The sequence below is a fragment of the Quercus robur genome, chromosome 12 (assembly GCF_932294415.1).
Source record: "Quercus robur chromosome 12, dhQueRobu3.1, whole genome shotgun sequence".
Lineage (NCBI taxonomy): Eukaryota > Viridiplantae > Streptophyta > Magnoliopsida > Fagales > Fagaceae > Quercus > Quercus robur.
The window spans coordinates 16865931-16926592 of record NC_065545.1 but is presented as its reverse complement, the minus strand read 5'-3'; the positions used below and the strand labels follow the sequence as shown (position 1 = coordinate 16926592).

The 60662-nt window shown below is 35.1% G+C and overlaps 3 protein-coding genes and 1 pseudogene across 10 annotated transcripts; 1 reads left to right on the top strand and 3 right to left on the bottom strand.

The window, feature by feature from the left end:
• Positions 1 to 6708: 6708 nt before the first annotated feature.
• On the top strand, positions 6709 to 21248 carry LOC126707939 (trans-Golgi network-localized SYP41-interacting protein 1). Of its 6 annotated transcripts, none has more exons than XM_050407689.1 (10): positions 6709 to 6963; positions 7301 to 7417; positions 8042 to 8305; positions 8458 to 14355; positions 17772 to 18657; positions 18745 to 19430; positions 20058 to 20199; positions 20365 to 20446; positions 20542 to 20656; positions 20861 to 21248. In XM_050407689.1, exons 2-9 carry the CDS (start codon positions 7367 to 7369, stop codon positions 20642 to 20644), a joined length of 8112 nt encoding a protein of 2703 aa, XP_050263646.1. In that variant the 5' UTR covers positions 6709 to 6963; positions 7301 to 7366; the 3' UTR covers positions 20645 to 20656; positions 20861 to 21248. The 6 variants fall into 6 exon arrangements, with proteins under 6 accessions (XP_050263646.1, XP_050263644.1, XP_050263643.1 ...); XM_050407687.1 differs by having other exon boundaries at positions 8042 to 8314; XM_050407686.1 differs by having other exon boundaries at positions 8042 to 8318; positions 8447 to 14355.
• A 1703-nt stretch (positions 21249 to 22951) lies between these two features.
• LOC126707940 (probable sarcosine oxidase) lies at positions 22952 to 25098 on the bottom strand. Of its 3 annotated transcripts, none has more exons than XM_050407693.1 (2): positions 24866 to 25098; positions 22952 to 24394 (listed from the first exon to the last, which is right to left on the bottom strand). In XM_050407693.1, the coding sequence occupies exon 2, from the start codon at positions 24220 to 24222 to the stop codon at positions 23005 to 23007; it is 1218 nt and encodes a 405-aa protein (XP_050263650.1). In that variant the 5' UTR covers positions 24223 to 24394; positions 24866 to 25098; the 3' UTR covers positions 22952 to 23004. The 3 variants fall into 3 exon arrangements, with proteins under 3 accessions (XP_050263650.1, XP_050263651.1, XP_050263652.1); XM_050407694.1 differs by lacking the exon at positions 24866 to 25098 and adding an exon at positions 24480 to 24599; XM_050407695.1 differs by lacking the exon at positions 24866 to 25098 and adding an exon at positions 24496 to 24599.
• Positions 25099 to 26558: 1460 nt separating this feature from the next.
• Positions 26559 to 27230, bottom strand: LOC126708208 (pentatricopeptide repeat-containing protein At5g08305-like). The gene has a single exon (XM_050408010.1). It carries the CDS (start codon positions 27228 to 27230, stop codon positions 26559 to 26561), a length of 672 nt encoding a protein of 223 aa, XP_050263967.1.
• Positions 27231 to 44451: 17221 nt separating this feature from the next.
• On the bottom strand, positions 44452 to 47158 carry LOC126708207 (probable sarcosine oxidase; annotated as a pseudogene).
• Positions 47159 to 60662: the final 13504 nt, after the last annotated feature.

Sequence of the window (60662 nt, the reverse complement as noted above, 5' to 3'; positions counted from 1 at the left end):
CTCATTTTTTCTGGTGGGTTGCGATCCGACGGGTTTTGTGGTTGCTTTTTTTTTTTTTTTTTTTTTTTTTTTTTTTTGGCGTGGGTGACGGCATGCGTCACTGTGGTGGTTGTGGTTTTTGGTGTGGGTCATTGTGGTGATTGTGATTTTTTTATTATTTTTTATTTTTTTACTGTGACTGGTGCTTAAAGGAAGAAGTGGGTATGGCTGAAGTGGGTTGTGGGTCGTGGTTGGGTTGTTGGTCGTGGTTGGGTTGTGGCTAAAGTGGGTTGTTGGTCGTCAGAGATCGCCAGTATTTGGGTCCCGCGAGGTCATGGCAAGATCAGCGTGGGTCACGGCATGGTTGGCTGGTTCTTTTGGGTTCTACCTTTCCGATGGGTTTTTTTTTTTTTTTTTTTTTAATATGGGTTTTTGTTCTGGTGGGATTTTGGTTGGTAGTGGGCAGTGGTGGCGTGGTGGGCATGGTGGAGACGCGGTGGTGGTGACTGGGTAGTGGGGGCGCGGTGATAGAGGTTGAGGGAAGGTGGAGGAGAAAATTGGAAAATTGGAAAATTGGAAAAAAGGAAAAAAAGAAAAAATATATTTTATTACGTAGATATATTATTTTAATGTGTAGTATGGTAAAATAGAATTTTGGGATGTTGAGTGTATTGTAAAATTGTATGGTATAATTAATAAAATAGTATTTTGAAATGATAAAATGTGATAAAGTAGCATTTCTTGATGCTAATGCTTTTCCATGTATTCTTCTAATTATAAGCTGACATGAAACGAGAGTTGTTGAATTTACCACAAGAATTTCATTTCATTTCATGGTTGTGTCAATAGGTGCCTTGAATTTTGAAATTTCAACTTATAGGTCTGCTTTAACTTAGGCGTGTTGCATGCGAGTCATCTTTCTTTTTCTTTTTTCTTCATTCTCTTTTCTCTTCTTTTAGTATTAGTATTATAATTATTATTATTATTATTATTATTATTAAAACCATGTTTTTCCTTTTCACAAAGCATCAGAAAATTTCTGGGATCCGTCAGCACAAAGTTTAATAGAATTCTAAAGAAACATTCAACCTTTATTTTATTATTATTATTTTTTTTTTTTTTATGAACAAGAACCATTCAACCTATGTTACTTACTTACTATATAGAAATTTTATTAATTAATGTTGAATTTTTTTTTCCGGAGAAGAATTAATGTCGAATTTTGAAGTTTATGTAATAAAATAGAATAGAAATAACATCTCACAAAATAGAATAGAAATACTAGTTTAGGTGGTGGGTTTCAGTTAGCTCAACTGGTAAAATTTCTGATAGTTAAATAAGAGATCTGGGGTTCAATCCTCACCTACACTAAAAATTGATTTGTGTCTTGATCTATTGATAAAGAACTATTATCAAAAGCGGATATCATAGGTTGAAAGTATCTATAAAAAAAAAGTGGTGTATAAAATCTGATATTAGAATTTAGAAGAAGTATGCCATACAATATCAAGTTTCCATTTTTTGATATTTTTATCACTAAATTTAAGCTAATCTCTTTTTGTTTAAGGCCCAAAAAATATAATTCTTAATTCCCATTCATATATAATTTCATTTAAGACAGTAATATAACTACAATATATTAAGCTAATCCCATGATTTGTTAAATCAAATCTTATTTAATCCCACTAATATTATCAAGAATTATAATGGGTTATTATTAATCATTTTTGTGATTTATAACTTAGGTATGTCCAATTTCAGGACTATTGATACATTCTTTAAGAGAAAAGATGTTGGCAACTTATAAATAAAATAATACACATTTAGGTTCTACTGCTGAAACTTCAATTCTCAAAGAGTGTCATGAGAAAAAGTTCAAGCACATGTTTTTGCAAATAATTTGGTTGTCTGTACTCGGTGGTGAAAGGGAAATTGTTGAGAACTTTATTAAAAGGTCATACCTAGCTAGCACCTCTAGTCCTCCATGATAATATAATGGTCAAAGATATAAAAAGTGTAATATTTTTTGTAATATTAATACATATATATTGAGTTTGTTAAACACTTTTTGTTATACACATCTATTGATCTAGAAAAAAAAACTTTTAATTTTTAATTTTTATTTTTTTATAGAAGAGATTTAGAAAAACTTCATTTGCATCTTGAACTACGTTTATAATTTTTTTTTCTATACTACTATTTAAAACATAATATGTAGTGGGTTCTAATTAATATAAGTCCAACACACATATAGGTCCTTCATGCTTATTTATCAAGATTTTCCTTTCTGGTGTTTAGCAACACACACAAAAAAAAAAAAAAAAAAAAAAAAAAAAAAAAGATTTTCCTTTCTGGTCGGCATATTTTGGGTTGTGTATCTGGGGCTTGGGTTGGTCCGGGCCCATTTTTACCACCCATACTACTGGATTGATGAAATCTAATAATCTGCATCACATTCATAAGTTGTTTCAATCTTTCGGGGCACAAATTGATTTACTCTCAAAGGCCCATACCCAGTGAGCCCTACAAAAGCCCATTATATATCAATGATGGTCCAGCAGTCCTGGACTAACCTCAAACCAATATGTCCACAACGGTATATTTAAGCCCATCCTCAATGAATTTGATGAGAGCCCATTAAATATCAATGAGCAGTCCGGGACTTACCCCAACCTCCATGAGAGAGAGAGAGAGAGAGAGAGGCAAAACTTAGACAGAATACCTTAAGTTCTTTAATTAAATTCAAATAACTTGTTACATTGACCAGTAGAAGACAAACAATGTTATCAATCTCAAAGACAATTAAGTTCAATGTGACCAAGTGATTGAATTTAGTTGAAAAATCTAATATATTGCATTTTATGTGAAATGAAAATAGAAAGTCCAACATATGATTATAGACATACTACACTAAGAGCATTCACATCACTCATTAGTACGTGTATAATAGAAAAATGTGTAAAATTTACACAATTTGCCCTAAAAATAATCAACATTAGTTTGTGTATAATTGTGCAAATTTACAAGTTTGTTACAGTAACCATGTCAATTTATACAAAGGCTATTTATTTTGTATTTAGTTGTTTATTCATTCTTCGTGTATCTTGAGGGTGAAAGAAGCTAAAGAGAGTGGATGGTGATTGTTGTGTGTAAAGAAAGAGAAACAATTAAAAAAAATAAAGAAAAATTGATATTTTAATAAAATATAATGTATAATAGATAATCTAATGTGGAGTGTGGCCACCGACACCACTGCTTGCACATCGGTGCCGTGTCTGAGTTTTTTTTTTTTTTTGGGGATTTGCGTTGAACTGGTCCAATTTGGCCAGAATTGGGTCATATCAACCAAATCGAATCGTTTCGACCGGGGGCCGAAACTTACCGAAAAGGCTGAAAAAAGGCCGAAATCGTTAAAGCACAATCACGGCTGGCACCACCAAACTTTGTTGATCTGCATCTTGGATTCTTTCTGGGCAAAAAATTAGAGCACCACACAATCATGGTGGGTTTCTTCTTCATCCTCTCCTTCTCTCTTTGTTGATTTGCTTTGCTTTTTATTTTTTCTTCTTTTCTTTACTTCTTCGTTTAGCCTGCCAGTGGTTTATTTGTTCAAATAAGATTTTCTTTACAATCTACCTATGTCCAACAATTGGTGGGTTGCACTTCAAGTTGTATTCTAAAGCAAAGTTATACTCCCTAACCTACACTTCAATTTAGGTTGCGTTTGGTTCAATGTAAACGAATTCTGAGTGTAAAATGAATGCAGGGGAAAGTGAATTCCCATAAGGAAAATAAAATCCAGATGTTTGGTTGTGCAATGGAAAATAGTTCAGAAAACGATTTTCGGTGTTTGGTAACATTCTAAAAATGCTATTTTTCTACAAATTTTTTCATATTTTCTCAACATCCAAACAAATTTTATTACAGAAAATTTCAATATATACACTTAAAGAAACAAAAATCTGCTAAAAACAATTCATTAAACTAAAAAAATTTGGTCAAATTGAGAGAGGGAGGAAGAGAGAGTGATCGAAAACTAAGGGAAAGAGAGAGATCGGTCATGGGTCATAGGTGACGAGATCGAGATGACGAGATCAGTCATGGGCGATGAGATTAAGATGATGAGATTAGCAACGCCGATGAACTTTGGGTCAAGAACGAGAACAAGAATGACGGCGCTAATGAGCTTTGGGTCGAGAACGAGAACGGTTTTGGGTGGATTAGTCTTGGATGGTGACGATCTAGATGGCAACGTCGATGCTGGGGTGCGATCTCTATGGGATGATCTCGGCGACACGATCTCGCTAATGTGTCTGGGGTGGGACGCGATCTAGCTCACTCTCTCTCTCTCTCTTTGTGCGTTTGTGAGCCTAGAAATGATTTGAAGGTAAAACAGAAGCTGCATTCATTTTCTGGGTCAAAGGCCTTATTTTACAGTCAAAGTATATGATTTTTCGAAAAACTCTATTTTCCATGCGCAACCAAACACACAGAAATGTGTAAAAGGATTTCCTGAAATCGTTTGAAGCCAGAACAAATGCAGCCTTAGTCCTACACGTGGGACCCCAGGAGTGATTTTTCTTACTTTGTTATTAGTCATTAAATTAATTAAAAACTGATACAAATATATTTTGTCTAATTTTTTGATATATAAAAAGGAAAATTAATGATAATTTTATTTCTAATTCGATACTTGACAATTCCCTCTTAAAGAGTATAGATTACAATTTTGAATAAAAATATTTAACTTTTTATATTATCACTTGTTTTTGACATATTTAGATTACAAGGCCACAGTAATGAACTTTTTAAGAATATTTTAATAGTAAAAATATACAAAAAATATAAAAAAATATTTTTAATTGCCGCACCCTGTTTTTTCAAAAATTTTGGAGTCCCTCATCCACACCCGCACTCGAATCCTGAAACGCACCCGTGTCTACATATATTATCTAAAACAACTGAAATTGAAGAGAGATGCCCAAAAAGAAAAGAAACAACAATCAGAAGCAAAAAACAACCGCTAAAATAACTTACTACTATACCAAGAGCAGTATTGGTGAAGGAGTAAAGAAAGGTCCACAAGACCACAACAATTTCAATGCTATATAAGAAGACCTATGTTGCTGAAGTCAAGTGATTTGGACTGCATTAATCAGCAACTGATTCAGTATTATCAGTATTATAGTTATAGGGTGACTATCAGTGATTCAACAATAGTTATTAGTCAACTAGGTAATCTTGAATATCCAGGCTTGTTACACCAATTCTTTTAAATAATAAATAGGTCCCTGATATAGACAACACAAATTGAATAGTTAGGCTCTTTGTTTGGGTGAAATGTAAGATCCATAAGAATGAATGCATTAGTTCTAGATAACTGTACTATTTAACCAAGCTTGAAACAAGCAAATAGTAGAAGAGGATGAGAAATTGCAGATCTTACCTAGTGATATAAGGCCAAAATGAAATTAGACTTATAGTACCCAACTACCTCAAACAACAATATTGTGGTGAAATTCTTGAAAAAATTGCTTTTACTAAAGCTGAAAACTGGAACCAAGTGAAGAAGTGTATGATGCAAGATTCAGTACATACTTTCAGTTAGAGCCCATAGGACATTACATTTTCATAGAAACAACACATAACTAAGAAGCATCAAAATTAAGCAGGTAATGAATGTCACAAATACGAGACTGATAAATCTAAATCTATTCACATGCAAATATATATTTTAATACTTCTTTACTTATATATATATATATATATATATATAGAGAGAGAGTAATATAGAATTGGTTAAAAAAACATTTTAATGAAATGTAATGTAAAATATATAATCTTGTTTTTGAAAATTGGCTAGGTAAAAAAAAAAAAAAAAAAGGTTCTCATGTTAAAATAGACATGAAATTTTTTGCAAGTCTCTTACAGTATCTCACATCTTTTTTTTCTTTAAAAAAAAAAAAAAATTTACATAGACCGATATGGGTGATTTTTGGAGTTACATGTGAAAAATTTATCCTTTATGTATGGATAAATTTTTATATATACTTAAAAGATATACATTAAGATGCATAGTATAATTTTTACGTATATAATTTAAATATTATTGATAGTCATTCTTATGTTTTTTCTAACACTTTAAAAAGTTTTGTAAGAATATTATTAGGTAGAAAATATAAATTGACCATTTATTTATTTATGTTCATTAATTCTAGACTCTTTTGATTTTGTAAGCAATAACTTATTTGGATAAATATTTATAATGTGATACCATATTTGATTATAAAATTAAGAAATAAAACTCTCTTTAAAAATAAATAATTTAGGACACATGTTATAAAATTGAACTTCAATCGTAGAATCTAATTAAATTTTCTCAAAGTTTTGCATATATATATTTTTATTTATTTATAAAAAAACCCACAAACTGAGAAATAAAAAGAAACACATTTCTTTATTTTGTTGGAAAAGTAATGCTATAATTACAAATTATTTTATAATATTTTTACAAAATGTTAATGTGGCCAATATCTTATTAGTTTTCAATTAGGTTTATCATTAATATCACTTTTTTCATTTACTAATAATCACTCACCACATTAACAATTTATAAAATATTTTGTAAAATAGTTTTTATCTTTCACATTATTATTTTGGAAATATAAAAAGAGAAAATTTAGGTAGGGAGTAAGATTTGGGTTGAGTACCAAACGTAACCGGCTCAGCCCCTCAGTGCCGAACAAACAGTGTGTTTTATTTGTGTTATTTACAACTATGCCATGCCCATTTCGACGTTTTACCTATAGAGGTGAGAGCCTACAGAGAAAACGAAGCTTGCGTTAGATCTAAGAAAAAACGCATAAAACAAAAACTCACACACACTCCAACAAGTCTCTGTTGTTTTTTCGAAGCAAAAGCAAAATCAATTTTGCATTTGCACTATTCGAATAGATCGAGCCAAGCTATAAGCCAAATATTGAGGTAGGTTTTTCATTTCATTTCGAAAAATCAATGTCTGTTTTCGATGTTTCACGAATCAAATTGTTTTCGTTTTCAAACAATTTACCGTTTGATTGATAGTTAGGGTTTAATTTGGTAGAACAATTCGAATCAGTTCCTTTTTAACGTTCTGTTTGGTCGGTGGGAAAAATGCACGAAACTGAGATTTTGAATTTTCAGGTTCATAATGATTAGCTAGTTATTTGAGTTAATAGGCACTTGAAAGTTGAGTCTTATAAGAATTTTCTCTGCTACCAAACAACAAACATGGACATTTGATTATTTATGTTGAATATTCGTTTTTTTGTTGTTGTTCTAGGCATTGTAAAGAGGTGGAGTCTCTAATGGTGATCGAGACTTGTGTGTGGTTTTGATTTGTGTGGAGATGGACAAGAACAAGAGCCGTACCGATCTGCTCGCTGCTGGCCGCAAAAAGGTCCTTGTTCATTTACTTTGTTTATTCATTCTATGTAGTTTGGGATTTTTTGTGTTTGAAACTGTTGTTATTTCGTGTTTGGTTGCTTAGAAATTGTAGGAAAAGAAAGGATATAGGTTTTGTTTCTTTGGTTTTATGATATGATCGAGTTCATAATTAAGTTAATTTTGTATTATAGTTAAGTTTTAGTTCGATAACTGTTTGGGGGCAACTGAGCTGGTTACTTTGTTTGAAGGAGTGGAAATAAAATTAGTAGAAACAAGATTTTTGCTTTGTGTTTTCTATTATTTATTTTGGTATCTCATCGGGCAAATGTAGCACCAGGGTTTTTGAATATTTTTTGTCGGGTGTGATTAAAACATGGGTTGCTGAATCATTGTTTGGTTGTTAGGATATTAAAGCTGAAGATCTGTAAAAAAAAAAAAAGATAAAGTTTTAATATCATGTATTTTGTTTACTGTTCTTAAAACTGGGAAATTCGAGCTGAGCTATATTTTTCAATTGGGTTCCCTAGGATTTGGAAATTATGCTAGTTTCCTTTTCCCTGATATCTTATCAACAAAACAGATAGTGAATGTGAGTGGTTGGGGATATTAATTTTTGGTTTTAATTTTCTATCAATAGCTTCAGCAATATCGTCAGAAGAAGGAAGGTAAAGGCAGTGCTAGCCATGGAAAATCCTCAAAAAAATCCAGTAAATCTGACCAGCATGAAGCTGATGCTGATGAATCATCCACTACCCCAGTACCAACTGTGTCGTCCCAGGTTACTGAAAGGGAAATTGCACCTCATGATGGTTCAGATTTGGAAACTATTGAATCATCATTATCGCATTCGACAGGGATTAGTGAGCCTGATACATCCTCGATGCAGTCGAGGGAAGATCAGGTAACAGATGTAGGTTGTCCTCTCCTTCACTTGATACTTAATTCTTAATCATTTAGGAATATCCGAGAAATATGTTGGGCTGGTTAGGGAAGATAATGTGTGGATTTGATGTATAATTATATCTCATTTGTTGCTGGGTAGGGGCAATGCAGGAAGCTGATGGTTTGGACTCAAAGCAATCTGATCGCAGCAGTGAAATAGAGCTTGAAGGAGACAGGCAGCTTCCTTTGTATGAGCATGGTGAAAGTGCTGAAACTCTTTCAAGGATAGCTTCAGTAGAGACTAGTATGGAGGAGACATACTGTGAAGCAGAGCAAACTGGTGAGCCAGGTGAAGTATCTGCATCTGATGGTACACTCTTGTCAGATGGGTTTTCAGCTTCTGTTTCGACTTTACAAGAAGCCGACAGGATTTCAGCTGTTAATCCTTCCATGACAAATTGGCAGAGACTAGAAATAGCACCAGATTCATCTTACGGAGAAAACTCAAACATGACTTTTCAGTCTGGTGACTATGGAAAAGGCAGGGAAGAAAAGGTTCAGACTGATTTGGACAATAGGACAGCTGCAGAGGGGTACAATCAGCAGTATATGCCTGATGAATCTTTTATGCCTGAGGGTGAAAGCCTTGAAAGACCTGAAAAGAAAATGGCAAGTTTGGCTGGAGGATGGACTGTTTCTCCTGTTGCAGACATGAGTGCAACCAGTCTTTTGCAGCTTGCAGAGTTGATAAGGGGTCTTAATGAAGAAGAATTTAGGTTTCTGCTCAAGTCAAGAGAATCAATTACTAATGCAGAATTGGGGAGTGGGAGTTTTACTTTTGCAGAGTATGGCTTTACAGATTTATTGGAGAGACTCAAAGAAGAATTATATCTCACATATTTTACTAAAGATATCTTTCACTTGCAACTTGCTGAACAGTCTGAACTACAGATGGGGTTAGATCACCAGCAGCGTCAGTTGGTTGATGAATTATCTCTACTCAATGCTTCACTCAATGAAGTTCGTGAGAAGAATCAATTCCTTGTTGAAGAGCTTGCACAATGCAGATCTGAACTCCAGTTTGTAACTACCAGGAGGGAGGAGCTCCAAGACCAATTCCTTATAGCAAAGGCGGAGGTTGAGGAATTTTCTGCTAGAGCATGTGAGTTGCAGAATAGTCTGGAAAGGTCAGAAGGGGACTTGCTGATCCGCTTAACAGAGTTGGCTGACTGCAAGAGTTTGGTAGCAGCTTTACAGGTGGAAAATAATAATTTAGAGGGGACCATTTCTTCTGTGAATGAAGAGAGAAACAAACTTGTGGATGAAAAGGAGTTTCTATTCCGTGAGAATGGGAAGCTGTTAATTGAATTAGCTGACAGCAAGAGTTTGATGGCAGCTTTACAGGTTGAAAGTTCTAGCTTAAATGAGAGTCTTGCTTCAGTGATGGATGAGAGAAAGAAGCTTGAAGAGGATAAGAAGCATCTGTCCCATGAGAAGGAGAAACAATCAATAGAATTGGCCGACTGTAAGGCTTTGGTTGCAGCTTTACAGGAAGAAAATGGAAATTTAAGTGGGAGTCTTGCTTTGGAAACACAACAAAGAAGCAAGCTTGAAGAGGAGAAGGAGCATCTTTTTCTTGAGAATGAGAGGCTTAATACTGAGCTTCTTGCTCTTCAGGAACGGTTGTCTACAGACCATGGGGAACGAATGAAGGTTGAAGTTGACCTGAAGGAAGTGACTATGCGCCTTGAACAAGTCACTGGGGAAAATATTTATCTTCATAGCAGTCTGGACACTCTTAAAGCTAAAATAGGAGAGATTGATAGCCAGCAAACCCAAATAGCCTGTCAAGTTGGGGAAGCTGGGAATGAAGTCAGTCTGGAAGTACGAAGTAGAGGCCATGAAAGTGGAGCAGATTATGAAGATTCTCACAAGATTCTTGGGAAGCAAGATAGTGAAGTTTATTCTCCTGTATTGGAGACGCCCTTATCTGATGGCCTTGCTGTAGAACCACCACTCGAGCTGCCTGAACAGGTAGTCTTTGATGATTCTTTTGGGTTTGTTGCCTTGAAGGGACACTTAGAGGAGGCAGAGAAAATTTTGCAGAAACTTGAAAAGGCAATTGAAGGGATGCATTCTCATTCAGCATTTTTGAGCAGGTCAGCTGGTAAAGTTGCTGCACCTGGGGTTTCAAAACTGATTCAAGCCTTTGAGTCGAAGGTGCAACTTGATGAACAAGAGGAAGAGGAAAGGGCTTTGACTGAAAATCAATCTCCAGAAGATCTATTCACAGTAACAAAAGAGCAAACCGGAAATTTGAGGGCATTGCTTAAGCAGCTGGGGGTGGGTGCTGAGGATGCCAGTATACTGCTCAAGGGGGAACGCGATGGTAGGAAAATTGCTAATGCCATGTTCGAGGAGCTCAGGGATGAACATGAAGCTTTGAAGGAACACAGTAACAATTTGGAAGCTGCCAACATAGAGCTTGGGGTTCTATGTGAAGCTTTAAAGGAACATGTTGGTGACGTTGAGGCAAAGAATGGTGAGCTTGAGGTTCTCTATGAATCCTTGAAGCAACATGACATTAATCTCAGAGCAGAAAACAGCAAGCTTGGTGGAAAACTACGAGGTTACCAATCAAGAATTAGTGAATTGCAGAGTCAATTGTATGATTTTCAGCATAGTTCAAATGAGATAGCTTCTGTAATTGGCAGTCAATTAGAAAATTTGCAGAAGGAAGCGGATGAGAGGGTATTGATTCTTGAGCAAGATTGGAATTCTACTGTTACTCAGATTCTTGATGCTGTTGGGAAGCTTGATAAATCAATTGGGGAAGATTTCACCTCAACCATCTCAACTGGTACTCACAATGGCTTGGATATAAGCAGCCGTGTTGCTGCTTCTGTTAATGTTGCCAATGAATTGATTGAGGCTCTGCAGGGGAAACTCCAAGCTGCTCAAACTGACCATGAAGCAATCTGTACTTTATACAAAGAGGCGAATGAGAAAAGTGGTGATTTGCATGGAAAAAATGAATTGGCTATTGGTATATTGAGTAGGATGCATGGTAAACTTTGGGAACTTGTGATAAGTTCATGTGGATCTGTGGAAGAAAGTGAGAAAAATGTACAAATTGAGAAACTGCTTGATCCCTTAGATTATAGTGAATACAAGACCCTCCTGGACCAGCTGGAGAATTCTCTGGATGAGAAGCTGCAACTCAAGTCTGTTAACAGTAAACTCACCGCAGAGTTGATTAATCGAGCAGAAGAATTTGAGGAAATGAACAGGAGATGCCTGAATTTAAATGCTATTCATAAGTTAATTGAAGATGTTGAAGATGTGTTAAAATTGGATGAAGCTGAGATTAACTTGGATGCAACACCTGCTTTGCGTTTGGAGTTTTTGGTGTCTGTTCTTGTTCAGAAATTTAAGGAGGCTGATGTGCAAGTTGGCTTGTCTAGAGAACAGTTTGGATATAAGATGATGGAGTTGACTGAATTGCAGGATAAGATACATCAGTTAGAAGCCTTGACCTTTGAGCATGAAAATGAAATCCCTATTCTCAGGGACAGTTTACGCCTGGCAGAGGAAGCTTTTATTGCCACACGTTCTGAATTACAAGAGAAAATAAGTGAACTTGAACAGTCAGATCAGCGAGTATCTTCTATTAGAGAGAAACTTGGCATAGCTGTTGCCAAGGGGAAAGGCTTGGTTGTGCAGCGAGATGGTCTCAAGCAGTCTCTGGCAGAGACTTCTAGTGAACTGGAGAGATGCTTGCAAGAGCTGCAGTTGAAAGACACCAAGCTTCAAGAAGTTGAAACAAAACTTAAGACCTACTCGGAGGCAGGTGAGCGTGTGGAAGCTCTGGAATCTGAGCTTTCATACATTCGCAACTCAGCCACTAGTTTAAGAGAATCATTCCTTCTTAAAGATTCTGTCCTTCAAAGAATAGAAGAGATTTTGGAAGACCTTGATCTGCCAGAGCATTTTCATTCAAGAGATATAATTGAAAAGATTGATTGGTTGGCGAGGTCAGCAACTGGAAACTCTGTGCCTTTGACTGATTGGGATCAGAAGAGTTCTGCAGGAGGAGGTTCATATTCTGATGCTGGTTTTGTTGGTATAGATGCTTGGAGAGACGATGTACAGCCAAGCTCAAATTCAGGGGACGATTTGAGAAGAAAGTTGGAGGAACTTCAAAATAGGTTTTATGGGTTGGCTGAACAAAATGAAATGCTCGAACAATCGTTAATGGAAAGGAACAACTTGGTACAGAGATTCGAAGAACTTTTGGACAGGATTGATATTGATATGCCTTCGCAGTTTCGGTCCGCGGAACCAGAGGATAGGATCGAATGGTTAGGAAAAGCGCTTTTGGAGGCTCAGCATGAGAGAAATTCTTTCCGGGAGAAGATTGATAATTTTGAAAATTATTGTGGATCACTAAGTGCTGATTTGGAAGAGTCACAAAGGAGAACATCTGGCCTTGAGGCAGACCTCCAGGCAGTTACCCAAGAGAGAGAGCACCTTTCTGAAAGATTCGAGATACTGGCTCATGAACATGAAAAACTCTCAGCAAAGACAATTGAGGCAGACCTCCAGGCAGTTACTCAAGAGAGAGAGCACCTTTCTGAAAGATTTGAGATACTGGCTCATGAACACGAAAAACTTTCAGCAGAGACAGTTGAGTTCAAACTTGAGAATGAAAAGCTGCAGCATGAAGTTACGGGTTTGAAGGATAAATTGGTTGATCAGCTTGGGAATGAGGAACGAATTGTCAGCATTGAAGGTGAAATCAGAAGATTGCAGGATTTGGTTAGCGATGCGTTGCAAGAGTCTGGAACAAAAGATCTGGTTTCTGGAACTGGTAGTATCCATTGCCTGGAGGAATTACTGAGGAAGCTTATAGAAAATTACACAAATCTTTCTTCAATGAATCCTGTGCTTGGGGATGTGGCTGATACAGACCATGCTAAAAATTCTAATATTACTCTTGATGAAGCAAGAAGCATAAATTCACATGATTCCAGGGAACTGGATATAGCTGTTCCGAATAAAGAACTGGAGGAGGCTATGCGTGAGCTGATGCATGTGACGGAGGAAAGAGATAGATATATGGAGAAGCAGCAAAGTTTGATTTGTGAAGTAGAAGCTCTTGGTAGAAGAAAAGAGGAGTTGCAAGAGCTACTTAGTCAGGAGGAGCAGAAGTCTGCTTCTGTGAGAGAGAAGTTAAATGTTGCAGTTAGAAAAGGGAAGTCACTGGTGCAACAGCGGGACAGTCTGAAGCAAACCATTGAAGAGAAGAATACTGAGGTGGAACTTTTGAAATCTCAGATTACCCACTGGGAAAATGCTCTTGCAGAGTATGAACAGAAGTTCAGGGACTTATCTGCTTACCCAGAAAGGGTAGAAGCCCTAGAATCTGAGCGTTTGTTATTGAGGAATCATTTAACAGAAACTGAGCACTATTTACAAGAGAAAGAACATATGTTGAGCATGATTTTGAATATTTTAAATGGCATTGATGTTGGTGGTGAAGTCAACAACAGTGGTGATCCAGTGGAGAGGTTGGAACAACTTGGAAAACTAGTCTCTGATTTAGACGCAGCTGTTGCTTCTTCAGAGCAGCAGTCGAGGAAATCTAAAAGAGCAGCAGAGCTGCTCCTTGCTGAGCTGAATGAGGTTCAAGACAGAAATGATGTTCTTCAAGAGGAGCTAGCAAAAGCTGCAAATGAAGTTGCTGAACTTACTAAGGAAAGGGATTTGACTGAGGCTGCCAAACTTGAAGCTATTTCACGGCTTGAAAAGTTATCTGATGTTCGTTCTGAGGAAAGAAAGAACCAATTATCTGAATTTATGCGGATAAAGTCTATTCTGAACCAACTCAGAAAGGGCTTTCATGATGTTAAGAATTTACAAGGTGATGTTTTCTCCAAGGACTTGGAATTTTTGCACAATCTGGAGGTTGGTGTTGAGTCATTTCTGAAAGCAGACAAAGCTAAGCTAGTTGTTGCACCTCTTTTCACTGTATCTGATGGTGCTATATCCAGAATTTCAGATAAAAAGGTATCATTTGGGCTTATCTATTTGTCTTAGTATATTTTGCGTACACTTATCTATTTATGATCTTGTCTTTTCCATGTTAATTATCTTGTCTTTGGTTAATCTCACACTGGTTCTAAAGTAAAACATGCTATGGATGCAGCACATTCAGGGTTATTTTTATTCTTTTTGGGCATTGAAAAATTCTGGTAAAATTACTTTTTTTTGTTTTTTTTATAAATTTTTTGGGAGGGGGAATTTTTGCGGCCTTTGTACATGCATATGCAGTATATTTGCTAAGTGCTTGCATACATTTATGCATGCATGACTCATTGATATTTAAATGTTGTGGTTGAGCCTAAGGCCATTTGCAAGTTTATGCTGGGATTTGGGAATAAAAAATGTTTATAGTCATTATCCTAGTTACACTTAATTTTTTCTGAAGTAGTGTAATGACACTTATGTTAAAAAGAGTACCAAACCTCAATATATGTGCAGATTAGTACAGTCAAACCGATATAAATGTACTGCATGCTTATTGCTTTGATGTATCCTATGGCTATAAGTGGTAGCACCTCAAGATATGTATTTTGTCTTGGATAAGCTTGTTTTGGAAAAGTTATCTTTCTAGTTGGCATCCCTATACGGCTTGAGTTTCTGGTGGCCTTTTCTCTTTGTTGGTCATTTGCAAAAGATACATAGAATGGAGTTCTGGATTTCTTTCTCAAATAATTTGAGAGGAAGTGTCTAACAGCAGTTGATATTATATAAAGTTAATTTGTGTTGATTCTGAATTTTTTTGGTGCAGTATAGAGTGATATTTGCGTCTTATATTCTATATTGTTATGTACCCACAAAAGGATGTGCTATACTGTCTTTGTTAAAATTGAGAAACTCAACATCAGTGCACCTTGTGGTGAATCAGGTGTGCCTAGGTCCCCACCCACCCTCACTCACCCATGAAAAACATTGCGTAAAATACTAAGTTGGCCTTATTTATTTATTTTTTTGATAAGTTAACAGTAAACAGTATGCTCCCTCAGAACCAAAGACTAGTTTTTCATCAACTAAGTTGGCCTTTATTTTATAATATCAGTACTTTGAATCTGATGTTCTATGTTGTTTTGTTATAAAATAACTGAGAAACTCAGCTCATTAGCTGTCCCTCTTTAACTAATGAAAAAAAAAAAAAAACCCTCTTAAAAACAGTAATTTGTTCTTATTTGGTAGTCTTATTAGCACTCAAAAGCTGCTTATAGGGGGCAGAAAAGAAAATTATCATTTTTTTTTTTTTGACATTATTGTGCTGGCCCTTGGACTATTGTTGGTTGTTTCTAGCAAAATCTGGAATCTACTCACTTTTTATTGATAGGAAGAACTCCTCAAACTCCTTATAGTTGGAAAAGAATTGTTTTAATTTGAGCCACTTCCCATATGTCAAAATTTGAGGCCTTATGTGGATTTGTACAAAATACAAATAGGTTTTGAAACTTACGGATGAAAAATACCTATAAATTGGATTTTGTATGGAATCTATCCATTTGTACAAAAAGTAATGACCATCCTATTTGTAATGATAGTTATCTATTGTAGTGTTTAATTTCTCCCTCTTTCTATTTTTAAGTACTCCTATTATGTCAATTTTTTTTTTTTAATTTTTAATTTTTAGTTTTTTGAATAAGTAATATAACTTCATTGAATAAAGAAAACAATATAGGAAACCAAAGCACATAGGCGGCGTGCTAAGGAATCAGAAAAAACAGCAAAAACTATAAAGCAAAGAAAGTACAACTACCTAACAAATTTGTCAAAGAATTAAAAGTAAAAACACCTGAAGCATTTGTCCACTCTAGCAAAGTTTAGAGAAAAAACTTCATATCATGAGTTGATCTCTCACATCCTTCAAAAGTATGAGCATTCCTCTCCCACCAAATACCCCACATAATACAATGAGGAATCATACTCCAAATCACCAAGGACTTACGTCTGCTACATTTATACAACCAGTTTGCTAGAAGATCCACAACATGGCATGGCATAACCTAGTGAACCCCAAATAAAGAAAATACTGTATTCCACAACTCTCTAGCTACATAGCAATGTACCAATAAATGATCAATGGACTCCCCTATTATGTCAATTTGTAGAGTACTTTAGTGAAATTGATATCTTCATGCTACTTTAATTATAGAAAGAAAGTCTATTTGATATGTTTGGAATGGAGGGAGATGGGGCAGCGGAGATGATGTAGGATAAATTAGGGAATTTGTCTATGAGTGCTTGTGGTGGGCTTAGGGTTAGGAGAATTTGTGGATCTAGGGTTTAGAATTGTTGAATAAAGGTTTTTGTTGTTGTTTAATGAATTAAAAGGTGGTTTGATGAGTTATTTGATGGATATTTGGTAGAATAAAGTATGTGGGGTTAAGGGTTTTGATAGGTAAAAGAAAGGTCTTGATTTGGGATTGGAAGGAAGAAGAAATAGATAATTTAATGGTGTTTAGGGGCTGCATGAACAATTGAACAGTATCCGTGAATAACACAGCAAGAAAGAGAAGAAAAGGGAAAAGAGAAAGGGAGAAAGAACTCGCAAAGGCAAACATGCCTCAATGCTCAAAACATTTAATATTTTTTATTAATCAACTCAATCTCTCCTTTGAGTATATCGAGCACATATTCTTTCTCGTACCTGTAGTATTAAGACTCCTAGTTTGGCTAGAAAACTAAAATTTAATAAAAGACTAACATGGACTCAAAGAAATAAAACCTAAGATATGTAGCCTAGAAAAATTCTTCTTAATTAAACTACCAAATTACCCTTAATGCATAGCAATTATTCACAGCAATTACGGAAATTACAGTTTTGCACAAAATTCACCGTAACTTATTAAAAAATCCTTTTTAATGTGAGGACTGAGGACATGTATAGCTAGATCTTCAATTGGACTTCACATGTGGGCCCCATAAAATAAGTCTAAAATAGGCAAATTTGCAAGGTTTTAACAAATCAATCTGCCATGGCTGCATCAGGAGAGGGAAAGGTGCCTAGAATATACTAAAACTGAGTATATTTTAACCTTCCCCTCTCCTCTCCTCTCCTCTCCCCCCATTCAAACATAGGGCTAGGCTTTTGAGTCTTGTCTTAATATCAATAGATGTTTCACTTACAAGATTTGCACTAATGTTATATATACTGATCTACAGTTGTCAGTCTTTGCTTCATGTCATATTTGCATTGACTTTTGTTTTTCTGTAGATCTTTCTATAAAAATGAATAAAATAGTGGGCACAAGCAAAATTTCTACTCATCTAATTCTTATAAGACTTTTATTACTAAAATAGTATGCATTATTCTCCTTGACTAGCTTGTTGCTTTCTGAATTTAATTGGTCATTGAATGTGTAATTCATTTTTTATCTTGCACCCCGTGTTATCTTGTTCAGGAGAACTTTCTGTCTATGGATTCTTGGTTGGACTCCAAAACTGGTGGTCATTTTGACGAAAATGTTGTATTTGAAACATGTCATTTTGTTGTGGATCATCTGCAAGAATTCATGACAGAAATTGGAGATCTTAAAGAAAAATTCTCCAAACACTCAGTGTCATTACATGAACAAAGTAGCAGTCTATCTAAATTGATGGAGATTGTTCTGGGAGAGATGAATTCCCAAAAAGAGTCGTTTGAAGCAATGAAGAGAGACATGGTTCATATAGATTCAGTGGAAAAAGAAAAAGGCATGGAGCTTATACTGTTGCGTAAAAACATTGCTGTGCTTTATGAAGCATGTGCTAGTTCAGTTGTGGAAATTGAAAACAGAAGAGTTGACCTGGTTGGAAATAATATGGCTGCTGGAGATCTGGGTTTGAACTTGAGATCAACATCTGTTGATGGAGAATTTCCTTTCAGTGGACCAGCTCAATTGTCCTCTGAGGAATCTATCAGGACAATGGCAGATAAACTTGTATTGGCTGTGAGGGATTTTGCTAGCTTGAAAGCTGAAACTGTAGCGGGTAGCCAAAAGGAATTGAAGATTACCATAGCAAATTTGCAAAAGGAGCTTCAGGAGAAGGACATTCAGAAAGAAAGGATTTGCATGGAGCTGGTAGGTCAAATAAAGGAAGCTGAAGCTGCTGCAACAAGTTACTCACTAGATCTTCAATCTTCCATAGCGCGGGTGCATGATTTGGAAAAACAGGTTGAAGTGATAGAGAGAGAACGGAACTTACTAGAGCAGAAAGTGAAGGAGCTGCAAGATGCACAAGCCACCTCAACCGAGTTACAGGAGAAGGTTCAATCTCTTACTGATGTGCTTGCTGCCAAAGACCAAGGTCAGTTAGATTTTTCTTAAATTTACTCCATTTTTGTATGGTTCATAATGCTTTATTTGGATAATAGATACTACTTGTTGATCACAGAAATTGAGGCACTGATGCAAGCACTTGACGAGGAAGAGGTGCAGATGGAAGATCTGACAAACAAGATGGAGGAAATGGAAAAAGTTGTACAACAAAAGAATTTAGATTTGAAGAACCTTGATGCTTCTCGTGGGAAAGCTTTGAAAAAGCTTTCCATCACTGTGACCAAGTTTGATGAGCTTCATCATCTTTCTGAGAGTCTCCTAGCTGAGGTTGAAAAGCTTCAAGCACAACTGCAAGATCGGGATGCAGAGATCTCTTTCTTAAGGCAAGAGGTCACTAGATGCACCAATGATGTTCTTGTTGCATCACAAATGAGTAGCAAAAGGACCTCGGATGAGATTCATGAGTTCTTGACATGGTTTGAACTGATCGTTGCTCAGGCTGAGGTGCATGATGTGCATCTTGATGATAAGAACAGCAATGATGTTCATGAACACAAGGAAATACTCCAGAAGAAGGTTTTTTCTATCATATTGGAATTGGAAAATTTACGGGCAGCAGCTCAAAGTAAGGACATGTTGTTACAAGTCGAAAGAAGCAAAGTGGAAGAGTTAACACGCAAAGAAGAATTTCTTGAGAAGTCTTTACATGAGAAGGAATCACGATTAAATTTGCTGGAGGGTGTTGGGGAATCTGAAAGGGCAACTAGCATGACCTCTGAAATTTTGGAAGTTGAACCTGTGGTGAGAATATTTTAGATTCTTAGTTCTTATTATTTTGATATAGTTTTATTTGAATCCTTTTTAAAATTCATTTTCTGGAAAAAAAGATGCTAGGAACATCTTTGAAACACACCCCCCCCCCCCCCCCCCCCCCCCCCCCCGGGGGGAAAAAAAAACCAGGACCACCACCAAAAAAGAAAAGAAAATTTTATAGTGGCAACCACTGGTACATCTAATTGATGAATTCAGATGTGCCTTTTAGCACTGGTTTCTCTTTCAAAATTGTTAGATGTGATATTTGCTTTGTGCTTCTAGTTGATCTTTATAGACCACAACTATTCACTTTTTATTTTGTTCTGTACTATTAGTACTTATTAGGGGAGAAATGTTTTGAACTATTTGATAGATTGATTAAATTCAGATTATGTGAATGCCCCTTTGTGAGTTTTGGTTCATTAGTGATTGGTTTAAACATTATTATATTACTTGTGATTTTTGGTAGTTAATAATGTTTATATCCTCTATCAAAATTCATCTTCATTACTTTCAATGCCCTATCCTATATAGAGTATTCTATGATTTTGACCTTTTATCTTTGTTAGATTACCCTTGACATTACGTAATCAGTTATGGTGAACTTCCTTGCAGATAAACAAACGGACAGTGCCTGGGACTTCAATTGCACCTCAAGTGCGCAGTTTGCGGAAAGGCAACAATGACCAGGTTGCCATTGCTATAGATATGGATCCTGGCAGTAGTGGTAGGTTAGAAGACGAAGATGATGAGAAAGGTAAACCAAGAAAAATACAACTATTGGCTTGTTATTCTCTTTTATACACATGCGCGTGCAAGTGCATACACACACATATATTAACATAGCTTATAATATAATGAATGCATTTCTTATATATTTATGTTTTTTTTTCCTTTTGCTTTCATTCTTTTGCCAACGTAGTTCATGGTTTCAAGTCACTCACTACATCAAGAATTGTGCCAAGATTTACAAGACCTGTGACTGACATGATTGATGGCCTTTGGTAGGACACCCAATTATTTTTTTATTTTTATCATTTTGTTTTGAAACTCATTTAAGCAAATAGGCTGAAACCATATTTTATTCTTAACCTGCCAGGGTTTCTTGTGATCGGGCTCTGATGCGACAACCTGCATTACGTATGGGTATTATAATCTATTGGGCCATATTACATGCACTTCTTGCTACTGTTATGATTTGAGAAGCCAAACTGGTCAGTGAGCCTTTCTTCTTCGTATTAGTTGGCTTTGTTGCAAATCTGTTGGATTTACTGGGTGTGGGGTTTTTGTGTTTGTAATATCATGCAATATTTTTGCCTTGTCTATTTGTTCTACTGATGTGATATGCATTCTGTTTCACAGTTAAATGGCATGATTATGGTGTAAATTAAACTTAATTGCATTTTCCTGATCTGCAGGTTGATACTTATCTGAATGCACGAGGGCCCAACCATGATCTTGTTGTTTCTGGCATCAAATTTGTCTATGTAATCATTGATTTTTTATTTTTTATTTTATAAAGTATAATCATTGATTTTTTTTTTCTTCCTAGATATATTTAGATTGATCATTATTTAGCTCAACCAGGCAACTGTGATTCTCCATTTTTATTTTTGTTAATCCCAGATTGCTTGGTTGCATCCAATAAGACAAAATGCCTTGTTACCATGATACTAGAAATAGGTTGAGAATTTGTTTACTCAAAACCAACCAAAGGTTGTACTTCACTACTTTTGTATTTACACATATCCTTATAATTCTGAAGAATATCTTTAGTTATCCCTAATCGGAGGCACGCTTTGTTTTGATTTGTGGCTTGTACAAATTGGGTGGGTCTTCCATGTTAGAGCAAGTTTTGTGATCAATTGTGTATGTCTACACGTTTCTTAATATTGCTAACCGTCTAGTGTCCATATCTTTGTTGATTTATAATTTTTAAATTCATATAGTTTTCTTAAATCTCAATACATATATATATATATATATATATTTTTTTTTTTTTTCTTTTTTGGCTCACTATAACAATATGGTTGAAACTTTTCTTTTCCAAGTATTTTTGTTTAACTTTTGGCACATGAGAAGATAGTGCAGCAGAAAATAATGAGAACTATAACTCCCGGTGCTTTATTTGCATGGTATCATGACTTTAGATACTTCGAGTCTTGGACCGAATGCTGGATTTTGACAGAATAACCAAAAACATGCAGAATTGGCCGAAGTAGAGGTGGACTTGTGTTCTATTTTGAAAGAACAATGTTTAAGCATTGTGGCATGTAATCTTAAGAGCCATGCTACTTATCAAAAAACCTTACCAGCAATGCTGGAGGGATTATATATTCAGTGTGCAGCTGTACATGTTTGCCCCATGAGATTCCCAGTCAATTTCAGAGCTATCTATCATCATTAGATTAGCCAAAGATCAAAGACTATAAAGTGATCAATATCTTCCTACTGTCTGGTAGGACGCCTCCTGTATCTAAGTTTTCAATAATTTGTTGTAGAAGGCCAATAAACCAACAATTGGGTCCTCTAGCTATATGTCAAGGATTGGAAAGATTTCAAAGATTTTTTACATCATGTGATGTACTCTGCTGTCACCCCTCAATGATTGAGTAAAAGTCCATTTTCATTTCTCTGTAATAATAATTGTATACAATTGCTATCTTATATATATATATATATATATATAAAATATATAGCCATCTCTCTTTCTTAACGTACTAGTACCTTATTAATGCTGCACCCCAACTAAGGCACCTTTTTATTCTTGCCTTCCCACCCAAAATGGTTTCAAATAGATGATATTGACTTCAGATTGCCAACTTGGAAAGTTAGTAATCATTATTTTAAGTCACGATTTCAATCACTTTTTAGATGTAAAAGAGTCTGTGCAACAAATTCAACTCTTTTTTATTCTTGACATATAGTTATAACTTTTTAAAGTGTGTAAAACAGTTTGTGTGCAACAATTGTACAAAATTATAATTATAGAGAAATAGAAATAGATTTTTACTCAATCATTGAGAGATGATAGCAAATTATATCACATGACTTTTACAATTGTTGCACACAAATTATTTTACATACTCTAAAAAGTGATTGAAATCATGACTTGGAGTCAATCAAAATTATCTAAGTTTTCAATAATTTGTTGTGGAAGGCCAACTAAACAAACAAATGGGTCTTGTAGCTATATGTCAAGAATCAGAAAGAGTTGAATTTGTTGTACACAAACTCTTTTACACACTCTAAAAAGCAATTAAAATCGTGACTTGAAGTCATGATTACTAACTTCCAAGTAGGAAATCTGAAATCAAGATCATCGAGTGAAACCATTTTGGGTGGTAAGACAGGAATAAAAAGGTGACATAGTTGGGGGCAGCATTAATAAGGTACTAGTACATTAAGAGAGAGATTGCTAATAAAACTTATACATGTATATATAAGACAGCAATTTTGCAGCATAATCAAACATTAGACACTACTGGAACCAATGTACACAATTATAATTACAGAGAAATAAAAATGAACTTTTATTCAATCATTGAGGAATGATAGCAGATTACATCACATGATGTAAAAATTCTTTGAAATTCCCTTTAGGATTCTCCTCAAACCTTCCAATCCTGAAGTGCTTTAGCTCAACGCCTTTTGCCTCCCCAGTGAGCACAAGGTCAGCGAGTATTCTCCCTACCACCGGACTCATCTTGAACCCATGCCCTGAAAAACCACCTCCGACCACAACATCCTTCCCAAACTCCCCACCCAAGAAATCAATCACATAATCCTCATCTGGGGTCATTGAATACATGCACAACTGTGTAGCCACAGGCCCTCCAGAATCAACCAAGCTTGACAGCCTCTCTTCCACCCATTGTTTCAAATTCCCTAATGCCATTCCAGGCCCCCATGGCCTCTTATCCGGATCACATGGATACCCACCATGCACTGCAACCTTAATCAACCCCGGAAACTCCAAAGACGGCGTGCCGTATATATAAGGCTCACCGTAGGATGCAAAAGTTGGAAAATCACCACCAATTGCATACTTATCCTCATGCCCCTCCTTAATCCTCCAATAACACACCATAGTCTCCAAAGGTTGTATAGGCAAATCAATCCCACTAACCGTTTTAACTAACTTTGTAGTCCAAGCCCCAACTGTTACCACACATTTTTTACCCCAGAACTTTTCACCATTGCTAGTGTAAACCCACACACCCCCTTTCACACCATCTTTTCTTATATCTTTCACTTCCATGTAGTCCCTAAGAACAGTACCGTTTTGAATCGCCAGAGTTTGAAACATAGAAACTGCTTTAGTGGGCTTTATCACACCACCATCACCAGTACACAATCCAACCCAATTGTCAGGAATATCGAACCTGCCTGAAAACTTGTCGGAAACTTGTTGGCGGTCGAGAATTTCATGTGGGACAGAGTGTTTCTGACAAGTGGCTATGACTTCACGGAGACACTTGTTATCGGACGAACCCATATCGAATTGTTGAGCCTTGAAGTAAACCTTGTAGCCGATGTGGGACTCAGCTTCTTCCCAGAGTTTGTAGGACTCCATCACCATGGGATAGTAGTATTCCTCTGGGTAAGTTGAGCGTATAGTACGAGACTCGCCGTGAGATGAGCCACGCTGGTGTAAGAAATCGAACTGCTCGAGGAGGAGGACTTTGTGACCTCTTTTCGAAACTTGATACGCGGTGGAGCTGCCCATGACGCCAGCTCCTACCACTATTACATCGAATTCTTCGCCGGAAACTGCCATCTCACTTTTCTCTTCTTGCTTCTCTCTCTCTTCTTGTGTGCTCCTTTCTCTTTGCGCGGTCGGCAGTTAACGTAGATCAGAGAATTCCTTCTTTTCCGTACGCTAGACAGGTACTTCTGGTAGTTACGGAAGGGCAGCTAGGCCCTCGTAGATGAGGCGGATAGGCTAGGATCTGAGGAGAAAAAGAGCTACAAGTTATGAGCTTGCACTACTGGTCTAACAATAGCAATGATGGGGATAACTATTGCCTCTAATACCTTAATATAGTTCTACCTTAGAACATAGTTTTAAAATCCGGATCGAACCGGACCGGATGGTACGACTCGGTTAATCGGGATCCACCTTCTGAGATGGTTCTTTAAATCCCAAAACCCGCTCTACACAACACACAAAAAAAAAAAAAAAAATACAGTGAACCGTGCGAACCGTCCGGGTTTGAGAACCGTGGCCAGTCTGGTCTCACGTGTCAGGCCGAAACTAGAAAAAATGAAAAGAAAAAGAAAAGAAAAAGAAGGGGCGTTGACGATAAGCCGGTTTCTCCGTTTGAACACTGGCTTTTTATCTTATCCTCACCACAAATCCGAAAATGCAGTCCCAAAACACACCGAATCCACAAAATAAAATAGAAATGAAAAGCACAAACCTTATCTTTACCCTGATTCTTCTGCGTTTTTCAGTTTTCCTTCTTCTCCATTCTTTTGTGTTTTCTTTCTGCGTTTATTCTTCTTGCTTCTTAGGGGCCCATTCTTCTTCTGTCACTGGTACCCAAAATCAAAAGAAACCAAAACTCCATGATTTTTTTTCTTTTCAATAAACTTGTCTGCCAATATGGCAGACTACCCTTCTCCATGAAAAAATCGGACATGTGGCTACGTTTTCACCCTTCATTTGCTTATAAATTTTTTTAAGGCTTTTTTTGGCTTCGGTTTAAGTCTGCTTGCTTTTACTAAAAAGCAATGTTATTTAAGGTAAGTGTGACATAATTTATTTAGTGGGAAACTGAAAACTAAAAATATTGTATTAAAATAATTTTTAAATATGTGAATAGTATCGTAGGACTAATAAATAATATATTTGTCTCTGCACAATAAATTCATGTACATGAACAGTGTTATTACTGTTTATACATGCTAAACAAAACCCAAAGAAAACTTAGACGTAATAAATGTGCTATCCAAACAATCACTTAGTATCACAACATTTTACATAATATTTATCACAGTTTATTATATAACTAATTGTGAATGGTAAAAAAAATGATGAATGCATGTAGGTCGATATTATTCACAACTCACCGGACAATGAGTTGCCACAAAAATTATATAAAGGATTTTGTTAATGTGTATCTTAAGGGCATATAATAATTAATCACTTTTGAAAATATTTTCTCGAAAATTGAAAATGTACTGACAATTTTTTCAATTTCCAAAAAAATATTTTAAAAAATAAATAATTTAATATGTGTCCTAAGGACATGCATTAACAGCAGCTTATATGAAATACGGTGATACTAACGCGGAAATCAACAAAACCATCAATACTTGGTGATGTGTGTCAGGCGGCATAGGAAGCAACAAATACTGCATGCTCTTACTTTTTTTATTTTTTAATTATTTTGGAAGGGTCATGCTTTTACTTAAATACCCTTTAACCCATTTTTACCATTTTCTCCATTTTGATCCCTCTTCCATCCGATGGCTTCCTCGTAACTTCCTCTTTATCTTTCGGTTGATTTCTCTTTTTCCCCATTCTCCTTCACGGCTACAGATCTGGGGACTTACATGTATTTGTGTATATATATATATATATATATATATATATTTTATATATAATATAGAAATTTTATTCTAACTTAATATAAGTATATATGTGTGTAAAGTTATCTTCTGGAGATTTGAATCCCGGTATTTTCTCTCCACATCTTACAAGTACTTATACTTGTGGAGTAACCACTGTACCAAAGATATGCAATGATACACGTATTTATATATTAAATTCATGTGTTATTGTAAATTAAAATTTATATTATAGATTAAACAAGTGCAATATTATGCACATTTGCTCAAAAATATATAAATTGTTGTAAACATTAGTTTTGTTTATAATATAAATTTATCTTGTCTTGATAGTATAATGTAAAATAATAATTTTTCTTTGGGATAATTACAGCACATCCACCTGAGGTTTGGCCCGTTTGCGCTTTGCCTACCCGTGGTTCAAAACTTAACACTTTGCCCACCTGAACTTCAATCCGTTACCCACCTCTCCCTTTGCTGTTAGAAAAACATATTTTTAAGGAAAAACAAACATAATAAAGATAAAAAAGTTAGGGTTTTTTATTGCTTAAGAACTTCTGTGAGAATAGGATAGGATTGAGAAACAAATTCATTTCGTACAAGTAATCCATGGATTTTACGACCCATGTCGAGAAATTCAATCCTTGCACAAGCGGTGAGAGCATTGATAAGAGTAACCTCATTCGGCCTTGCATTAACATCAGACTTGAGCATTTCATCAAACACCTTCAAGGCATCCCAATAACAACGTCCTTGTATACACCCAGAAACCATACTGTTCCAAGACACCACATCACGAACAGAGAGTGGTATTTCATCGAAAACTTGGCAAGCATTATGAAGCAAGCCGCAAAAGGAGTACATGGAAAGCAAAGTGTTTTGGACGAAGACATCGTGTTGGAGACCGAGTTTGAACGTGAGGGAGTGAAGCTTTTGACCTTTGTGGGAAAGTGAGAGACGGGCACAAGCTTTGAAGAGGAAAGGGAAAGAATGGCAGTCCGGGAAAAGCCCGAAACGACGGCGCATGAGATTGTAAAGAGAGATGCATTGTTGTGGTGAAGCAGTAGTGTTACTGTTACTGTTACTGTGTGAGTAAGCTTTGAACATGAAATTCCAGGCGAAGATATTGGGGTTTTGAATTTGAGAGAAAAGGGTGTAAGGGAAGTGGAGATTGTTGGTATTGGAGTGTGGAGGAGAGGCTGATTGCGCCATTGAGGGTGTGGGTTGTTGGATAGGATTGGAAGGAAGTGGGGTTTGGGGAAAGTGGTGCGGATTTGAATTTGAATTTGAATTCAAGTTCGACTTCTGGTTCTGGGAGTGATGGTGAAGATTATGGGATTGAGAAACTAGGTTGGGGAAGAAACCAGGCCAGTTTTGACAATGTTGTCCTTGTCCTTGTTGTTATTTGCTTCGATATATCTTTTGTTTAACATGGAGATTGGTTAAAATTCATTTTGCACTGAAAAAATTTGTTCTCATAGAAGTTCTTAAGCAATAAAAAATTCTAACTTTTTGATCTTTGTTATGTTTGTTTTTCCTTAAAAATATGTTTTTCTAACAGTAAAGGGAGAGGTGGGTAACAGATGGGTAACAGATTGAAGTTCAGGTGGGCAAAGTGTTAAGTTTTGAACCACGGGTAGGCAAAGTGCAAATGGGCCAAACCTCAGGTGGGTTTGCTGTAATTATCCATTTTTCTTATTATTATTATTTTTTTAACAATTAATAATATTCTGTTGACATAAAAAATACATTTGTAAGATGGTCTTTATTTTTTTGGAACTATTTTAGTCATTTTTCTATTAAATAATTATTAAATTAATTATGACATCATCATTGTTTGACCTCGGTTTAACCTTAAAAATCTTGAACCTCTTCATTCTTCGGTCCTTTGAATGGTTCGAGTTTCAAAAACGATGCCCTTAGCCCTTACATCTATTGATAATAGGGCTGTAATGGAACTCTCTCTCTCTCAGGTGCACCTATTATTTAACTGAACATTTAAGTTTCACAACATTTGTCACAAGCAAGAACACAGCAAAGTGGTTTGGACTCACTTGGAGTTTGAGGGATACTTTTCGGCTTATGGTGGACCTAACGCATTATTCCTGTCCTGTCTTTAACGCCATAAATTTCTTGGAAAAATACCAACTATTGCCTTCAATTTCAAGTTTGCCACTGAAAATTTTAAAAAGTTTAGCTAAAATGCAAATTCAACTCTCTAAATTTGATTGAAATTCAATTTCAATTCTTTGATTTTATTTTTGTTTAATTGAGTTTTTTAAATTTCAAATTAATTCAATTCAGGTTTTTTTGTCTTAAAAAATTTACTTTCAGCATGCAATTAACTAAAAAAAAAAAAAATCTCACATAAAAATTCTTTAAATATTTTTATTAATTTTATAAATTTTTTATGTGAAAAGAATATTTTTTTAATGGAAAATTTTTATCAAAATTGGATAGAAGGATAAAATTAATAAATTTGAAACTTAAAGGACTCAATTGAATGAAAGTAAAGTTAAAGAACTAAAATCAATTTCAACAAAACTTAGAGGATGCAATTTGTATTTTGGCCAAAAATTAATCTTCTAATCAGTTGGATGACTCCAACTTACTACATGATGATTGATAAAATTATTAATGCGGTGGGTTTCAGTTAGTTCAATGGCTAAACTCTCTTATGATCGAATAAGAAATTTGAGGTTCAAAATTGAACATGTAATCTTGTTTAATGATGAGCTCGAGCTTAGCTTATATTTGAAATAAAATTAAGTGATTAAGTATAAATTTTTAATACTTAGCTCGACTCAGCTTGATTACAGCCCTAAGTGTTACTTCCAGCAACAACATCAAATGGTGCCTCATGTCTAAGTCTCATTTTTAACCAAGACAACATTTAAAAACTTGATCAAACAATTGGTCCTAACCACTTGCTTAGGGAATCACTCAAAGAACTTGAGATAATAATAAGATTAAAATTTTATTTTATTTTTGATATACAAGGTTGGATTCAAAATTAAAGGATTAAATTTTAAATGAGGTGGTAACTAACACACAAGGTCATGACTCTCTTATGTGTTTTTATCTCCCCTACAATTACACAAAATTGATTTTGCTTATTTTTATAGCCAGTTGCTTAGAAAAGCATCCAAGGAAAGGGAAAGATCAAATGATTAAATTATCTATTTCATTTTTTTTACACGTTGTTCGAATCCCACCTCCTCTTCCCTCGCTAACTACTTATTAAAAAAAGAAGATAAAGATACACAATTTTGAAATGATTGTTTACCTTTAAAATAATTTTATGGTCATAGGCTCATATAAAAAGAATATATTGAAGTGTTAACCGAAAAATAATATAATAAATGTGGAGGGTGTGTAGGAAAATTTGTAAAAGAAAGAAGGCATTTTGGTAACATAGTAGACCCAATGGCAACGAGCAAAGCTCACATGTTTATAAAAGGAATTCAGTAAGCATCAACTCCAACTCAAACTGTGGCAACAGACGAGTTGTCGAACAACTTGGTCTGCACTGTGAGCTTTTTTTTGGTCGCATTTGCATTTCAGCATATGGCCAATTGTAGTAAACACGCATGATCATGATATTAATTGTTTATATAACCTAAAATATAAATCAAAGCTAATCTTGACTAAAACTTATCGCATCTTCAAAGATTCCATGCATCTAATCCTTTTGCTGGTGTAACCCAGCTCTTGTATAACTTTTGTCTTTATCTCCCTTTGAATGGTATCAAAAAAAAAAAAAAAAAAAAAAAAAAAAAAAAAAAAAAAAAAAAATTATGGAAGCACTTTGTACCTATCTGCATGAGTCACATGGATTTTCATATTCTTCTGTACTAGTAGCTTGAGATAGTCCTAGTCATCTGACGTTTTAAATATTAGGATAAATTGAAGGTATTACTATTATATTTACCATCCGGAAGAACTAAAAACACTATAGAAATATTCCCTTATTCAGCCCCCCCAAAAAAAAAAAATTATAGAATTATTCCCTTTCGTTTTAAATAAATTTTCTTTCTAAACTCTTTAACTGCACTGTTAGTCTTTTAGTAGCCATTTAACTCAATAAGAACAAAGAAAAAGTTAATGGAAATTTTAAGAGCGTTGGAATTTTCAAATTGAACAAAACCTAAGTACAATATCTTAGGTGCTGTTTTTTAAATTTCTCTCTTAAAATTTATTCATGTGGCTATTTAATTAAAAAATACATTTTCATCCTATGTGCAAAAATCCACATAATAGAATCTTAAAAGAGAACATAAGGAACAATACTTAAGTATTGTACCTAAGTCTTGCCCTTTCAAATTTTGCTTAAATTGCTGACATTTCATGATTAAAAAAAAAAAAAAAATCTATAGAATATAGTATGTAGTGTGCGTTTGGATTGCACATTTTCAGCGTGCAATCCAGTGTTTGCATTTTTGGTTGGGTTCCACGGTACTGTTCACAACCCAGTCAAAAATGAAAAAATGTACATACTAATACGTTTTTGGATTCAACTGTATTACTCACATCTTTAAAAATTATTTTATTATAATATTTTCAGTTTTTAATAAATAAACTATATTTGAACACAAAAAGATGATAATGTGTACTGATTTCAAATGTTTTATAATGAGAAGTAATGGTCATTGTGCGCTGGCCTTTATTTATTTATAAAAATTGATTTGACAATCTTGGTTGGCAGTAGTAAGTGAGCACTAAATAAAGTATTTATTTATTTATTAAAAGAGAACATAAGGAACAATACTTAAGTATTGTACCTAAGTCTTGCCCTTTTAAATTTTGCTTAAATTGCTGACATTTCATGATTAAAAAAAAAAAAAATCTATAGAATATAGTATGTAGTGTGCGTTTGGATTGCACATTTTCAGCGTGCAATCCAGCGTTTGCATTTTTGGTTGGGTTCCACGGTACTGTTCACAACCCAGTCAAAAATGAAAAAATGTACATACTAATACGTTTTTGGATTCAACTGTATTACTCACATCTTTAAAAATTATTTTATTATAATATTTTCCGTTTTTAATAAATAAACTATATTTGAACACAAAAAGATGATAATGTGTACTGATTTCAAATGTTTTATAATGAGAAGTAATGGTCATTGTGCGCTGGCCTTTATTTATTTATAAAAATTGATTTGACAATCTTGGTTGGCAGTAGTAGGTGAGCACTAAATAAAGTATTTATTTATTTATTTTTCTTTGAATCACTATCTAGGTGGGATAAGAGCCCTAGCATTTGGGGTATAAACACCTCTCAATTGTTATTTTACAACTCAAACTGTTTAAAACTCACTCTATCTCTGTTTGCAAATTTTAAAAAAATTTGCAACCTATGAAATGCAACCTTACTATTCATAGGTGGTAAAAAAAAAAAATTTATTTTAATCTTGTATTTGTGTGTGAAGAGAAAATGTGAGTGAGAGGAAAAATACAGAGAATAGTACTTTTTAATTATTTTATTAGGTAGTTTATATTATTTTATTGGGTTGTATATAAAAATAAAAATTAAGATGTAGAGTGAGTTATAAAATGGGTTGGTAAAATAGATAAAGTAGTATTTAAGGATGCAAATTTTTTTTTTTTTTTTTTGCATCTCCGGATGCTAATGCTCTAAGTAAAGTTGAGATGTGAGGTTGGAATTTGAATTATAGGACATCAATGAAGCCAACTAAGTTGAGTTCTAAATTTGGGACCATAGGCTTTTGTAATAGATATGAGATGGATTTTGGAACATGCATGCTTCTATCACTATCCACTATCTTATATATAAGTTTTATACAAAACCAATGCTTGTTAGAAGACGATAATGATGAGAAAGTTAAACCAAGAAAAATGTAACTATTGGCTTGTTAGGGTTGTCCATCAACTCGTCAGATTTGACCCACCTGCCCGACCCGAGGACTCATGGGCAGATCTGAATGTCCAGACGGGTTGAGTGTGGGTCTGTTGATTTCAAAAATCAGTTTTGTGGATTGGTTCCAGGTCCCTTGAATTCTAACCCGTATAAGCTGACCCGACTGCCCAAAAATTTAAAAAGAAAAATCTTTGACTTGGGTTTCTCATTTATGTTGAAGTCTGAACACGCATTACACACCTCTTCATCCCCTTCCTCAAAAACAAAAACACGCCTCAAGGCCTTTAACCGTTATTAGTTTAAGAAAAATTTCTCTCTTTCTGATCTCTCTCTAAAATCCCTAACCCTAAATTGTACTGATCTTGTGGATGTGGTGCTCTATTGTCGTCCCTGACACTAGCCTCCTTATTGTAGCCCCTAAACCTAGCCTCCTCACTGCTGCTATCGCCGAGTATGGTCTATTGCCACCGTCGTTGACTTAAAGTTCAACTTGAAACTCCACATATTGATGAATCCCTCCTCTAATGTACTTGAAATCTCCTCTAATCTTGTGTAGTTTGTGGGCTAGTAAAAATAATTTTATTTTTTATTTTTTATTTTTATAAATTGTACTGATCTTGTGGATGTGGTGCTAGTGGGGGAAGGAATGGTGGTGGTGATGTGGTTTTAGTCTTTATCTTCCTATTTTTCGTTTCAGTATATGGATATTGTGTTTTTGTTATTTGGGTCTTTTTTTTGTTTCTGATAGGCCAAGAATGTATTGACTCATTCTGATGAATTAATTGATTAATTATCCAAGTTTATTAATTAATCAAATTAACATGCAAAATGCGTGGTAGCATAAACAAATCACCAATTAAACTAAGTATGTAGCGGAAAATAATTGACACGGTGATTTGTTTACGAATGGGGAAAACCTATACGGCAAAAACTCCACTAGGTAATTTTAAGGTCACTACTCCCGAGAATCTACTATTATCAAAACAAGTGGTTACAAGTAAAAGAATTCCAGTATCTTATACCAACCTACAGTTCAACCCTTACCCTAATACCCAATTAGACTTGTTCTGTAGTAACAATCTCTCCTTTCAATGCGCGACTCCTAGTACGTGACTAACCAATTGCGCGGTTCCCAGTACTCGACTTAATCACCAACTTGAGAAGAATGTTGGTTGCAAAGTTCTTTAGTTCATCACACGATAAAGATCAAGGAACTTCTTGGTTACAAAACCCTACGGTGTACAAACACAGCAACTTCTTCAAGAGAAAGATGAACTAGGGCAAACTAGGTTTCCGGTCACACTTTTCTTTACACTTGTGAAATTGTGCTCTAGTGCAACTTGTGTAATCTTTTACACCTCTCAAAATAATCCTTATATATGTTTTGGGTTGTGAGAAAGAAAACCCAAACATATACCCACGGATTGGATGAAAAATAGTTCTGAAAAATTGAGTTTCATAAATTTCGAAAGATAGCCATCTATCGAGCTAGCTGTCAAGCCACGAGTTTTAGTAGCTTTTAAATCTCGATAGATGCTAGCTGTCGAGCTTTAAAATCCAGAACTTTCTCACTTGATTCTTGGACAGACTTGCATGGTTTTAACACTTGAACTTGAAACCTTGTTTCTTGAAGCATTAAACACATCTTAGATCTACCCAATTGCAAGTAAAGTGTGTTTTGTCAAAGGATTAGCCAATTATATAAAATATTGACATATGTTCCTAAAATTGAATCACATATGTCCTAACAGTTTCAATCTACGGATCTAGTGTTTTTGTATTTGGGTTTTGATTTCTTTGTTGTTTGGGTTTTGATTTCTATATTGTTGGGATTCAGACCCGAAATCACCCATTGGTTTTGACTTGCCCAATTGATGACCTATGTCATCAAGTTCAACCTGAACATTCGGTCGGCCACGGGTAGGAGTGTGTAGCCAACCCGCCAAAACTAACTCGACCCAACCCAACTCGCTGGGTTGGGTAAGTTTTTAGGGCTTGGTGGGTTGGGTTGGGTTACACAATTTTTTTGATAGCGGGTTGGGTTGGGTTTGGGTCATAAAATTCCAAACCCGCCAAACCCACCCATATATTTAACATATATTTAAAATATATTATATAATTAATAATTTTTTTTAAATAACCAGCTCTTCCTCCTATGCTTTATAAAAGCCAATATTAATGTATAACTGAGTTGGAATATTAGTTCATATATTAATGTAATTTTGTTTATCAATTCAGTTGGTAGGTGTGATCTAATTTTTTCTGCTCAATTTAATAATAATAGTAATAAAAAAAATTTGTCCAACCCATGGGTTCAACTTGATCCAACCCGACCCATGTGGGTTTGGTTAGGTTGGGTTAGACTTATGTGATGAGTAGGATTGATATCGGGTCGGGCCGGGTCGGTTTTACTACCACCCGCGACCCGACCCGATAACAATCGGGTTTATCAAGGAGAAACCCGACCCAACCCGAAAAGTACGGGTCTCGGGTTGGGTTGGGTTGGGTGGTTGGATATTGGGTCGGGTCTGTCCTTTTTTTAAACCAAAAAATACACTGTTTCTGCAATAAAACTCTCTCTTTCTCTTTCTCTCCTATGGTGGCTGAAAGGTAAAACCCTAGACGATGAACAAGGCTGAGTCTCCAACGAAAATATGCTTTCAACAACAACAATAGCATACATACGACCATTCACCACCGCCGCACATACCACTCCTCTTAAGATTTTTCATTCTCGTTCTCTCTCTCTCACGACGCCGCCATGTCTAGGTTCGTCTCTCTTTCTCTCTAGATCGAGATTTTAGGGTTTAGTTTCTCAAATTTCGGATTTTTTTTTGGGAGTTCGAAAGGAGCTTGGTTGTATATTGCTGACTCATTCCTCTATTTTTCTTGGAATCTTGCGAAACTCGGTGCAAATATCAGTCTTTTTTTTTTTTTTTTCCTGGGTTCTTAGAGTGTTTGATTTATGGGTTTTTTTTTTTTTTTTCCTGGGTTCTTAAGAGTGTTTGATTTATGGTTTATCTTTGCTATTTTAATACAATATTAGCTGATTTCCTTTGTGTTAATTGAAATTATTTAAGTGTTTTACTTTTCGATGATGGTGAATCTTAATGTATTTTAGTTTATTTGAAATAGTTCATAACGGGGTATTGGATCGGTTTCGCTTGTCTGATACACAAGTTGTGTGTGTGTGTGTGTGTGTGTTTTTTTTTAAAGATCGGTCGGGTAAGGTTGGACCCGAAACCGACCTGAACCCAAGGCAGACCCGAATATTGGACTCGAACCCGACCCAAGCATCCATTCAACCCGCCCAAGACCCTTTGGGTCGGGTTGGGTCGGTTGGGTTGGCCGGGTCTATGCTCAGTCCTAGTGATGAGTTGGGTTGGGTTGAATTTTTTTTAACTCACCATGGTGGGTTGGATCAAAAAATCTCCTTAACCCAACCCATGCACACCCCTAGTCGCGTGTCCTTTTTCCATTCATCCGATTCGATTGGGTCGGTTGTGTAAGGTTGAATTTATTCAACCATCTAATTGGCTTTATTCCATGCCAAATTTGCTTGTAATTCAGCATTTAGTAACCCTGTATTTAGGTGGGTTTGTTGTAAGGGTAGTGAGTGAGATAGAGTGAAGTTTGCTCAAGAGTGTGCAAGAAAACAGAGACTCGCGGCTGGGACTTGCGGGTGACTCGCGGCTACAAGCCGCCAGAAGCAGCACACGTGCCAAGCATGCTGGAAGATGAACAGTCATGCTAGCTGGAGCACTACAGGACAAAACAGGACAACTGGCCATACGGTTATCTCGCGACTGGATCTCGCGACTTAGTCAAGCCGCGAGGTCAAGCCGCGAGCCACCCCTGTTTTGTAAAACCTGACGTTTCGCATTCCTCTCCCACTCCAGTATAAATACCCCTTTTACCCACGATTGAAAGAGAGCTTCCAGAGAGAATTTTGAGAGAGAAACCCTAAAGAAAAACAAGATTGTTTCACCCACAATCCCTACCTTAGAGTCTCTTCAAATTCCTCAACTCTCTTCCTCTCCATTGTCAAATCCTTGAGAGGCATTATACCAAACCTGGTTCTCACCATCATCATCACTGTGAGACAGTTGTTTGGAGTTCTGGGAAGCAGTTAGGAAGGAACCAATCTTCATTGGTTGATGCTACGGTCTAGTAGCGGAATTCGGGAAGCTAGAAAAGAAAAAGGTTCGGCGCAACCTCGTTGGAGCAAGAAGCTTGGAGGGCTTAGGTGCACTGGGTAGATTAGGCTTGGAGGGTCTATTGCTGTCCTTGTATCCCAACTGTATTTTCTAGTGGATTGATTACCGCTTGGAGGGCGGCGGAGAGGTTTTTCGCCGAGGACTTCGGTTTCCTCTCCGATAACACATCGCGCGTTGTCTTTGTGTTTGCATCTTCCTTCCTCTCTATCTTTGCCTTTTTTTTATCTGCTGTGGTTTTATTTTGTTATGGCTTAGATAGTCTTTAACCAATTTCGTTTTATAGCATGTGTTAAGTTTCCGCACACTAGTTGTTTGACATATTGCTTGTATTGGTTAAGTTGTAATTTGGGGGTCTAAACGTTCAAAGGTGTTTTGTACACGTTTTTGAACTTTCAGGTTGCAGGTCAACCATAAACCCGATCTGACCAAACTCGTGGAAAGCCCTTGGCTTGTTAAAGCAATTGCATCGGTGCTTCTAAAAATACAACAAATTATTGAAGACTTAGATACTTCAGATTTCCAACTTGGAAGTTAGTAATCATGACTTCAAGTCACGATTTCAATGACTTTTTAGAGTGTGTAAAACAGTTTGTGTGCAACAATTGTACACAATTATAATTACAGAGAATTAGAAATGGATTTTTACTCAATCATTGAGGGATGATGGCAAATTACATCACACGACTTTAACAATTGTTGCACACAAACTACTTTACACACTATAAAAAGTTATTGAAATCATGACTTGGAGTCAATCTGAAGTATCTAAGTTTTCAATAATTTGTTGTAAAGGTCAACTAAACAAACAAATGGGTCATGTAGCCATATGTCAAGAATTAGAAAGAGTTGAAATTGTTGCACACAAACTCTTTTACACACTCTAAAAAATGATTGAAATCGTGATTGGAAGTCATGATTACTAACTTCCAAGTTGGAAATCTGAAGTCAAGATCATCGATCGAAACCATTTTGGCTGGTAAGACAAGAATAAAAAGGTGTCATAGTTGGGGGTAGCATTAATAAGGTACTAGTACGTTAAGATATATACATATATATATATATATATATATGATGATGCCAAAATCGTCAGTTGGGTCACTTGTCAAATCCGGAGCATTAGACAATCTTGTAGGACTTGCAAAATAAAGGAGGGACTGATCGAAGAGACCACCGGGTTGTGCCCGGTGGGGGAGCCTCCGATGCTTAAGTTAGTACCAACCCATATATTGTGTCTATAGACAGTGTTTTGTAGTAGTTTTTTGACATACCTTAGCGAACGGACAAATTGTCCCTTTTATAGGTGATTTAGGTAGCCGTTGGACATAAATGAGGGTGATTATTACCCTAATTGTAACGTTCTTTGTCTTGATGAGAGGGTTTAAGGCCTTTGATGATCGTTGTTGAATGTGTGGGGTGGTTACTCATCTATCTTTGATGGCCAACTAATGACGCAAAGATCGTCCATTAAGATGGACAACCTTAATAATTTTTATGGACTCATCAATTGCCCCCCATTCCCAAGTCTGATTTTGCTTTTTGCTAGTCAGATTTTGGGAATATTCTCGACTTGTTTAGATTCAGACTTCTTTATCTTCAACTACTTTCTCCTTCAAGAGCAATAGTATTTTTGCGACGACTTCTTAGTATCTACCTTTTAAAGGTCTTCTTGGACGTTCGAGGGATTATAGCTTGATCCTGAAAGTGAGCTAATTTCTTTGGACTATCATTTTTTATCACTGCTAGAGAGTAAGGTAATTTCTTTGGACGACCATTTTTTATCACTGCTGAAGAGCGAGGTGATTTCTTTGGATGACCATTTTTTATCGCTTCAATGCTTCTTCTTTCATTCATTTTTTGGTTGTCACGTTTGATATTCTTGATTTGCTTGTGACTTGCGTTTGTGTGAGAATCCTTGTTTGCTTACACTCGTCTAAGGGTATTTAGTCACTTAGCCACTTTTAGGTGACTTACATCCCAGTTACAGAGCTTTGTCATTTAGACTTCACCAGCGATTTACATCGGCCTAGCGGAATCTTCTCCCTTTTTTTTTTTTTTTTTTTTTTTGACTTACATCCATTTAAGGAATCTTGTCACTTAGGCTTCGTCAGTGATTTACATCCGTCTTGGCGGAATCTTATCACTTAGCCATTCTTTGGTGACTTACATCCATTTAAGGAATCTTGTCACTTAGGCTTCATTAGTGATTTACGTCCGTCTTGGCGGAGTCTTATCACTTAGCCATTCTTTAGTGACTTACATCCATTTAAGGAATCTTATCACTTAGACTTCGTCAGTGATTTACATCCGTCTTGGTAGAATCTTATCACTTAACCATTCTTTGGTGACTTACATCCATTTAAGGAATTTTGTCACTTTGGCTTTGTCAGTGATTTACATCCGTCTTGGCGAAATCTTATCACTTAGCCATTCTTTGGTGACTTACATCCATTTAAGGAATCTTGTCACTTTGGCTTTTTCAGTGATTTACATCCGTCTTGGCGGAATCTTATCACTTAGCCATTCTTTGGTAACTTACATCCATTTAAGGAATCTTGTCACTTATGCTTCGTTAGTGATTTACATCCGTCTTGGCGGAATCTTATTACTTAGCCATTCCTTGGTGACTTACATCCATTTAAGGAATCTTGTCACTTAGGCTTCGTCAGTGATTTACATCCGTCTTGGTAGAATCTTATCACTTAACCATTCTTTGGTGACTTACATCCATTTAAGGAATCTTGTCACTTTGGCTTTGTCAGTGATTTACATCCGTCTTGGCGAAATCTTATCACTTAGCCATTCTTTGGTGACTTACATCCATTTAAGGAATCTTGTCACTTTGGCTTTTTCAGTGATTTACATCCGTCTTGGCGGAATCTTATCACTTAGCCATTCTTTGGTAACTTACATCCATTTAAGGAATCTTGTCACTTATGCTTCGTTAGTGATTTACATCCGTCTTGGCGGAATCTTATTACTTAGCCATTCCTTGGTGACTTACATCCATTTAAGGAATCTTGTCACTTAGGCTTTGTTAGTGATTTACATCCGTCTTGGCGGAATCTTATTACTTAGCCATTCCTTGGTGACTTACATCCATTTAAGGAATCTTGTCACTTAGGCTTTGTTAGTGATTTACATCCGTCTTGGCGGAATCTCATCACTTTTTGCTGGAAAGATTCCTTGATGCTATGTCGTTTTGGACCTTCTTGAGGTCATGTTAATATCTGCATTAAGTAGCACATGCACTTGCCAAGACTTGGTTAAACAAGAATTTTAGAACAATTCATACATGAATAATAAGTCACCAATGGCCTAGGTGGGCCTTTTTCTTATTTTCTTGTAATCCTAGAGTTTTACCTCTTTTGTGATCTATCTAGTAGTACATACATTTTTGCATGAAACCTTACTAGGTGTAAATTTTTATAGACGAATATAAAAGAGACAGATAAATGTGTTACCTTAAATGACGACATTATTTTGTCACAAACCTCAATCTTTTTATTGCTGGGATCTTCTCGACAAGCTCTTCCATTTTTAAAATGACGAGCTCTTCTCTTTTCAAGATTTTTTATGCTCAACATGATACTTCATGTCTAAGGCCTAGATCTCTTTTGCTTCAATTTTTTGAAGATGTAAAAACTAGGCCACGTTTTTGCCCCCGCTCAAACGTGAAAAGTACAATTCTCGTTTGTTGACAACTAGGGGAATGGTCTTTCACTATTGGAACCTCTCTTCTTCTTCTTTTTGGCATGCTTTGATGACTATGGTCATTGCCATTTGTAATAGCAATTTCCTCTTCCTTCTTCTTTAATTGTACACTTAAGTCATTTCAATAGTGCTAGTTGAATGACAATGTACAAATGTGCAATTGCATGCTATACAAGACGAAGTGCATTCTATATGAATCATAGAGAAGTATAAGAATTGAAGCTATTTGACTATATGCTTCTTTAAACTGGTCTTTGTTAGGTGCTTGCACCGTATATGATTTTTAAAACAATTTAAGAAGATTTTGGTGAGTTGATGGAGATAGCGGAAATTTATTGAAACTTAAATTCATGAGCATATTGTGAACACGATCATCTAGCATTTTAAGTATAGTAAACTTAATTGAACTTCTCAGATTCATGACGATGAAACATATGCTACTAAAAATATAGTCATATTGATTGTGATAATTGTAACAATTTTATAGCAATATTTTCAACATGTTCTACATAAACATTTGTAATAATCATGCAAGCTAGATATTTATTTAGTTTCAATAAAATGATCTCATGGATAAAAAAGAAAGAAAGAAATGAGTTACCTCAATAGAAGACCTTAAATCTGAATACTATTTTGTACATACCTCAGTCTTTTCATTGTTGTAGTCTTCTTGACGAACTCTTTGTCATTGAACTCTTACTTATAGAGCTCTTCTTTGTTGGATTTGTACAACCCATAATTTACAGGAGTTAAACTCGGCATTTGTGATATAGATGAAATTTTCACAACTTTTAGCTATATTTCTATTTTCTTTTTAAGGGTTTCTCTTCATCAAATTATGAAATCCCCTTAGAAAATTTGGAACATCTGTTTTGTTTTTTGCATATCTGAAGCTAGTAATCTAGCAAACCTCTTATAGGTTTACATATTATACAAAATTTTGGGTGAGTTGATATAGCTTATGTCCAAACAATATCATTTCATGTAAGAGTATAGAAACTTAGTGAGAATTAAATCCACACTTAATGCCATGCAATTGAATAGAATTGTCTTATTTTATGTATGAAGCACATGCTCTATAGGCAATTCAGCCATTTCCACCTTTTTCTTGGTTTTGGTGATAGTAGAATAATAAAAGAAATGGATGGACTTAAGATCATTTGATCGGCTAGAGATCAAAAGTTTAAAATAGGTCACACTAGCTAGAGCAGATATTACTAGTCAAGCCTTTTAACTTTAGCAAGAAAGTATCTAGCCTTTTGTGTCAGTTGTACATGTTTGTACTAATCTTGTAATTTAGCAATTTGCCTTTCCAACAATCGTTTTCATAACCTATTCTCATGCAACTAAATAACACTTGGCAAAGTGTTTAAACTTTTTAAAGAGTGTTGGAATTCGGTGTGTTTAATGACATTTGCCATTATGATAAACAGTCATCATATTTATCATAGTAAACAGTTATGATCTTATTTTAAATTTATAGCTTGGTTTTTATTTGGCAATAATAATATTTGTCATTATGCCTAAAACTTGACTTCAAACATTGTTGCAAATACTTAGAGAGCTAAAAGTAAAAGAAAATTTTAAATCTGACCTTAAGGCCCAAGAACTGGGCACCATCATTGCTGTATTTTGTTCTAGCTATTTGAAGATGTAGATATATCCAGAAGGTTTGCCCCCGTTCAAACATGAAAAGTACATTTGCTGGTAAGAAAACTTGTACGACATTCTCAACAGTTGTGCCTATGCCATGACCTTTTTCTGCCGGATGATTTTTCTTATGTCGAGCCTTTGGTTGATCCATTTTGTCAAACTTTACCAGGCTCATTTTGCTCCAAAAAATACTAACAAATTAATAATCTCGATTGTTCTCAAATGATGAGCTTAACAAAGAGTACATGTCATTCTGTTTAATAGAATCACGTGGAAATAATTTGATACTATTTAGTATTTAGAGACAGTAAGCTATGCTTGTATATCATATATGTGAGTAAGTACTTACTCTGGTGATGTCACTAGTGCAAGCATAAAATAAAAAACATTGTACTTGTATAGCCACTTTTATTGAATCATATATGTGGATTGTGACACCGTGAGAGTCCCACATTTTTCCCTTTGAATGCTCAAAGCATGATTAGGTATAGATGGAACCATTTAAATTCTCCATTCTCAAAGTCAAAGCAACATATATTTATACATGGAAAAATTTGAATAGTAAATTTTGTTCATTCTATTGTGGAACATTTTAAGATACAAAATTTCATAATATTTTGAAAATGATTTATGCTTAACTATTGCTGTAATCTTGTAAGGACTGAATTTTATAATTCTCTAAGTCTTTCAACCTCAGTCCCACCTTGCATTCACTTTGAAAATTATTCTGTGTGCAAGGCTAAATACGTCATTCATGCATTTTATTCCTAAAGGTTTCTTTTTAAATCTTTTTGGAATTGTTCCTTGAAAAACATAGTTTCATTAACCAAGTGACGGACTAATAACTCATGCATAACCGACTGTAGAGCATTCTAACCATGTTATGCATTTTCTACTATACTTTCGCCACCAATAAATACACATATAAGTTTGGGGGATGGCCTTATTTTGTGGCTTTATTACCCGTGAATATCAACTAAGATATTATCAAGGTACCATTTATTTCTCTTCTTTAGTGTACCATTATTCTAATACCATAAAGGGACACAAACATTCTATTTTTGTTTTAGTTATAGCAGGAGCCATTATTAGGATGTCAATTACGCCATAATATATGTAAAAACAATTAATTGAAATTGTTTCCTAGCCTTACCATTCACGGTTCAAGGCATTTTCATATATAGCATAGTTTGTAACATATTCAAAATTTAAAATACAATTCGGCCTTACCACATCTATACACAATCAGATATGCTTCTCCATGCAATTCGGCCTTGACTCTTCTATACAAATCAGATATGTTTCTCCCTTATCACTTAGATACAAAATTAAATTCAATTCCGTCTTATCCTAATCCTATCTCAACACAATCCAAGATTTGTATTTTGAATACTACAGCTGTGATACATCAGTGACACTAGCTACGAATGACTTAGCTGCTATCCTTGGTGACTACAGCTGTATCCTAAACAATATATAATTATATTTGGCTTTAATGGCAAGGACCTCAAAGAGACCGGTTTGACTGATGCAGTTTATAACAGTCAAGGTATTCATAACCTTTCCTTTTTTTTTTAAATGCCTATATTTAAGATCACAATTTTGTTCACAATTTTGGTAAGGTAATTATGTTCTATTGAAGTTTGGTTCCACCTTTCATGCAAACTAAAAACAATGGGGAGCCGGTGAAACTAAGAAAGGAAAGTTCTCCTATAGTAATTTCATCATAGTTGACTTGGGTGGCTGAAAATTATATGACCACCTACAATCACTTCTTTTTATTTTTTAACAAAAGGATATCTCATAGAATAAAATCCTTTGTTATATTTCTAAAGTTTTAGACGAGGTTATCATTTCGTTTTTAGACTTCTAGTATTCTAGATCTTTTAACAAGATGATGTAAGACCATATAACAAGATGAGAAATGACACATCTTACCTTAAGGCCTAGGAGCTGGGCCATTCCTGCGAGGTCTACCAAAGTCGCTCACTTTCTGTGGTTGTCGTGTGTACTGTGTCGTGCCTAGAAGGTCACAGGTTGTGAAGTTCTTATGTCACCGTCAACCAACCCAATCATGTCTTGTGGCTGGGAGTCACACTTTCATTGGTAACGACATCATTGGAGGTGTCTTTCCACCAGACATTCAAGCTAGAGGCCAACAGATTTGAGACCTTGGATCTAGGCTCTCTCATCATCGTCTATTCATTTGGCTGACAATTCGTGTTTTAAAGACGATGGTGCCTTGGTAATATCTCTTTATCTTTCCCATCTCAACCCAATTTTAGTTGATTGGATATGGGCAGAGTAAAGAGATGATCGTTGAGTCTCATCCCATGAGGTACTCTAGATTGAACCAAGTGAACCCTTTGTTACAGGAAGAGCTAGATGACTAATCGCCCTTCCCACAGACGGCGCCAAACTGATGATGCCAAAATTGTCAGTTGGGTCACTTGTCAAATCCGGAGCATTAGACAATCTTGTAGGACTTGCAAAATAAAGGAGGGACTGATCGAAGAGACCACCGGGTTGTGCCCGGTGGGGGAGCCTCCGATGCTTAAGTTAGTACCAACCCATATATTGTGTCTATAGACAGTGTTTTGTAGTAGTTTTTTGACATACCTTAGCGAACGGACAAATTGTCCCTTTTATAGGTGATTTAGGTAGCCGTTGGACATAAATGAGGGTGATTATTACCCTAATTGTAACGTTCTTTGTCTTGATGAGAGGGTTTAAGGCCTTTGATGATCGTTGTTGAATGTGTGGGGTGGTTACTCATCTATCTTTGATGGCCAACTAATGACGCAAAGATCGTCCATTAAGATGGACAACCTTAATAATTTTTATGGACTCATCAATATATATATATATATTTATATATATATAAAAGGCACTACTGGCACCAATTGTACACAATTATTATTGCAGAGAAATGAAAATGGACTTTTACTTAATGATTGAGGGATGATAGCAGATTACATCACATGATATAAAAATTCTTTGAAATTCCCTTTAGGATTCTCCTCAAACCTTCCAATCCTAAAGTGCTTTAGCCTAACTCCTTTTACCTCCCCAGTGAGCACAAGGCCAGCAAGTATTCTCCCTACCATTGGACTTATCTTGAACCCATGCCCTGAAAAACCACCTTCGACCACAACATCCTTCCCAAACTCCCCACCTAAGAAATTAATCACAAAATCCTCATTTGGGGTCATTGAATACATGCACAACTATGTAGCCACAGGCCCTCTAGAATCAACCAAGCTTGATAGCCTCTCTTCCACCCATTGTTTTAAAGTCCCTATAGTTACCGCATTTTGTACCTTTTACGACTTGGGCCTCGTTCCCCAATGATGCTCGAACTCAAAAGCCTGCGTACGCGGGCCAAAGCTTGCGTATGTAGGCACACTCCTGTGTACATAGCTAGGGTTTCAGTACGAGCTGAGGTTTGGAATGAATCTCACATCGTCTAGGAGCCGTTCCAAATCCTATTTTTTTAACTAAAAAAATTCTTATGTGGTACTTTTTTAAGACACAGAGAAATCCTATGGGAAAAACCTAAGATTCACTAGAAAATAGTGAATCAAAAGGGAATTTTTCACAAAACACCTTCAAGTCAATTTTATTTGATTGAGACCTTTTCTGGCCCCCTTTTAGTTTAACATTGCTAATCACTTGTTTAATGATTTGTGATAGATTTGATTGAGGGGAACGGTCAAAATCAAATCTTGGGAACTTCTTTTTAAGATATCAAGTTTCAACCTTTCTTTTCTCTTTTTAGTCTTTCTTTTATTATTTAATCTATTTTTCTTACTTTGTTTGTGTTATAACCTGTTTGTTTAGAGTAGGTTTATGTTTTCTTGTTATTCTGAGTGTGTTTGGTTTTTAGAATTAGGTTTTTCGTTTCTACTCTGTTTCTATGTTTTTAGGTTTTTTAGGCAAGGACTTGCGTGCGCATAATCTAGCTTGCGCATGTAGGTTTGATTATGTGTACACAGGCCTATTCTTGCGTGCCTAAGCCACTACCTAGAAACCCTAATTTTTCTTTGTTTGTTTTGTTTCTGCCTTCACATGCTTGTTCTGTTTAGCTTCTTTTCATATATTTTAGGCTTTATAAGTATTTGTGCCTCTGCCTCACACGCTTGTTTGTCTTTCAACATGCTTAGATTAGGGTTTCTATGTTTGTTTCTTGCTTTGACGCTATGCCATTCATTCACATGTCCATGTATTAATGCCATAGGTGTTGTTTTGCTAAAAGGTAAGTAAATGGTAAGTCATGCATTAGAAATGTCCATGCATTTGTGTTGGTTTCATTTTGATGATATGATGGAGTATGCTTAGATGTATGATTAGGGTTTATAATGTGTTAATGCCTTGTTCATAAGATGTTTTGCTTGCTATTGATGATATGCTTGCTGCCATATTTGGGGCTATTGCCTTATTTAGATGTATGATAGGGTCTTTCACATGTTAGATGAATGCTAGGGTTTCTTTCATGTGTTTGGCTCTCTTTTGCTTTGTGGATAGATAAGTATGCTTGTTTAGGGATAAAAGATGCCATGTTGTATGTTAGATGCATGATTAGAGTGTATGTGGGTTTAGAATACAGTGCTGAACTAGTTTTTAATAAGGTTAAGATTAAGACACAATGATGGGAGGCCAACCTTAGGGTTGGGTGATCTTGGGTGCCTTACACCTTTCCAAGAGCGTACCTAAACTCCGAACCCATATTCTGGTAGTAAGATCAAAGGTCCTTCCTTGAGAAGATGATATATATATGGTTCCTAGACCATTGCAAAAACTAGGTGGCAACTCCAAAAGACCCCTTGTGTCCATAGTCCCTAATGCCATTCCAGGCCCCTATGGCCTCTTATCCAGATCACATGGATATCCACCATGTATTGCAACCTTAATCCACCCCAGAAACTCCAAAGACGGTATCCCGTATATATAAGGCTCACCGTAGGATGCAAAAGTTGGAAAATCACCACCAATTGCATTTTTTTATCCTCATGCCCTTCCTTAATCCTCCAATAACACACCATAGTCTCCAAAGGTTGTATAGGCAAATCACTTCCACACATTTTTTACCCCAAAACTTTTCACCATTGCTAGTGTAAACCCACACTCCCCCTTTCACATCATCTTTTCTTATATCTTTCACTTCCACGTAATCCCTAAGAATAGTACTGTTTTGAATCGCCGGAGTTTGAAACATAGAAACTGCTTTAGTGGGCTTTAGCACCCCACCATCACTAGTACATACTCCAATCCAATTGTCAGGAATATTGAACCTACATGAAAACTTGTTGGAGGTCGAGAATTTCATGTGGGACAGTGTTTCTGACAAGTGGCTATAACTTCATGGAGACACTTGTCGTCGTATAAACCCATGTCAAATTCTTGAGCCTTGAAGTAAACCTTGTAGTCGATGTGGGACTTAGCTTCTTCCCAGAGTTTGTAGGACTCCATCACCATGGGGTAGTAGTATTCCTCTGGGTAAGTTGCACGTATAGTATGAGACTCGCCGTGAGATGAGCCACGTTGGTGTAAGAAATCAAACTGCTCGAGTAGGAGGACTTTGTGACCCCTTTTCAAAACTTGATATGCGGTGGAGCTGGGATCCAGATCCTCTCCATTTCCCTTTGAAATGGAGAGTGTCCAGTTCACAGATAGGATCATCTTTGCATTATATCAAGGGTAAAAAACGTGCCACGTCATACTTAACCCAAACCACACTTAACTATGATTAAAAACTTAAATTAGAGGCTCTTTAACTCAACTGGACAAACCACAGTTTCTCTCTCACCAAACCCATATGAATATTTCAAACTCTCTTTCTCACTCTCTTTTATCCAAGGTTCGACTTTCTCTCTCACCCCGCTGTCACAGTGCCACCAGTACCACCTGCGCCAAGGCTACGATTTGATCAAGCTTTTAACTCAGCTCCTCGCTTAGCTCCTCGCTCACCACACAGATTGAAATCCTTAACCCACGAACTCAGCTCCTTGCTCTCATGGATTCAAGCTCATGGGTCATTACTCATGAGGCATACACTGGGTTCAAGCTCGATCCCTCACCCATGAACTCAACTCCTTGCTCACCTCACACTACGGGTTTCCAAATTTCTGGGTTTTTAAATTTCTTTGTAAAGTTTTTAAATTTCTTTTTAGTTTCTGGGTTTCTGAGTACTTTTGTTCTTCACTTGAAAGCTTATCAAGGTTTCTAGGTTTCTAGGTCTCCTACAATTGCTGGGTTACTCTGCTTTCTCTTGGCAATGGTGCTCTTGACTTCTTTTCAAGCATCATCTCGTTTATGGGTGAAGGTACACGTGATGTTGGCCTTAATACAGTACTAGGTGGTGCTTCTTTTGTAACGTGTGTTGTGGTTGGAATCATAAGCATTTCAAGGGGCCAAAGAATGGTTCGAGTACACAAGTCTGCCTTTATTAGAGATGTTTGTTTTTTTACTTTTGGTTCTTGTGTTTTTGCTTGTTATATTGATTCAAGAGGAAATTGATTTGTGGAGTGCAATGGTTTTTCTTCAATGTATGTTGTTTATGTGATAGCACAAGGGTGCAAATGCTTTTTAGTTTTGGAAGATCAAAGAGCACAAGGGTTTTAATTTTATAGCTATTTTCTTTTGTGGGTCTTTTTTAGTTTCAAGGATTTTAGTATTTTGCTAATACAAGTGTTGGATTAGCTGTGACCAAATTTTGCTAATACTATTTGTTGTTTTTTTTTTTTTCATGATTTTGGTTGAAGTGGCAATGGAGCAGAGGCTACAGGAAGAGAGAGAAGATTTTGCTTATTTGCTTGGGGCTGTCTCTGGTGATAAGTGGGATGCTACTCTACTTGATACTTCTTTTGATTGGCTAAATAGGTGGAGGGAAAATGGGTCATTAGGTGGGTAGGTATTAGTGGGAAAAGGCCATAATTTTGGTGTATGTTGGTAGGTTTTGGCAGAATGTTTATGTTGGTATGTGTTGGCTTGAATTTGTGTTGGTATGTGTTGGTATGTATTAGTGGGAAAAGGCCTGAATTTTGGTGTAATTCTCTCTGTAATTCGAGACTTTAGCAATGGAACATGGTCTTTTTAATTTATCTATGACTTATATACCAATTTATTGCATTGTTGTGAAGTGTTTGTGCCTTGTGTGCACTCAACATCAAAGCAGTTTGAACAACACCTTAAAAGGCTTGTTTGTGATATTATTGGGAACCATAAGAAAGAAGCAGATTAACTCCTCAGTTGTATGCATACAACATAAAAACTCAAACAATGTTCAAGTAAATGGTCTTTTAAATGGTGCTCCACTATACCCAAACAATGTGTAGTCTAACTTGTTCTACAACCTGTAAAATGTGAATGGTTTAAATGTCTTGTTTTAGACAACAATTTGAGACTGCAGAAACATCATGTGTGTCTGCCAAGCAACAAAATGGAACCTAAACCATTAATACACTCAAACTGAAAATGCAGGTTGACTATATAATACACTCAAAATATATTGCAATATACATTATGTTAGGATATATGTGATTCACTTGTTAAGAACATATGTCACTATTTTATATAATTGGCTAATCCTTTGACAAAATGCACTTTACTTGTATTTGGGTAGAACTAGGATGTGTTTGATACTTTAAGAAACTTTGTTTTAAGATCAAGTGTTGAAGCCATGCAAGTCTATCTAAGATTCAAGTATGAAAAATGTCTATAATTAAAGGTCGACAGCTAGCCATCTATTGAGCTTGAAGAGTTGTTCCATCCCCGTGGCTCGATAGCAGCTCGATAGATAGGGTATCTGTCGAGATTTATGAAAAACAGAATTTTAGATCTGTTTTAACTCCAATCCGTGATTATGTGTTTGAGTTTTCTTTTCTCATAACCCTAGACATATAAAATGATTATTTTAAGGGCTGTCAAAGTGGACACAAGTTGCACAAGTGTTGAGCAAAGTTTGTTCAAGCAAATTGTGACCGAAGACAGAGTTTGCCCTAGTTCATCGTTCTTGTGTAGAAGTTGTTGTGTTTGTGCACCGAAGGGTTTTGTAACCAAGCATCTTCTTGATCTTCATCGTTTGGATGATCTGAAGAACTTAGCAGCCAACAACCTTCTCTAGTTGGTGATTGAAGTCGCGTATTGAGATCCGTGCAATTGGTTAGTCACATACTGGGAGCCGTATGTTACAAGGAGAGATTGTCACTACAGAACAAGTCTAATTGGGTATTGGGGTAAGGGTTTAACTGTAGGTTGGTATAAGGTACTGGGATTCTTTTACTTGTAACCGCTTGTTGTGATAATAATGGCTTCTCAGGAGTGGTGACCTTAAAATCACCCAGTAGGGTTTTTCGTGCGTTGGTTTTCCCTATTCGTAAACAAATCACCGTGTTAATTTATTTTTCGCTGCGCTTAGTTTAATTGGTGATTTGTTTGTGCTACCATGCTCTTTACATGTAATTAACTTAATTAATTTACTTGGCTAAATTAATTGGTTAATTTATCATAAGGGGTCAATTCGTTTTTGGCCTATCACATTCTATTCACTGATGACAACTAGATTGCAATAAAGCAAGATGGCAACTAGATTATGCAGAAAAGAACTATGCAGAAACACAAACAGTAATTATGCAGAAATTACAAACAGTAATTATGTAGAAACACAAACAGTAATTATGCAGAAATTACAAATAGTAATTACGCAGAAACACAAATTGTAATTACGCAGAAACAATAATTATGCAGAAATTACAATTTGTAGAATGTATAATCTGCAGAAATAGTAATTATGCAGAAAAACTTAAAAATTTCTGCAGTAACAAATAATTATGCAGAAATTAACACCATGCAAAGATACATCAGACATGCAGATCACTGTCAGTTGGTAACAAAAGGAAATTTATGGATCATCATAACTTCAATTTTAAAGTAGGAAAATTACAAAATTAGAACACTTGGTCACAAATGTGACTAAGTTTGAACATTTGAATGTGACTAAGTTTTGGATCATCAAAACTCCAGTCCTAAACTAGCAAATTTACAAAACAAGATCACTTAATCTCAACATGTGTCATAGATTATAAAACATAATCCTAAACTAGAAAAATGGCTTGACTTTATGAACCATCTCATTTCATCCACTTGTAACACTTTCTTGAATCAAGGGACCTCCACTTGCAACACTTCCTTGAGTCAAGAGACCTCCTGCACCATTAATTTTGTCGTTGGAGCCTACAACACTTGATATACTCTCTAAATGTGATGCTAATGCAACACTTGCTGATGAGCCTCCCTGATGTGATGCAGAACTTGTAGAAGCTGATTATGGAAAAACCAATTACACATTATACATATCACAAGCTTAGCATTAAAATTATCAAATCATGCATCTAAACTATTATTAATATCAAATTAAAATATATAATTGTAAATATCTTTACCATTAAAAGTTGTATAAAACTAGTAATATTTCTAGAAGAGATATCCTTAGTTTTCTTTTGTGCCATGATGTCATGTGCATAAATTTCCTGTAAAAATTGTACTAGTTTATCAACAATAATAGTATTGTATATTAATGTGTAAAAATAAAATAGAATGGTGAAAATAAGGATAATTTAGAGGATTACCTCATGCACTTTTCTTTTCTTTGTTTGCTTCTTTGATGTGCCTTCCTTTGGTTTCGGCATCTTTTCTATCCGTGATTTCGTCCTTCGCTTTTTATTATGATAAATCTCCATTTTCTTTATCCCTTTTGGTATAATCATAATTGAAGCACATAATTGATCTTCTTTGTTTGTAAAATCAATGGAAGGTCTAATGATGTCTTCTTCTATATTAGCTTTGCAATTCCTAAGGTCACAAAGTTTTTTTTTTTTTTTTCAAATCTACAATTTCTAAGCTTAGAATATTATGGCCTTCTTTAGTTTTACATGCCTCATTCACCAATTGAATATATTTTGGACATAAATCTCGATACCGATCTACATATTCCAGTTGAGTATCTGGCTTAATGTTATGTGTTGTGCAATTTTTTCCGCTTCCATCTTTTGCATCTCTTCTCCACCTCTTCATTATATATCTATTAGGAATTAACTTGGTATCCAATACATCAAGAACTTTCAAACTATGCCTACATAAAATACCAAATGACTTAAACTTTTTGCAACTACAAGATAGAGTCTCATCTAATGGATTCCACATGACTTCATATTTTCCTTATTGATTGAAATCTCCAACCACATAATTATGTGTTTGACTCACATTGCGTTTTAGAATGGAAAATGTCATCATCTCTTCAACTTCTGTCTGAAATAAATTAAACAACGTAGGTGTGTACACTGTTGCTACTTGGTTCAGCATAGGAGAGCTTTTGAGCTTCAATCTTGGAAATTTATGTCTAGAGTTGTATTCTACTTCTAAATCCTTATCCCGTTTTTTTTTGACAACTCTTTCAAAATGTGTGAAAAACTCTACTATATTGAGATCAGTACGCAAGCAATCCTTCAAGTCAGCATTGAAACTCTCACTAAGCTGGGTTGTCTTCATTCCTGCAGTGAAAGTTCTTTTAACATATGCTTGGGCCCATTTTCCCTTCAATTTAAATAGATCAATTAGCCATTTATTTTCACGAATATTGTACTTATCTAGCATTTCATTCCAAGCTGTAAAAAACTCATCTTCACCATTATACTCATAGATACATGCTAAGAAATCATCATACTCATAGATACATGCTAAGAAATCATTGTTAAATTGAGACTCATTTTTGAGTAAATGACCCAAGTGTTTCTCAGCATTCTACCACATATGCCAACTACACAATGCATGATATGTCTTAGGCATGACTACTTTTATTGCAGCTGACATTGCTGCATCTTGATCTATAAAAATAGTGATTGTTTTTTTTTTTTTTTTTTCAGACATTGCTTTTAAGAAGGTCTCAAATAACCATACAAATGATTCAATCGTTTCATCATACAAAAGTGCACCTCCAAATACAACGGTTTCTCTATGGTGATTAAGACTAAAAAATACTCAAAGTGGCCTTGCATCTCTATTTGTACTATACGTTGTATCAAACGTTATTATATCATAGAAGTGGCTATAGTCAATGATCATTCTTGCATCGGCCCAAAAGATATTAATAATCAACTCTTCACAATCCAATTGAGTAGCAAAATAATATGAAGGATTTTCCTTAAGTTGATGACTGAAATATCTTCCCAAGCTAGCAGCTTCCCCATGCTCCATGTCTCTCTGTCACTTAGTGCGTAAATAGTTTTTATGATCTTACTTGGTAAAACAAAGATTATCATATCCACCAACTTGCTTACTAAGAAGCTCATAAGATTGCTTTAATCTTAATCCCGATTCATTTGCCAAATCAATTTCAATAGCATGAGTTGCAGCCACTTTTTGTTGTGATGGCATCATGTGCACAGTTGATGGGAGGTGAAGATAGTGGTTATGCTCAGCAATAAATTCATTCACCGCATATTTTTTACTATCTCGATTAAGTACAATAATAAAATGACAACCACATCTTGTTTTTGCTCGTGGATTCTTTTTATTTTGATCTCTCTTGTCTTTGCCTCGAACTCCCTCCTTCGTGCATAGAAATCTCCTTGAAGTAACCACTCCAGTTTTTTTACATTTATTTACATACTTTTTTCTAATACTAAAACCAGCATTTCTGCCATATTCATTATAAAAATCATATGCAATCTCATCTGCTTCAAACTCCATCCTTTTAAATGGGGTAGATTCCATGGGCACATTAGAAGGAACATGTATTCCCATCATTATCCCTAGAAAAAATTGACCATAAATTTATTATAACTTTCACCTATCATTTTTTTTCAAAATAGAGATGATGTAAAAAAATGAGACAAAGTAAAAATGAAAGAGTAGCCAGAGTAAAAATGAAAGAGTCATTGGAAGCAAGGGAAAATTTGGCTGCTGAATGAGTAGTAGAGTTACGACATCTACTAATCCAACTAAAATTGCAAGAAACAAAAGACATAGCCAAGTCTTGAATGTCAGCAATCAAATGGGAAATAGACGAGGCAGAACAGGGACCATTGGTGTGGATAGACCAGGCAATCAAATATGCCATATACTAATAAAGATTCAATCTTTATCTCAAAAAAAAAAGAAAAAAAGATTCAATCTTTATCTCAAAAAAATAAAAAAAAAGATAGTCCAAGAATCATCCAGCCATTATAAAGATTCAATATTTATCTCAAAAAATTAAAAATAAAAGTTTAGATAGACTCTAACTTGCATCCAGCCATCAAAATAACAATATAAACTTACCAAGACAACAATATAAATGCAGAAAAATGAGATGGACTCCAAGAATCATCTAGCCATTATAAAGATTCAATCTTTATCTCAAAAAATTAAAAATAAGAATTCTGATAGACTCTAACTTGCATCAAACCAACAAAACAACAATATAAATGCAGAAAAATGATCAAACATCAAATAAGATAAGCATAAACAAGTTTTATGGATATACCTCTGTTTTGGCAAGACAGAAACAGAGATGTGCTCTGAACCTTCTGTGAAGCTTTTTTTTCTTGGTTAAAATCTGTGAAGCTTTGAACGTGCACATATATACCTCTGTTTCACTTTTCCCTCCTGTTAGGGACATATTTTTATATAATTGGCATATCCTTTGACAAAACGCACTTTACTTGTATTTGGGTAAGTAGGTTCAAGATGATCATTACAAGTGGTTAAATTGAAGACATGAAGATTACTTAAGAACTGCTCAAAAAAAGTGCAATCTGAAGGACTTGATACCTCCTCGACAGAAGCTTGATCTGTCGAGATTCATTAAAGCTCGACAGATGTCTTGATCTATCGAGCTTACAAAATTTAGACTATAGCCAGCAACGTTTTACTTTAAAAGGCTATTTGTTTATGGGTTTGTATAATCCTCATAGGACTTGCAAAACTCAAGGTTTGTGTAAACCTATTTGGAATAGGAGAGCCCATTAAGCTCCTATTTAAAGGAGGTGGAGAAAGAAAAAAAAAAAAACTAACCCTAGAGAGTTTCAGAAGATTTTCTTTTTGAAACCCTAGCCTCCTCCTACAGAAGAAAGAGTTCTTGCTATGTTTCTTGTACGCCTTTTGATTCTGTAACCAAGCAAAGTCTCTTGCACCAACATTGAAGATCTTATTGGTGTTTCTATGTGAAGTTGCTGCAAATCAACTACAACAATCAAAGGGTTGCTGTGGAGTTAGTCACGTACTTGGATTCATGCAAAGGAGTAAGCCACGTATTGGGATCCGTGCATCAATTGGTTAGTCATGAGAGCTGTGCATTGAAAATGAGAGATTGTCACTACAGAACAAGTCTAATTGGGTATTAGGGTACAGGTTCAACTATAGGTTGGTATAAGGTACTAGGATTCTTTTACTTGTAACTGCTTGTTTTGATAATAGTGGATTATCAGGAGTAGTGACCTTAAAATCACTCGGTGGGGTTTTTGCGGTGTTGGTTTTCCCTATTCGTAAACAAATTACCTATGTCAAATTTAATTTCCGCTGCATTTAGTTATTTGGTGATTTGTTTGTGCTATCACGTATTTGCGTGTTAATTTGATTAATTAATAAACTTGGCTAATTAATCAATTAATTCATCACAAGAGGTCAATACGTTTTTGGCCTATCAAGTGGTATCAGAATAGGCACACTCTAATTACTTATAACCGCTTGTTTTGATAATAGTGGATTCTCGGGAGTGGTGACCTCAAAATTACCCAGTGGGGTTTTTGCCGTGTTGGTTTTCCCCATTCATAAACAAATCACCCGTGTCAAATTGAATTTTCGCTGCATTTAGTTATTTGGTGATTTGTTTGTGCTACCACACATTTGCATGTTAATTTGATTAATTAATAAACTTGGCCAATTAATCAATTAATTCATCACAAGGCGTCAATACATTTTTGGCCTATTAAGTGGTATCAGAGCAGGCACACTCTGATTAGGTTTTAATCTTTGCTGTGTGATCCATTGACCCCTGTTGTCATGGAAACTCTTGGTTGTTTTGATTTGCATGATCTTATGTTGAATAATGATGATGATATTCAAGATGCCTATTGCAAGCTTTATAATTTTTGTATGAAATCTCTTAAATGTTCTATAGAATTAAAAGCTAAATTTAAAAAGGTTAAACTTTAAAAAGATGATTTGATTGCAAAATTGGATGAAGCCAATAATTTGAATGAGAATTTTAAAAATCAAATTTCATCTCAGGTGGACAAAATTAAGAGTTTGGAAGAGCAACTAGACGAATTTAAAGTTGAAGTTGAAAATTAACTAGTGTCAAACTTCTTGTTGAGCCTAACTCAAAAAAAAAAAAAAATTTTTATATTCCTCCATTTAAAAGGAATAATGAAGAGTTGAAGGCTAATATTGCTAGGATAGACAAAGGTAAAAATTCTGATGTTGACGCTGAAGTTTCTAAACCTATGTCTAAAACTCCTCCTAGGTTGAATAAAAATTCTGAATTTGTCCCCACTTGTCATCATTGTCATATTGTTGGTCATATTAGGCCAAATTGTCCTAAGTTGTCAACCTCTAAGGTTAGACCTCCTTCTAGGAAGTCGAGTAGCTCTAAAACTACTCATGTTTGTCACCATTATGGTGGTTCTGGTCACACTCGCCCTAATTGTTTCAAGTTGTTTCCTCATAAGCGAGTGTCCAATAGGTCTCATCCTTTGTCTAAAGGCTCTGTAATGAATTTGATTGATTTAGACCTTACAATCACATGATGCAAAACTTTATCCCCCTAATTTAGGAATTTGCAATTGTCTCTAAAAAGTGACACCTTGACAAGAATTTTGCAATAACAACAGGTACCTTGCTAAGAATTTAACGGTATTTTTTGCTTTATTTTATAAGTATAAATAAAATTTGAATAATTTATCTTCAATTATTATAACAACTAGTCGCAGACTCATACGATATGTGAGAATATATATATATATATATATTATAATGGGGGTGTAATATATAAAAAGTAACAATTACTTCAAGTATTGCCCATTTTTAACAGATTTCAGGAATTTTTTTTGAAATCTTTTTATCTTTAAAAAATACCATTCTATTATTTTGTGTGTGTTTGATTAATATTTTTTTTAAGGTGAACCATATTATACTAACTTCTATTGTGGTGTATTATATTTGACTAATATACAACTAAACTTTATAAATTTCAAATTTATTGTTCAAATTTCTCATCTTTTAAGGAATAAGGAGAATATCATAATAATCAAAACTCATTGTAAAATTACAGTGTTATTTTAACCAATATTAAAATGAAACCAAAGGAATAAAAGATAAATTTTATAATAATTTATTACTTAAATAATTGGTAGGCATATTTAAATTCATAGCCATGTATATTGTGTTTTGATATAAACTCAAATTCCATTTTCTAAAAAAAAAAAAAAAGTTTTAACCCAAACCAAAATTCAACCAAAGCTATAAAAGGGAAATAGAAGACTTTGTGATGGGAAATTAAAAAAAAAAAAGTACAATACCAAAACACATATTTATAAAATAAAAATAAAAATTAAAAAAACCATCAACCTTAATTAGAGTTAGAAGAAAGAACAAAAATCCACCAAAAGAAAGTAGAGAGAGAGAGAGAGAGAGAGAGTACTCACAGTTTTTGTGTGTGTAAAATTTGGATTGAATAAGAGAAATGATATCAAATTTATACAAAATAAAATGGAAAGAAGAAAAATCAAAATATAAAAAAGAGAAAATGATAAAGGAAGTGTAACAGTAAAGTAGGGATTGATAAGGGAGATAAAGAGGCAAAGAGGAAGGTAAAAGGTTAAAGGAAATAGAAAATGTAACAGTAGGTGTAAATTAATAGAGAGAAGAAGTTTTTATTTTTTATAATAGGGAAAAGAAAATTTTAAAAAGAGAAAAGAAGAAGTGGAAAATAAATGGATGATTGGCTGAGAGACAGAAAAGCAGCGGGTAATCATAATATACTTTACCACCCTTCTCTTCCCTCACAGCCTACTAATTAAAAAAAAAGAATGTGGATAAAGGTACACAATTTCGAAATGATCGTTTACTTTTAAAATAATTTTATGGTCATAGGCTCATATAAAAGGAAAATGTTGAAGTGTTAACTGAAAAATAATATAATAAATGTGGAGAGTGTGTAGGTAAATTTGTAAAAGAAAAAAGGCATTTAGGTAACATTGTAGACCCAATGGCAACGAGCAAAGCTCACGTGTTTATAAAAGGAATTCGGTAAGCATATACTCCAACTCAATCTGTGGAAACAGACAAGTTGTCGAAAAACTTGGTCTGTACTGTGAGCTTTTTTTGGCTGCGTTTGCATATGGCTAATTGTAGTAAACACGCATGATCATGATATTAATTGTATATATAACCTAAAATATCAAATCAAAGCTAATCTTTACTAAAACTTATCGCATCATCAAAGATTCTATGCATCTAATCTTTTTCCATGAGACAAAGAAAATTATTGGAAGCACTTTGTACCTATCTGCATGACTCACATGGAGTTTCATATTCTTCTGTACTATTAGCTTGAGATAGTCCTAGTCATCTCACGTTTTAAATATTAGAATAAATTGAAGGTAGTACTATTATATTTACCATCCGGAAGAACTAAAAACACAATAGAAATATTCTCTTTCGGTTTAAATAAATTTTCTTTCTAACCTCACTACTACTATTTTACACTAAAATGAAAATATTTAAGTGTGCTTTTAGCCATTTAACTTGATAGATAACTCAATAAGAACAAAGAAAAAGTTAATAAATGTTTTAAGAGCATTGATATTTTCAAATTTTGCTTAAATTGCTGACATTTCATAATTAAAAAAAAAAAAAAAAAAATCTGTAGACTATAGTATGTAGTAGAGAAGTTGATTTTGTGTACTGATTTCAAATGATTTATAATGAAAAGTAATGGTCATTGTGCGCTGGCCTTTATTTATTTATATATAAAAACTGATTTGACATTCTTGGTTGGCAGTACAGTAGTGAGCACTATATAAAGTTTTTTTTTTTTTTTTTTTTTTAATGTTTTTTTTTTCTTCTAATGACCATCAAGGGGGGATAAGTAAAGTTGAGATGTGAGGTTGGAATTTCGAATTATAGGACGTCAATGAAGCCAACTGAGTTGAGTTCTGAATTTGGGACCATAGACTTTTGTAACAGATTTGAGATGGATTTTAGAACATGCATGCTCCTGTCACTATCCACTGTCTTATATATGAGATGGATTTTGGAACAAGCATGCTTCTGTCACTATCCACTATCTTATATATAAGTTAATTTCCACATTTTTAATTATACAAAACCAATGTTTGTTAGAAGACGATAATGATAAGAAAGGTAAACCAAGAAAAATACAACTATTGGCTTGTTAGAGAAATTGTATTGGTGCTTCTAAAAATTTCTAACCTACTTTTTATATTTTATACCATCACTTTTACATAGCACCAACATCATTTTATCTATTCTAAACATTTATTTCAATAAAATATTCATTCTATTGCATTTTTAAATTATTTTAGGACTATGGCAAGAAGAGAGAGAAAAAAAAGAGGAAAAGGAAATTAATAAAATAATTTATACAAAACTACAATAATCATGATTTTTTTTTTCAAAATAACACCAATTTTTAAACAATTTCGTTAGTTAGCATTGTTTCTAAACTATTTAAGAAACTAACATCTCGAGTCCTTTGAGACTTGAGGAGTCTCTTAGACTCGATTTCACCGTAGCAAATCAAGTCTCAAAGACTCGATTTCCATGAGGTGCGTAGCTAAGGTGGATTAAAAAAATCCACGTGGAACTCAAGTCTTAGACTTGAGTTTCCTCTAGAAAACACAAAATACTGCAACCTAGAAAATACAAACCCAGAACAGCCTAGAACAGCAACCCACAAACCCAGAATAGCCTAGAATAGCAACCCAGAAAACACAAATAGACCAACCAAAAAAAATAAACATAGAACATCAACCTAGAAAACACAAACACAGAATAGAAAATGTTTCACTGGAGATAGACCAACCCAAAAAACACAGAAAACGAATCAAAAGACAAAACAAACCAGAAAACAGACCTTTGGTGCTAAGATTGTCAAACCCAAGCCACTCTGGTGTCGAAATCGTGATTTTTGGGTTTGGGTTTTTGCTCCGATTTCGAGAACGAAGGAAGAAGATAGTGTAGGGGAGAGACTCGAGTTCCACATGGATTTTAAGTCCCCTTCAGCTTTGCCAGCATACAGAACTCGAGTTTAAGAGACTCGAGTTGCTACAGGAACTCGTGTCTAAGAGAGTCGAGATGTTGGTTCCTAAATAGTTTGAAAACGTTACTAACTAACAAAATTGTTAGCAAAATGGGGTTATTTTGCAAAAAAATCCACAGTAATTGTGTATATTTACACAGTTATTGTAACTCATTTGTATATTTGCACAATTAAGGACAGGCTAATGTGGGAGCTTTTCATGTCATATTATGTAAATTATATCACTTTTTATATTTTAGATGCATTGATGCAATTGCTCTCTTTTTATATTTTAGATGCATTGCTGAACAATTGCTGAATTTTGTTCAGCAATTGCTCTCTTTTATATACATGTGTGCATGCATACACATATATATCAACATAGCATATAATATAATAAATACATTTCTTATACATTTATGTATTTTTTCCCCTTTTTCTTTCATTCTTTTGCCACTGTAGTTCATGGTTTCACTTTCAAGTCACTCACTACGTCAAGAATTGTGCCAAGATTTACAAGGCCTGTGACTGACATGATTGTTGGCTTTTGGTAGGACACCCAATTTGTTTTATCATTTTGTTTTGAAACTCATATAAGCAAATAGGCTGAAACCAAATTTTATTCTTAATCTGCCTGGGTTTCTTTGGATCGGGCTCTGATGCCATAACATGCATTATGTATTGGTATTATAACCTATTGGGCCATATTGCATGCACTTCTTGCTACTGTTATGGTTTGAGCAGCCAAACTGGTCATTGAGCCACTGAGCCTTTCTTCTTCGTATCAGTTGGCTTTGTTGCAAATCTGCTTGATTTACTGGGTGTGTGTTTTTTTTTGTGTATATCTGTGTTTGTAATATCATTCAATATTTGTGCCCTAACTAT

Excerpts from the sequence above, each read along its gene's own strand:
- LOC126707939 (XM_050407686.1), top strand. The coding sequence starts at position 7,367 with ATGGACAAGAACAAGAGCCGTACCGATCTGCTCGCTGCTGGCCGCAAA. Across the intron at positions 14,356-17,771 it reads CCAGAATTTCAGATAAAAAG|GAGAACTTTCTGTCTATGGA; the intron begins GTATCATTTGGG and ends TATCTTGTTCAG. Across the intron at positions 20,200-20,364 it reads AGACGAAGATGATGAGAAAG|TTCATGGTTTCAAGTCACTC; the intron begins GTAAACCAAGAA and ends TTGCCAACGTAG.
- LOC126707940 (XM_050407693.1), bottom strand. The coding sequence starts at position 24,222 with ATGGCAGTTTCCGGCGAAGAATTCGATGTAATAGTGGTAGGAGCTGGC.
- LOC126708208 (XM_050408010.1), bottom strand. The coding sequence starts at position 27,230 with ATGGCGCAATCAGCCTCTCCTCCACACTCCAATACCAACAATCTCCAC.